Below are 72,089 nucleotides of genomic sequence, written 5' to 3'. Positions count from 1 at the left end.
GTATTAAGCAGATTAAAACTGTCCGGTAGGACAGTTGTATAAGGGTTGATCATCAAAAACTGCAGGAAAAAGCGTAACGTTGAAAAACACCCAACTTTGACAATTTTTTTCTCTTTTTCTATAAAAGATAAAATTCCCAAATTTTCTTTATAATGTAGGGCAAATCCTCCTTTATAACTGTAATTTTTTTGCAACAACTCATATCTAATAGGTTTCGAGAAAAAAGATGCCGAAAATGAGCAAAAACGGCATTTTCAAAAATTGTTGTTGTTCTTGTTCTTCTTCTTGTTGTTGTTGTTGTTGTTGTTACCTTTTTTGTAAACTGCGTAGCGCCTAAACGCGCGAACCGATTTTCATGAATGAGGTGTCATTCGATTCGGAATTTTATGTAGATGTGCCTTTTGGGGGTCTCGACTCTGTACATCGAATGGGAGAGGAGCTAGCCCCCTTTATGTAAGGCCCCCTCCAAAATTATTATTACTAATTACTCTGTAAATCTTGGCCCGATTTTGATAAAATTTGGTAGAATGATAGGGTTAGGGCTCCCCTACATAACATTAGAGCGACGATCTAATCTTACACTTGTTAAGGGGAAGTATAGCAATCGTTTCAAATTATCGACACGTGAACCGATTTTCATGAATAAAGTGTCATTCGAATCGAAATTTTGTACAGATTTGCATTTTAAAAGTCTCGACGCTACGCCTCATAAGGAGGGGAGTTTGCCCCACCCAAGTAAAGCCCTTTCTAAAACTATTATTACCAATATTTCCATAACGCTTAGTCCGATTTTGATAAAATTTAGCACGAAGAAGTGATTAAAGGTCCTCTACGTGGCAGTGAAGTGCCATCATGCTCTTACCCCTACTAAGAGGAAGTCTTGCAACTGTTAAAATTATCAATGGGTGAACCGATTTACATCAATGAATTGTCGTTCGATTCAAAATCTTTGCCTCTTTGCCTTTTTGGGAGAAGTACTGTATTCACAGTTTGTTTTTCTTACTCCTCTTAAAAAGAAGTACTGAAATCGCAGTTTAATTTTGCTAGTTACGTACAAATACCTTCCTATTTTATTCAAAACGCTTTCTCAAAAAAATTGTTATTGAGGATGGCAACTATAATCATTCTTTATAAAGATCTCTCCAGTGGTAGTTACAGTTCCGACTTAACACCTTTTCAGGTTTTTTTTTTTTCTTCTTCTTCTTCTTAAATGGCTTTTAGTTCTTGCTAATTAGCCAGAGGGTATTATCGGTATAAATAGTTATATTGATATTTGATTTGATTTAATACATTCGAATAGTTCCATGTATACTATGGGGTCTTTTGTCATTAGGATGGAATTTAAGTGTGGTGGGAGCGTGCAGTTTGAGGCTATAATTGCCTTCCATAATTCGTCTCTGTTTTTTGAGAGTTGTGGGCATGCCAGAATTAAATGATTGGCGTCAGCATCCGATTCTGAATCGCAGGAACAAGTTCCGTTGATGTTGACGCCTATTCTTGCCAGATGATGGGGGGTGTAATTGTGGTTTAGCCTCAACCGGGTTATTGTGCCATAAAACCTTCTCTCCACGCTAAAGCCATAGAACCATGGCTTTTTGGGGATGAATGGTTCAATTGCCGCGTAAAATTTTCCTTTTTTCTGAACCTGAATTTTGTATTCCCCTTGTCAGGTTGAATAACATTTCACTTTGTAATTGTTTTTTACATCGCTGGGTAATAATATTTTTAGTTTTGGACAGCTAGTTGATGTGACTGCCTCTTTGGCCCCAGCATCAGCAACTTCGTTGCCTTTGAGCCCTGAGTGGGCCTTTATCCATATTAGGTGGGTAGGCTTGGTGAGGGATAAATTGTGAAGAAGTTTCACTGTTTCTAAAATGAAAGAAGGGGCATCCCGACCTGGATGCTTTAGTTTAAACAGGGCGCTCTTACTGTCGGACAAAATTCCTACAGATTCTACATTATTTGTTGCCTGTGCAATCTGTAAACTTTGGTTAATGCCGACGAGTTCTGCAGTGAAAATGGAAGCCAATTCGCCAAGCTGGTACTGGTAGCTCGCATCCTGCTGCACGTCATATACGGAGCAACCCACACCGTCCGCGGATTTAGAACCATCCGTATAAAGTACATAAGCACTGGGAAATTTATTCTGAAGCTTTTCCAAAAAGTATGCGTTATTTACCGAGTTGGGTTTAGACTTATCATAGTTATAAAAATTGGTGTGGATGTTCTTGTTAACGTCTAGGGATTGTTTCAATTCCGCTGTATAGAACGGCAAAACCTCCCTCCTCTGGAGGGACAAGGAGTGACCAGATAATTCGGTTAATACTCCCACCAAGATCGGATCCTTTTTTCTTAGCCAATATTTGTGCGTAAACACCGTACATGCAAAGTTACTGATTTTTCTAATTACCGGTTTACTGTTGACACATAATCTATTAGTAATAAATCTCGAGGCGAGTATTTTTCTCCTTATATTCAGGGGAAATTCTCTAGCCTCCACTAGCAAGGCGTTAATGGGAGTCGAGGTGAGAGCCCCAAGGGCGGACCTCAATGCTTTATATTGGATTTTATCCACCCTGTTTAAGTGGGTAGGCGCAGCATCGCCGTAAAGGAAGTTTCCATAATCAATTCGAGAGAGGACAAGATGTTTATAGACGGTTAGAGAGGTTTTGGTGTCAGCTCCATAGGGCAAATGGTTGATCATTCGCAATATGTTCAAGCATTGCTCGCATTTTTTAGTGACATAATTGATGTGATCCTTCCAGGTAAGCTTCGAATCTAACCAAACGCCCAGCGTCCTCATCGAAGGCAAAACCTGTAGGTTATAAGGGCCAAGTGCCATGGTGGTGTTGGTGGTAAATCTCCTTCGGCGAGTGAATATAGTTACGCTACTTTTGCTTTCTGATACTGTTAAGCCGAGGTCTGTGCACCATTTATTGAATTTATCCATTGCTGCATATAGTATGGACGTGGCTTCATTCAGGCTTTTCGCTTGGCTGTAAATGAGTATATCATCAGCGAACTGTGATATTCCCACTTGTGAATTAATTGTGTCTGCCAAATTTGCGGTGTACAGTGTAAATAATATAGGGCTTAATATAGAGTTTGACGCCCTTGGCCATAAAGGACACCATTACATCGGACATATATTGTCCTATCGTAGAGCAGACTAAGAATTTGCTTGGTTATTCTCAGCGGTGCCTCCATAGCTATCAGTTTTTGTATTAATATTGGTATGCTCACATTATTATATGCATTACGCAAGTAGTTAGTAGCCACCAGGAATTCTCCATTTGTAACCTTTTCAGGTTATAATGATAGAATTGCTTATTCCAAATTTTAAACAAATCTGTAAAGCAGATATGTAACTTTGCAAAAAAATGAACATCTATCCAAAAGGTACAAAAATCTCCTTAACAAAAACTTACAGTTTTAAAAGTTAAGTATAAGGGTTGATTAAACGCCAAAAGGTACACAAATCAGCTAGTACCCAACATTTCATTCATGCTTAGTTCATATAATTTAAGTAATTTTGCTGCATTAACTTTTCCTTCACATTTTTTAGAATTTATTAGATGTCACAGACCCTTATGCTGGCCAGTTCATTCATAATATTATTTTGTTATAATTATGATAAAATGTATATTATATCCGTTTTTAAATAGGTACTTTATTTTAACTCTATTCCGAATTATTCTTCGGATTTAGCTTTAATTTGCTTTTTATTCTGAGATGTCACATATATATGGAAAAGTAGAAAAAGACAAAGTTAGAGTCGGCTACTGTTTAAATTTAAATCACGGATTTAAAAGAATATTTCAGTGTTGAATTCGTTTTACCGAAATATTCGTGAGCGCAAATAACACACAGTTAATAACAAGTAGATTATTCAACAATAATGATTCATTTCTCAATTGTAATTTAATTTAGACCCCCTAATTTTACTTATAGTAAAATACTGGAATAATTAGATGTCCTAAACGTATGCATATCTTATTTATTTTATATTACATGTATACAACATTGTGGGAAGAACACCTAGATTGAGAATGTAATTGAAGAAAACTATATTATTTGCGATAAAGCCAGATAATTATTACCTATTATTATAAACGTTTGGCTACTACATAACATAACAATTACTTTAATCGAAGAATGAACTTAAACAGACGATTTAAAAAAATAAATAAAATAAAATAAATAAATAAAATAAACAAAATCATTGATGTATGTTGATGTAAGCATTTTTTTTAAAAAGTTTTTGAATTTTTTAGCCTCATAATTTTTTTATAATGTTTTCTTTTTAACCTGTAATTAATATTTTGATTATTGTAGATTAATAGATATTAAAGTCAATCTACAGTGCTACTTGAACAAATATTTTGTAGATAAATATGGCCAGCATAAGGGTCTGTGACATCTAATAAATTCTAAAAAATGTGAAGGAAAAGTTAATGCAGCAAAATTACTTAAATTATATGAACTAAGCATGAATGAAATGTTGGGTTCTTGCTGATTTGTGTACCTTTTGGCGTTTAATCAACCCTTATACTTAACTTTTAAAACTGTAAGTTTTTGTTAAGGAGATTTATAGGAAATTTAATGCTCTTTCGTTTAGAATAAGCAGATTTGTTGTGGGATAGAGGATAGAAAAGTTACGGCCGTTTTAATGGCGAAAAACGCGAATATCGACGGAAAAGTTAAAATGCAAATATCTTGGATATTGAGAATTGGGCCAAAGTGAATAGAATATTTTTTGTTGCATTTGAGCTGCTGAATCACCTCCCGAAGTTTCGCCCACTCCTCCGTATACACCCTGTATAGTAATTCCAACTTATTCAGTTAGTATAAATTTTAAATTCACCTGATATTTTTCCTTGGCCCTGTCAGATATTGATTGAATAATTTGATTCATTGACTCGTCTAATCGTCATTGGTTTATTACCGAGGGCAGCAGTGTAAAGATTTAATCTATATTTATTTCGGGTCCTTACTTTTACCGAAACCAAAACACTTTAAGCACTGGGACGCCTCCGTATCCAACTCTCTAACCTACCCTCTGAGATCAACTTCGCCCACACTCCTGGGCTAACCTCCATCACCAATTTCTTCCTTACTCCGTACCTTCTAACGAACGCACTTTACTCTACATCCAAAATTGGTCCTTTCCACAAACCTCCCTAAGCCTTTCTACAACAATACCCTACTTCTGTTCTATGGGTACGTCATATATAATGAACTACAGGGCCTTCTCTTTGACCTCCTTCACCCTAAAACCTTTATCCGCCTTCATAACCTTCACCTGTTTCTTCCCTAAAACCCAGAATCTCTCAGCCCTTCTGGACTGGGTCGATCTCCCTGATCAAAGTCTTCTTAACTTCCACCCCCAGCGCCTTCTTTCCATCATCCTCCTTAACAGGAGGTTAAATAGGTTAACCGTCCTCTTATCTTTCTTTTTCCCTTTCACTTTTTTCTTTAAATTTATTCTTTAAATATAAGAGACCGGCTCCCCTTCATCCACCTCCATCTTCCCTTTCTCCCGCAGCCCTTCTCTCTCCAAAACCTTAGGTACATCCTGCACCCACACATGCACCGTAATTATAACCCCACACAAAACGTGCAACTTCTGGCCCAACTCCTCAACCTTCCATTGCCTGCTCCTTCTTGCTCGCCTCTAATTCTTTCCTTACCATCCTCTCCACATTCCTTACATCTTCTGCGAAAACCCCACCCACGCCTCCAATTTTTGGTCCATTCTTTTTACACACCTTTCAACCTTCCCTTGTACCTTTTCCGTGTCCTCACACACACCTTCTCCACTTTCCTCTCCGTGGCCTTATACTCGGCCGCCATCTCCTTAATAATATGCTGAACTTTTCCACCTTCTTGTTCGTGAAAACCGCAGTCTTCTGTCCTGTATTTCTCCAGGCCGGTTCCGCCCACCCCTCACGGTAGTGTTTCTCCTCCTCCACCGCTACCTCGAGCCAGTGCCTGACCTGGCCATGTTCTATCCCTAACGCCTCTAATAACAATTCGGGGAGAGAATCCCCGCTAAGTCTCCTCTTCTTCGTCCCAGCTGGCGCACTCCAACTTCATTCTCACAAAGCCTCCATCTCCGCCTGAATTAGGGTCCCCTCTTCTTCCCCCTGCAGCATATCTTTCTCCCCTTACCCCTCACGGCCCGAGGCAAACCCTCAGCCATCTACCCCACCACTTAGAACAACTACTTCGATATTCCGCTTGAGTGACATTTGTTATATACTCGTATATAAAATTCATGTGATTATAATTATTTTTAATGAACTTATATATAGCCACTACTTCCTTTTTCAGAACTACAAGTCCATGTACGAGTGTAGCAGAGTCGGTAAGTCCATTTTGCATGTTACTAAGCATGGAAATACATAATAAGTAATCACTATTTTATTTCAGGCAGTCTATTGATACATTTGTTTTGTTAAATTCAGGGGCTCTTAGGCTCATCGAAACCACGCTATTATTTCACGCATTTAGAGCACTGGGTGCCACGATTTTATTCATAGTTATTAGTGTTACTATTGCGGAAGGAGATTAATAATAATAATAATAGTGTTTATTCAAAAACTTATAAACATACCAAAAATAAAAAGTATTTATCCTAACTATAGCAAAATATTTCAAAACTAAGGAAAACATTTCTCTAGTTCAAAACTTAACACGGACGACAAAGCGGGGGTTGAAACAGAGCAATGAGCGGTCGTAAGTACGACAACTGCTGAGTTCGATGCGTGCGATGCGGTTAGCATACATTGAGGGACAGAAAGGAGTTAGAATGAGTTGAAACAATGCCTATTTTCATCCCTGTTTGCACTAAAATTTAAATTGAACAGTGCACCTCTCAGCTTCATTACTGCATTAATAAATTGTAAACTGTTTTTATCATTAACATATCCGTTTTCCCCTAAATCCAACAATAATTCTTCGTAAATACCATGGAATTTCGCGCTATTTGCTTTTCGTAACAGACTATCTCTAAATTCTGACTTTATTCCCAACATCAGTTCATCATTATTAGACAATTTGATTTTATTTACTGAAATGTAATCGATCTGGGCTATGCCCTGTTTCTCACACTGATCGAGATAATCTTTACACCAAAACAATATCTTTTTTATCACTTCCTGCACTAAAATGTAGGGGAGCCGTGAATTAGGCAACACTTTTAGCAATACTTTTTGTACATAATTATAATAGTGCAAAATGAACATAAAACAGAAGAGCTGTTGGTCTCTAGGTACAGCATGTAGTTTGGCGTCTTACTTCGCAGCATAAACAATTTCTTTAAAAAAAAGGTGTAAATTTTCTCCACCTGATCATACCAGGTAGATCCCCAGAACTGAGCAGCATAGCCGACTATAGCGCGCATTACAGAATTAAATATTTGAAATTTTGCGGATAGAGGAACTTCTTTATTAATGAAGTTATATATGGCCACTGCTTCCTTCTTCAGAACTACAAGTCCATGTACGAGTGTAGCAGAGTCGGTAAGTCCATTTTGCATGTTACTAAGCATGGAAATACATAATAAGTAATCACTATTTTATTTCAGGCAGTCTATTGATACATTTGTTTTGTTAAATTCAGGGGCTCTTAGGCTCATCGAACCCACGCTATTATTTCACGCATTTAGAGCACTCGGTGCCACGATTTTATTCACAGTTATTAGTGTTACTATTGCAGAATGAGATTATCGTCTTGCGAGTTTCAAATATTGCGACTATATGGCAAAAAAAATAACAAAATAAAATAAAACATATCAAGTACTTGATTTATACAAGCATTTCTTAAAATAAGGTAAACGAACTGTTGTAAAGCAAATTCATGACGCAATGAAACGAGGTGGACGGAGTGACGTCTTGTATCCTCGGGGCCCCTTCGCATGAGTCCGCGGGTCCTGCCACCAGGCCTCTGAGGCAAGGATCCGCTTCCACGCCTTCCACTTTGGGATGTCCGCCACCAGTAGGTAGCTTGGACAGAGCGGTACGAAGGGCCTCCATTTAGCCCTCCAAGCCACTCCGCCCCCTTGGCGAAGACTCTTTGTCAGGGTCTGTGGCCTTCAACATCAACTCCTCCTCTTCCCTTGATGTCCTAGCCTCTTCCGGGCCCTTGTACCTTGAGGACTTCACCCTAAACTTCATCTCTTCCCAACCGAAGAAGGGAGACATTTTCAGCCTCTTCAGCTCATCCAGTGAGGCCCTGTCCATGGAGAACGTCACACCTGACCGCCCTCCACGAGCTTGCAGCCCCACACTCACCAGTTGTCAGTGTGCAACTTTTCGTTGCCCAGCACCACATCGGTCTTTAATCTGCTACCCTGCTCGTCGGGGATGAATTCATCCGCGGATTCAGGCCTTGGTATATCATTCCCTAGAAGCGGCAACAGCTTGGCCCCCTCCCATGGTCTAAGCTTTGGGACAATATCCCTAAGCCACTCTGCTCTGAATTGATCAGCGAAGGTGGCTAAAATAAACCTCGGCCTATACATACACTAACATGCAAGCTACCCTTTGGGATTTCGTTGTACTCTTTTAGCACGGAATACTAAATGGCGGTGAGCCTTTTCGGAGCCAGCTGAGCCTCGGGGTACCCCTCCTGCACAATGGCAACTTTGCCAAAGGAGAGGGCCTCGCTGTAGGATTGCACTCTAGCCTTAGCCTTAGCCTTCTTGGCCGGCTGCCACTGTTGTGGAGATTCCCTCTCCGACCTGGGTCTTTTTGCTGCCTTGGAGGTATGCTGAGCCCAGCGGTTAAAATGCTCTCTTATTACTTGCCTTTTGGCCTGTACATAATAATTACCAGCCTTAGTAAGGGCAGACACTCTCTTTTTCGAGCTTCCCGAGAGGCGAGCCGAATGCACTTCTGCATCCGCCATCCTCTCGATCGATTGAGCCACTTTCTTCTGGCCCCTCCCCCTCAGTGTCGCGTATTTTTACGCGAAATCAGTTCACCGTGTAGTACTGTTTGGGCGAACAAATATTTTTAGAATTTAGATCGTAGAACATTAGCACGAGGTTAGTAATCTCAGAAATAATTCTTACATCTTGCTCAAATAGACGGGCATTAGATGGATTGATAAGCTGGAGATAATGGTCACAGAATTTTGAGTTCATAGATTTAAATTTATAGCTATGGTGTTAGTTTTTTTGAATATCAGGTTATGAGAGTTATTTATATTAATTATTATTGCCATCCCACCAGAGGCCGACTCTTTTATGATTTCTATACATAATATAATTAGTTATTATTTTGAATTTATCATTTTTGTTTAAAGTGTGTTTGAGAAACTCAAGCAATATCGATATTTCGTCTATTTAAGAAGTCAATAAAAATGTATTCCGTTTGTTATATACATCTAACCCAATTGCATACCAATTGACAGTTTTTAACAAAGGTAGATCTGCAGGGACAGTCACTTTTTAATTTCAGAAGTAAAAATATTACACATTTTACTAAAAAAGGAGCTAAAGCGCGGATAAAATGGTTTAATGGCATTAATAATAAAATCTTTAAAATTAAAGATCTTCTTTATCCAATATTTGTTTCAATATTCGAGTCGTCTTTAAATGCATTTCAAGTAGTTGATAGTAACCTTATTGCCCTCTAAATTCACAATATAAGGACCTTATCGCCTACCTTATATCTATTTTGTAGTGCACTTTTTATGTAATCCGTTTTATATTTCAAGTTGCCTGAGTTAGCCTCTTGTTCATGAACTTTAGACTTACTATATGCAATATTTTCTTCATTAGGGCGTTTTTTTTTGCCTTTAGAGTACTATTGTTTGTATTATTATCCTTATCAGTATTAGTACCATTTCTATCATGCTAGCAAGTAAGCTATTATTATTAAAATATAATTCATTGATTGATTATTGTTAGTAACATTCGGGATAATGGAAGAATTACTTTTATTTTTTAGTCTTTTTATTTCCTTTAAGTATTACATATATCGTATCAACAAACTAGATTAATTTCTGTTCATATCCATTATTCTTTTTATCCCAACATTAACACTATTTTAAATACTTCGAAAAATTCTTTTACGGATGTGCAGAGACTTCTTTTACCGAGTGTAAGTTGTTAGTTCCTCTTACTGTTCTGTGTAGCCAAAATTGCTTCTTTTTTCCGTGACTTGATTACCAATCATCGACTTTCTTTCGTTTTACTAAAATTAATAAAGCGGTACTTCCGTTAGCGGATCCTTAATAGCTCTATTGTTACTGGACATCATGAATCTGCACGATTGGAATGTTCCCCTATCAGCAGTAAGCGAAAGCAATATAAAATAAGTTTGTCACAAAAAATGGGATCAGAAAATGCACCAATGAAACACTTTATCTAATTTAAATAATCACACAAAAAGCAGTTAGATTTCAATGAATCTGATTTAGACTGTTTCAGTAAATTCTTGACAATAGCTTTAGCCGCACCACTTTTACATAGAAAGTAATTTACTGCCTGATTGAATTTGGCTGGCTGAGAAAATGGAACACCTAAATAGTTAAAGACCTTTACAGTTTCAATTACATTATTGTTATATTTAAAGGGTTTTAACTTGGCGGTTCGCCCACCTTTTTGGAATATGAGGAGCTTAGTTTTATTTGTATTTACTGTAAGATGGTTTTCCAGACAATATTTATGAAGTAAATTCAACTGCAGCTGAGTTTGTTGCCATGTCGAAGCCAACATGGCCACATAGTCAGCATACATTAACATGCTGATATCGTTATTGTCAATATTGACTCCAACTGAACCACGCTTTGAGAAAAAACTAACTATATTAGAAACATATAAAAAAAATAATAATGGGCTTAGAACTTCCCCTTGGAGTACACCCTCTGTAATAACTGTATATGAGGAGTTTATATTGCTCTGATTGATTATAAAAGAAGATGATTCGTTAAGATTCTTAATTATATTCAAAAGCTTTTTACTAATGCCTAGATCACAAAGTTTTTGCCACAGCAGTTCATGGTTAATGGAATCGAATGCCCGCTTTAGGACAATAAATGCAACAAACATTTTCCGTTTTTTTAGTCTTAATTGTAGATTGCTAATAGAGCTTAAAGCAAATATACTATCCCTACAACCCATACCTGACCTAAATCCAAATTGCTCTCTAGGAAATAAATGGCGAGATTCCACCCAGTTATATAACCTATTGTAAACAGCTTTGTTGTGGTGTTAAATAGAGAAATACCTCTGTAGTTGAAGGGATCTGAGGGATCATCTCTCTTAAAAATTAACTTTAGTTTGATTTTGCCCCATGAAAATGGTACAAATTCATTAAATAAAATTTTAATAAACATGTTGACTAAATAACCGGTCCATTCAGGTGTAAGATTTTTTAGGCATTCATTTGGAATTAAATCACAACCAGAAGCTTTTTTATTTTTACACTTGGATATAGAAATCATTAACTCATCAATACTAATGTCTTAATCCAAATCAGGATTAAAGGCACCCAAGTATGATTCGTTTCTAATACTACGACTTGTGAAAATAGTTTTGTAAAAAAACTCGCCCATTCTGTTAAACTTATAGGTGAAGTATTGAAAGGTTTTTCGGAATCTGTTAACGGTGTTCCAAAATTCTCAGCCATCTTTTATGTTTCTAAAATTTCTTTTTATTTCTTCGAAATATTTTTTTTTTGCTCGATTTTAACAAAGCTTTATACGATTTTTTGTTATCTAAGTAGTGTTTTAATGATGACTTTAAAAGTTATTTTTTCGTCAAAGTTTCAGACATAAATTTACTTTTTTCCTAGCTAAATTACACTCTCTTGTAAACCACGGTTTATTTTTATATTTGGCGCTATTTGAAATTTTCCTCATTCATGCAATTGGTTATTATGTTAATATTATTCAAGTACAATTCATCAACATTATCGCTATTAAAATAGAACCCGTTTTTTGTCTTAAACATTCAACAAATTTACTCTTTTTTTTTTGGCATTAGCTGTTAAGCTATAGCCATTTATTATTCCATAAATATGGATAATCCATTGCTAAATATCCAACATAACCGAGCCACAGCACCTTTATTGGTTTTCCATAATTTATATCTCTATGTTTATGCTAAATACTCACTAGCAAACTTTCTGTCAATCATGCGTTTCTACGATTAAATACATTCATATCAACTTAAACTCATACTAAATATACGAGGGTCGTTTGAAAAGTCCGTGCAAAGTCAGAGAGACAGCACCACTGGCGCGTATTGAGGTTATGTTTAGTTAGTAGCATCTCTTGGAAGAACACACACCAAGTTTCAGCCAGATCGGTCTATTTCTTTGTGTTTGGCAAAAAGAATTTCGTGTGTTGATTAAACACTACTTTATGAAAGGCAAAACGCCTCAGGAGACTAAAGAGAAGCTTGATAAACATTAAGGTGACTCTGCACCTTCGATTAGAACAGTTTATAAGTGGTTTCAAAATTTTCGGAGTGGCCATATGGGCACAAGTGACGCTGAACGTTCTGGACGCCCTGTTGGGGTTACTACTCCGGAAATCATTGATAATCCATGATATGGTGATGGATGACAGAAGAGTGAAGGTGCATGAGATTGCTAGTGCTGTGGGCATCTCGAATGAACGGGTACATAATATTTTGCATTAACATTTGGACATGACAAAGCTATCCGCAAGATGGGTGCCGCGATTGCTCACGCTTGACCAAAAACGAAATGGTGTGAAGTGTTGCAAGGACGGTTTGCAGCTGTTCCAGAAGAATCCGCAGGACTTTAAGCGTCGTTTCGTCACTGTGGATGAAACATGGATACATCACTACACTCCTGAGACCAAAGAACAATCTAAACAATGGGTTACCAAGGGGGAATCTGCGCCAAAAAAGGCGAAGACCGTTCCTTCGGCCGGAAAGATTATGGCGACTGTCTTTTGGGATTCGCAAGGAATAATCCTCATCGACTATCTGGAAAAGGGTAAAACTATTACAGGTGCATATTATTCATCGTTATTGGACCGTTTGAAAACCGAGCTGCAAGAAAAACGCCCACGATTTGCCCACAAAAAAGTCCTTTTCCATCACGACAACGCACCAGCTCACACCTCAGCAGTTGTGGTCGCAAAATTAATGGAAATAGGGTTCCAACTCGTTTCACATCCCCCCTATTCTCCAGACTTGGCTCCCTCGGACTACTATTTGTTCCCCAATATGAAGAAATGGCTGGCGGGAAAAAGATTTTATTCAAACGAGGAGGTGATTGCAGAAACGAATGGCTATTTTTCAGACTTGACAAATCCTATTATTCGGAAGGGATCAACAAACTAGAGCAGCGTTGGACGAAGTGTATAAGCCTAAAAGGAGACTATGTTGAAAAATAAAAAAGGTTTACCCCAAAACATTAAGTAGTTTTTATTTTTTGCACGGACTTTTCAAACGACCCTCGTACTTGCTCCCAATAAATACCTTCATTCTAACCACAGCTACATTCTAACACAACTAAAATAACGAGTTCGGATGGAGTACTTGATATTCCTCCACCCCATTAGACTTAAACCTAGCAGGAAGCTGTGTCTAGATATAAACGAGATACATCGGACATCACCAATAATTTAATCATTATTATATTTGTAAACATCTAAAAAAGTTATTAGTTCTTGCAGGACTAATAAATTATCTGAGAATATCATACTTTCATAATTGAACGGGCACTCTAAATATAACAAATTTACTTAAATGATACTGATCTCTCAGTACTCTTGCAGTGGGATTTGTCTGAATACACGATGAACTATCTGCGTATGGTAGAGTCGGAGTTCACAAGCAAAATGATCTGACAAATTAGATATATTGATAATATTTAAATCTTTAATTTGTGAGAGACTACAAAAAGAGGCACAAACTAGGTCGATCACACTGCAACCGTTATTACCTAAATGTGTATAATTACCCACACTATCGCCTAGTGTGCGCCCATTAATATAAAAACGTCCAATTGTACTATTATTTCTATTAATTTATTTCCACGAGTATTAGTTATATTATCCTTGGACACCCTTAACCCATTGAAGTCATAGCCCACAAATACTTCATCGTCTAAAACATTCAATTGACCTATTCTCGAATTAAAATCTCCTGTCAGAATTAAGTTATAATTAGGAAATACCGATCTAATTTCATGCAGATCATTTTTAACAGAATCAAGTAAATAATCAAATTCTTTACCTGGTCTTAAGTATACATTTTTCTTTTCAATAAACTGCATGGGCGGAATCGGCTTCCATGTGGGTGTGTTCCTTTAGTAGGAATTTGTGATTGATAACTTTCACTTGATTGTAATTGTTAAGTATCCAAAAAAAGCACATAATAACAGAAATGTTTTTATTCTGTCTGTCGCAATTATCGATCCATAATGTTATTTTATTCACAGTAGAATTTTGATAACTTGATTTAGCCCATTTTAATATTGAAGAGGCTATTTCATTTCCACGACGGCCTGCTTTTGACTAGCTGAACCATCAGCAGAATCGTAAAGAGTAAAAGTAAAAGTCCATTGTTTTCTTTTATAGAAGCTTATAGAATTCATCAGAACACTGTCTTCACCTTTCAAATTGTATCTTTTTTTTTTGCTTCTTCAAGATGAATGTTATGATCAGCTTTTATTTTTTCTCTTTCTTCTTCGGAATTAATGTTTTTCTAAGCGAGGCATAAATGCACTACAGGAATCACATGTGTCCGTTCCTGGAGGTTTAAAAGATAAATTAAATTTAGCGTTGAATATTTCAGCATATAACCACTTCATAGCAATTTTGTTATGGGCAACGTTATTTTCATTATACCATTCTAAAATACAATTTATACAATAAGCTGGGGGTTTTCCATTGTTTTCCCCTTAGTATAGAATATAATTTAATAAATTTGTTGTAAGAAACTCTGTCTGGAGGTTATAGTTCTTAACTGGTACTCCACTGTGTATACAGGGTGACCAGAATTATATGCTCCACCCACTTTTTTTTTAACTGCGGGAAATTTCGAAAAAATAAAAAACACGTATTTAATCACTTTTGGTCTAGTTTATTTTCAGTGATTGACCCATTTTTTGAAACCCCTGTATCTCGAGATACAGCATCCAACTTTTGTTTTTCAAATGGAACGTTATATTTTTTGTTGCATATTTTTGTAGTATTTGAGCTCCTAAAAACGTTACTTTTTTTAGGAGTTTACTTAAAATTACGTAATTTTTTTTAAAGAAACTATTCAAACTGGGCACAACCAACGGATAGGCAAGCCAAAACTCTGGACTTCCACGCTTTGCTTGTAGCAGCACTTATGGTGGCGAAGTCAAGATCTAGGCAGGCTAGAAGTATTCGACGTTCAGGTTGTTTTTTCTACAAACGTTTGGTGTGGAGTTTTAGGAAATCAACTTATTGGCCCATACTTCTCCAGAGAGAACTTAACTGGTGAAAGGTATCCAACTTTTTTTTCAGAGACATTTTGCCAGTTCCGCTTGAAGATGTTCATCTACAACGTCGGATAGATATGTATTTTCAACAAGATGGTTGCCCGGCGAGAGTGGTTCGAGGTTACCTGGGCAGAAATTTCCATTAAAATTGCGTAAGGACTCATTGTCCCATCCAATGGCCACCTCGATCACCGGACTTGACCCAAATGGACTATATTTTGTGGGGATACCTAAAAAAATAAAGTGTAAAGTATCCTTAATCCCGTGGCTTCAGTCGATGATCTGAAACGTCGAATTACTCTAGCCTGCATAGATCTTGACTTCGCTACCCTGTATGTGAAATAATTCTTTTTATCTATATCTATATCCATCAATTTATACATAGCTTGAATGGAAAGTCCGGATTCCAGAAACTTTTTTCCTGAACGGTCTCTACATTAATGGCTTTCACAACAAGGGGCTTCCCTCTTAAATCTCCTTTAATTATTCCCCCTGCTTGCCTTTTTTTAAGAACATTAATTACAAACATTACCTTGCACACTTTAAAAGTATAAATTAATGTTTTTGTTTTTGGTTTATTGCCATCTCTTTTTCGAGATCTTTCGATTGGTTTGACCTCCACACAAGAACTAATAAATTGTCGTTTAACATCAACATCTTTATTTTTATCCCAATATTCTTTGAATATAGCTAATATGTTCTGCATCTGCCAATCTCATCTTTTCCAAGCATCTACAAGTTACAGGCACAATAGAATAGTCTTTCCCATTTTGTTAATGTTTCTTGCGTTTGTTACATAACCACTGCTGTGGTTTCCTTTCCTTCTCTTACAGTTTCTGCCTTGTCCTTCCTTTTACTATTATTCATTACGGAATTCCCATCATCTGAATCTGACCTTTCGTCTAACTGTTCATAATATGCATCATTGTCTGCATCATCAATTTCACTGCTTAAGTACAAATCATTGTTTAATAAGTCTGTTGCTGAGAGGTCTGCTGACTAGGAGTTGGTTGTTTAGTAAAAGTAGAACATAAATCTTGATCATTATTATAGGTGCCAGTATTACGTTAGGATAAAGGAACTAATGAATCATCTTTGTCTGGCCTAGAAGTCCCCTTACACTCTGATCATTTTCTTTTATATTGTCTGAAATTAAGGAAACAATCACATATTGCAATTCACAAGCCCTACTACATAATTAGTTTATAAGACTGTATTTTAAATTCTGAGAACAAAACTAACGACAGCAGCAAAACTCAGAAATGAATGAATTAATGGTTCAAGCCAAGGATGTTGGCAATACGTCTTTCCGAAGGTGCTTTCCAAGCAAATTGAAAAGAAAATCTCGTAAATTTTCTTTTGACATATCGTTTAAGTAGCTGAAGAGTTCGCGGAAATAAAAGACGGATCTTCCTTCGAGATTTGAAGATTGCAGAAATATTGAGCGCAGAAATAATTTACACAATTTAGAAATTTTCATACATCTGTAATAAAATATAAAAAAAACTTCATTTTCTCAGTTAGATATCAAAAATTTGCTCTTATCTTGTTTTGTATTTTTTAGCTTCTTTAAGGCAGGCAGCATTTATCGTTCATCCTGCCCGAGAATTTTCAATAACTTGAGTGATACAATTGTATGAAAACAAGGCACTCTGGTCACGCCGCTTTACTTTTTTAGAATAAAGCACTATGTGGACATGATTCTCAACAAAACTGGTATGTTGTAAGCGAAAAGGATGCATGTCCATATTGCCTTGTAACCCTTAAGCAATGAAGTATCATAGAATAGGATAGAATAGAAAATAAATTTATTTTTCTGGGACAATTGTCCCCTAAGAATAAAAACAGGTACAATTAGAGGCCTTAATAGTTTGGCCTGTGATAAACCAGAAAATATACGTAAGTATTTACAAAAAGTGAAAATTAAAATAAAAGAAATTAAGGAAATAAATTAAAACAATTAAAATTTCGGAGGAAGCTGGATAGAAAGGAGATAACTGAATAGACGGGATTTAAATATGGATAGGGTAGGGTAGGAGGAAATATGGTAAAGGACTGGCAATATCGCTGGGAGGCAGGCTTTAATTAATTTAACAGGAATGTTGTCAGGGCCATAGTCATTTGTACGGGATTTCAGAACTGAGGTTAGGAGGGCTTCAGGAGTAATATGATGGAAAAAGAAATTGTTAGGATCAAAGGAGGGTAAAATGAAAACAGGAACACTAGAAGAGGCATTGGTTAAGAAGGAAGTGAAGTGGACGTTCAGGACATCAGGAGATATTGAAATTGGGTTGCAATGGGATTGCGATTGGATTTACAGAGGGAAAGTTTACGAAGGATAGCCCATTTCGATTTAGAACCAGGAGCATTGGTGAGAGATATGAAGGTGGATATGAAGGGATTTGGCTCGGCGGACAGAGGTCAGAGTAAGGTTACGGAGGAGCTCATACAAAGAGTAGTCATGAGGAGAGCGCGTGCGTCTAAACCTCCTCCTGGCTGCCTCTCTTCTCCTCATCTTTGACCTCCGGTGTAAACCAGGGTGCAGGAGGACGTTGAACATAGCATGTTTTAATGGGAACATGGGAGTCTAAGACATTAAGGAGGTGATGTGTAAGGATTTCAACCTTGGTATCAATGGAATCACTATAAAATAAAGTTTCAAAAGGTAGGGTTTCAAGGTCAGTTTTTAATTGCTCAAAACAGAGGGAATCAAGATCACGAAAGGAAAAGGTCCTAGGAGCTAAACACGGGGAATGTAAATTATACGTTATTTGAATGAGATCGTGAGCGGGTAGGAAAGATACAGGGTGCTGCGACGAGGACAGAAGTTTATCTTGGGAATCTATAATGAATAGGTCAAGCCAGGTATCGGAGAAAAGTGTGTGATGAGTAGGAGAGTAAGGAACTACGTAAAGATCCAGGGAATAGAAGAGATTTGTAAGGTATAACATTTCAGAGGACTCGACAAGCAGATTGGAATTGAAATCACCAGCAATGATTATATGAGAGTAAGTAGGGACAAGCTCAAAGAGGAGAGATTTAAAGGATAGGTCAAAAGGAACTCGAGGGGGACGGTAAACGACAACAAAAAGGAGGGGAGAAGAAGAAACGAGGACAACAAACGAGTATATTCAGGGTGGTGGAATTCGGAAGAAGGGGAATGAGCAAGGAGTCTAGCCTTCAGGCTATCATGGACCTCCACTGGTACGGTCTTCTCTGTCACAACGCAAGAAGGTGAAATTAGGAATGGAAACTTGCGAGGAAGGAATGTAGGGTTTAAGCCAGGTTTCGAAAACTGCTATGATATGATGGAAATTATCAAGGAAATATTGTAGGAATTCATCATAATGTACGAAGAGGGATTGGGCGTTAACGTGGCAGGAAGTCAGGACACTAGCCATATAGGGAGCAGGAAGGATATAAATCAAGAGGGAAAACTGCTGCTGTACAAAAAAGAAGTGTATCTTCCACTTGTTTGAAAAATGAAAAATTGAGAATGATAAAAAGAACATAATAATGACACCATTGCAAATAGAAAGGTTAAAATAAAAAAAATTGCACAAATAATATGAGAATAGGAACATAAAACCTAATAAAAACTACTTTATAAAAAGGAATAAAAGAAAATAAGGCCTGTAAATGAGATCGAGTCCACTTGTATGAAAATTAAAAATGATAAAAAGAACAAAATATTTAATTAAGGCACCATTGCTATATAAAAAGTTTAAAAGAAAAGATTGACATAAATAATGTGAAAATAGGAACAAAAAATCCGCTTTATAGAAAGGAATAAATGAAAATAAGACCTGTAAATGAGATTGAAAGAAAAGTGAACGGAAAAAATGCAAAAATGCGATGGAATACATCTAAGTCCTCTGGACAATCGATGACAACGACCAGAAGGCCATCACCCCGACGGCACTTCACCCGACCACCACTAAACTATACGTATTTTACTTTATCAGCGGATCTCTTCTGTCGAGCCAGCCAATACAGATGCCTGTTAGTAGCGGTCATCGCATCACTGACATAGATACGCAAGTGGCCAAAGTGTCGAGTGGAGAAATCTCTCTTTATTCTCCTCTGACGTACTACCTCGTCCCGCAGAGATTGTCGAACGAACCAGGCTATAATAGCTCCAGGGATGCCGTCTTGCCTCGGTCCAAGCCGCTCAACGTGGTCCAAGTCGTCCGAGCTTATCTTCAGATCAAGACCAGCGCAAACGCCCACCACAACAGTAGCAGGTTCTTCCTCTTGCTTTGAAGGAATGCCACGAATCTCGATAGTATTCCTAAGATGCCGTTGCTCACTTGTATTTACTCTAATTTCAAGAGCGGAGATTTTCTTTTTTAATGTGGAATTCTCAGAGGTGAGATGCTTAATTTGCTTATTATGGGTTTCAAGAAGATTTTCAAGCTTCTTGATCTGTCAAGAAGCTTTCAAGTCGCTCTGAATTTTCGAAGCTGAGTTCAGCTTGTTCGTCGAGTGATGATTTAATATCTTTAAAATCACTGCCTGATTCCGGAAGCCTTACCTAATAGAAATAGAAATAGAAAAGAAATTTATTATTCTGGGACAATTGTCCCCTAAGAATAAATACAGGAACAAATAGAGGCCTTAACAGTGCCTTAATAGTGCTTTTTAAAAATACAAATCGCTTGATTATTATTATTATTATTATTATTATTTTATTGAGAAATCATATATACACATAGGCAAAGTAGATTTAAAAAATAAATAAAGCAATGGCAAAGCCGTCTGCTTGAGTGCACTGCTTACATATAAATTAAAAAATACGAAATATTCTATAAAATAAATAAAGTAAATTAATATAAAATTAAAATAAAATAAAGTAAATTAATATAAAATTAAAATAAAATAAAGTAAATTAATATAAAATTAAAATAAAATAAAGTAAATTAATATAAAATTTAAATAAAATAAAGTAAATTAATATAAAATTTAAATAAAATAAAGTAAATTAATATAAAATTAAAATAAAATAAAGTAAATTAATATAAAATTAAAATAAAATAAAGTAAATTAATATAAAATTAAAATAAAGTAAATTAATATAAAATTTAAATAAAATAAAGTAAATTAATATAAAATTTAAATAAAATAAAGTAAATTAATATAAAATTTAAATAAAATAAAGTAAATTAATATAAAATTTAAATAAAATAAAGTAAATTAATATAAAATTAAAATAAAATAAAGTAAATTAATGTAAAATTAAAATAAAGTAAATTAATATAAAATTAAAATAAAATAAAGTAAATTAATATAAAATTAAAATAAAATAAAGTAAATTAATATAAAATTAAAATAAAATAAAGTAAATTAATATAAAATTTAAATAAAATAAAGTAAATTAATATAAAATTAAAATAAAATGAACTAAATTAATAATTTCTTTGCATTCCACTGAGATATAAAGAACAATTTTATATTAAATCAAATTCAATCAAACGCAAAATAAAGAGTGAGAAAAAACAAAATGAACAGAATTACATATCGGAAATCCAGGAGTACCTTGCCTTCCAAGCATGGCGAGCGTAACGGATAATTGGACGAGGATCTGATTGGCCAGTTAAAGAAGAAATAATATCCTCTCTGGAGAGTGTACTCTTACGGAAATAAACAAGGCGAAATTCTCTTAACAAAGGACACTCCCCAAGAAAGTGATACACCTCCTCTCGCGTACCACAGTTACACAGAGAACACTTTTCCAAATCAGGGTCTCTGTCTATCCAAGGCCTATAATTTAAGTAGAGAAGTTCCCCCCTCAGCTTAAGAAACCAGCGCAATTCCAGGAATGTTAAACTTTCAGAAAACTCTGCCGTGGTGCTATTTCTGTATTCTGCGATTAAGTATCTGTACAGAACAAAACGCTCCGATTGAACCGCACGGTTCACACATTCCTCCAGATGAGACTCCTTAATACTTCTGGACAACAAATCCAGCTGGGCACGCCAACCATGCAAGGAATCCAAAGAGCCTTCAAAACTGAGGTTATTTGATTGGAAGAGAGTAAGCCAATGCTTGTACCAATAGGTTTTCTTTTCAATTATTTTAAGAGCAACTATTCTAGGAAGTCTGTGTGCAGGAAGAGATAATACCTTAAGGCAATACTTTACATGGAGATTGAATGTATAAACTTCCAGCGGTTCCAAACAAAACTCTATGGACAGAAGGTAGCGGACGGTAAAGCAAATAATTTCTTTATAAAATATCTTTGAAACTTTTCCAGTACCTCAAACGCACGAAACCCCCAGACGTGAGCGCCATAACACACAATAGCTCGAGAGACAGCTCTGAAAGCCTGGAACTTAGCCTGCAATGGTACATTTCCACTTATAATAAAGTTGTTCCAAATTCTATTTAAACCCTGTTTTGCCAAAGAGACTTTTCCCTCAAGGTGAGACCCAAAGGCTAGGCGGGGCGTAAGAATAACACCGAGGTATTTATATCTGTTTACAATATCAATTTTCTGACCTTTAAAATACCATTTTTCCGCAGAGGCAAATCTCCCGCCTTTCCGGAAAACCATAACTTTTGACTTCGATAGATTAACCGTCAAATTCCATTGATCACAATATGCTTCTAGAATTCTTATATTTCTTTGAAGGGTATGTGGACTGTCAGTTAACAAAACAAGATCATCCGCGTAAAGCAAGATGTTTATCTTCTTATTTCTGACCAACACACCTCCCTCCAAAAGCGACGGAAGATCATCAACAAACAGGGAAAATAGGACGTAGGGCTTGACACCTCTGGAAAGAGCAACAAAAATTTTGTAAAATGATGCCAAAATCTCAAAATGTAAAAAAATGGTCATAGTGCCATTCCCTTCCTAGTTATCTAACATATACGAGTACAAATTACTTTACTATCATTAATTAAAACACGTAGATCCACTTTCATTTATTTTTGCATTTCGTTTTTCACAGGTTTTTTTTTTTTTTATCATTTTTGTATTTATCGATTTGTTTATAAACGAACTTAATTTTAATATTAATTGAAATTATTATTGCTTATTTCTGTTCAGCGACAAATAACAAATAATACAGGGTGTATACGGAGGAGTGGGCGAAACTTGGGGAGGTGATTCTGCAGCTCAAATGCAACAAAAAATATTCTCTTAACTTTGGCCCGATTCTCAATAGTGTCCAAGATATTTGCATTTTTAACTTTTCAGTCGATATTCGCGTTTTTCGCCATATAAACGGCCGTAACATTTCTATCCTTTATTCTACAACAAATCTGCTTATTCCAAACGAAAGAGCATTAAATTTCCTATAAATCTGCTCAATACAGAGCCTCAAAACGTTTCTTAACAATGAAATTTTTACTTGAATGTCTAAAAATTTCGTCCTCGATGATTTTTGTTAAAATTTTCAACTGCATTTTCTCAATGGTTAATGAATCAAGGAATCACATAATTTCAGAAAAAGTTGCGCATTTATTGAGCTTCAAGATCATATGGATTTTTTTGGTTTTTAATAAAACCCTACCTTGAACAGAGGGGTGTAAATGCAGAAAACTGGGATTTTGCGAACTGACTTTTCATTACTAATTTACTCAAATATCAATTTTTACCATTTTAGTAACCATTTTAGTTTAGAACAATTATTATTTTATAAAACGGAAGTAAAAAATAAAGTAGCAATAAAACACAGAAGTGAAAAAGTACAATAGGCAGGTGCCTAGTTAAAATTGCTACAAAAATCGTTCGAACTATTCGAACAAGGAGGTTGAGAAGAATTGTGGCAAATTTTTAGTTTCTTGACTACAATTGTTTGTGCAACATATTTTAACGACATAATGGAGGTTTTTTTCCATCAAAGTTAATTAATAATAATTCAAAACAATCAATTTTTGGAGAAGGAACAAAAAGAATGTAACCACATTTTGATTTTGAATTATTATTAATTAACTTTGATTAAAAAAAACCTCCATTAAGTCATTCAAATAAGTTGCACCAACAATTGTAGTCAACTACTGCGTTTTATGGCTACTTTATTTTTTACTTCCGTTTTATTAAATAATAATTGTGAAAAACTAAAATGGTTACTTTTCTTTTTGTTCCTTCTCCAAAAATTGACATTTGAGTAAATTAGTAATGAAAAGTCAGTTCGCAAAATCCCAGTTTTCTGCATTTACCCCCCTTAGTTCGGGGTAGTGTTTTATTAAAAACCAAAAAAATCCATATGGTCTTGAAGCTCAATAAATGCGCAACTTTTTCTGAAATTATGTGATTTATTGATTCATTAACCATTGAGAAAATACAGTTAAAAATTTTAACAGAAATCATCGAGAACGAAATTTTTAGACATTCAAGTAAAAATTTCATTGTTAAGAAACGTTTTGAGGCTCGGTATTTAGCAAATTTATAGGAAATTTAATGCTCTTTCGTTTGGAATAAGCAGATTTGTTACAGGATTAAGGATAGAAAAGTTACGGCCGTTTTTATGGTGGAAAACGCGAAAATCGGCGGAAAAGTTAAAAATGCAAATATCTTGGACACTATTGAGAATCGGGCCAAAGTGAAGAGAATATTTTTTGTTGCATTTGAGCTGCTGAATCACCTCCCGAAGGTTTCGACCACTCCTCCTTATATACCCTGTATATTTAAAAAAAAATGAAAGAACACTCGCACGACTTAGCCTGTGATACGCAATTAATATTAGTTCCCAATTTTCGTGTTAATATTTTCTTGAAACTGAAAACTTGTGTACAAAAAGAAAATCGTTAAAAACAATAAAATCTAGCACTTCAGCTCAATCTATTTTCTTTAAAATGCTTAATTTTATTCTCATATTGAATTCCACTTAATACTATCGAGGTTTTGAGACCACTCATCATGCTTAAAAGAAACTCTAGAGGGAAACTTGACATCACCTCTCTCCCAATATCTCCTTAAGCAGTATCTTACCGGAAATGTTATAAGAAAAGTCATAGATCTACTCAGATGCCATGAATTTTCTAAATTTAAAGAAAATAGTTTTTTTTTTTCAAATAATGTTCGCTGATTTACGTCTGGTAAAAAGAATTCTACACTTTAATAATGATCTGGTTCTAGACAGCCTCGCTTACATTTGGTGTCAATGCCATAGATTTTTCCAGAATCCAAATTCAATTATTTTGGGGGAGGGGGGAGAGGAATGTTTCAAATAAAAGTACGAAATATAACATCTAAAATTATTATTACCGGATAGTTTAAAAGAAAAAGCAGAGAAATTGACAAAGTGAGGGGCTTATATATCTTAGGAATACTTTCCATTTTTCAATCATTTAACTAGGTAATAACTGTAATTTTAAATACTGGTTGCTAGGCATTTATATCACAAAAGTTGGAAAAGTTTAGTGTTATAGTAGTTTACTTGTAGAAATCAAAATAGAAAAAATCAAAGAAAAAGAACCCGGTCCCCTGGTCAACTATTTTCTAAATTTCTTTGTTGTAAGTACAATTTTTATTTCATTAGTGTAATAGTTACCAATTTAATTATCAAATTTCTTTTAAACTGAATATAATATTAATAAATTACATAATGTATATACTTGATGGGGATAGAAGTTACCATGCTTAGGCTAACTTTTTGTAATCGGGCCCTAAATTGTCGTGTAAAATTTATTATCTTCCATACCCCGCCTTGAAGCATGCAGCAATCAAGCTGTCGTTTAATCAACCTTATACTTAATCTTTTAAATTGTAAGTTTTTGTTAAGGAGATTAGTAAGAAATGTTTAGGAAAGGGTCCTAACAAAAATGGGGCTAACTCCTCTCTCATTGAAGGTACAGCATCTAAAGGCACATTAACATGAGATTCCGAATCGAATGACATCGAATCGGTTCTCTATGTTGTTTACAAAAAAAGGTGGTAAATCTTTAGAATAGCTCCCCAGAGGCGTGGCCTAATTCGAAGTGATTCTGATTCGCTGTTACTATAGAACCCGCCATATTCAAATATAAATATAAAACTATTTATTTTATATTTACACTTAAATCTAGCGGGTTATATGGTAACAGCGAATCAGAATCACTTCGAATTATTTCTTTATTTCTTAATGGGGGGCTTCGCCCCCCAAACCCCCTGATTTTTTCTTAATGGGGGCTTCGCCCCCCATACCCCCCTCCTAACCTACCTAATCACCCTCAATTTTTTTATTTGTGTCACAAGATTCATTACAATAATTACACAGAACAACACAAAAGAAACTTACCTTATTCTGTGGAGTCCTTTTCCAACCAACATCCATACAAAATTTTATAACATTCATTACTCCAACCTCATTCACACTACACTCATGCTTTAATTTAAAAAAAAAACTGCAAATTTAAAACGCTCATACTCATAAAGTTACAAAAAAACGGCACCTCAGGTCACATACAGAGCACTCGCGGGAACTATTAATACATTAAACAGGAAGCAGTTGCTAGGCAGTAAGTGTACTGCGCATGCGTGCGAAACATAAGCGTTACGAAATTCGCACAATCCGAAACAGTTCATTGGCGGGAAGTAGTTTAAATTTTCTCCGGTAGGTGCGCTGTACTTCCCACCCCCTAAAAATAAACAGGCCACGCCCCCGGGGCGCTATTCTATAGATTAGCCAAAAAGGTTATGTCAACAAGAACAACAACGACCAGAACAATTTTTGAAAATACAATTTTTGCTCATTTTTGGCGACTTTTTCCGAAATCTATCAAATTTACGTAGTTGCAAAAAAAAATTAAATTATAAACGAGGATATGCCCTATATTTTAATTAAACTTTGGGAATTATACCTTTTATAGAAAAAGGAATTGTCAAAGTTGGGTGTTTTTTAATGTTACGCTTTTTCGGCAGTTGTTGATCAACCCTTATCCAACTGTTCTACCGGACAGTTTTGATTTCGTCCAGATGGAACAAACTAATCTTGTACAAGAATCAGACAGAATCATGTAGTTCAAATATCATTGTACATTTTTCATTATTATATGTTATTTCCTTAACAAAAAGTTAAGTATAAGGGTTGATTAAACGCCAAAAGGTACACAAATCAGCAAGTACCCAACATTTCATTAATACTTCATTCATATCATTTAAGTAATTTTACTGCATTAATTTTCATTAATATTTTTTAGAATTTATTAGATGTCACAGACCCTTATGCTGGCCAGTTCTTCATAATATTTTTTTTTTTATAATTATGATAAAATGTATATTATATCTTCGTTATTAAATAGGTACTTTATTTTAATTGAACAGTTGAAATTGTGAATTCTATTATTTATTTAGGTGTTCTTTTTTGCTCATCTGGCAAATTTTACCAAACTTGTCACTACTTTATTTCTAAAGGGAAAGCCGCGGCATCTAAAGTCAAAAATATTTTAATTAATTCTGGAGCAAATTCGAACCAAGTTAGAATCAAACTTACGGATAGCTTAGTTAAAACCACCTTATTATATGCCGGTGGGATATGGGCCTATAATTACACTAATCAGCTAGAAACTGTTCAACTTCAATTATTTAAACAAATTTATTTACTTAATAGAAACACTCCTAACACGTATGTACGTTCTGAATTCAATCTTCTCCCAGTTAAAGTAATTGTATTTCAGTCTATGCTTTCATTACTTATTAAAATTTTAGATATGCCTCACTTTCGTTTGCTCAGAACCTCTTATAACGCTCTCTTTAATTTAGGTAATTCTTTTTCTAGTAAGGATAACAACTGGGTCTCCAATTTGAAAAATATATTTATCTCTGTGGGTTCGTTGGATCTCTTTCACTGTCAAAGTGCTGCTGTACTGAGGAAAGAATTTCACAATCTCATTAACAAATTTAAAAATAAATGTGTCAGTGAGGATATTGATTGCATACTCAGCTCCAGATACAACTGTTTATATAGATCCTTAGCTACACTCGGATTACCAGAGCCATATCTGGATTGGAAAGTAAATATTAAAAAAGTGAGAGTGGTAGTGCAATTAAGGCTGTGCAATTTATCCAAGGCAAGATTCTATATTAATGACACCTATTATGAATTTGACGAAAACAATCTTTGTCTCATCTGTAACTCTTTTTCTCCAGATTCAGTTCTTCATTTCCTCTTTGAATGTACCTCACTATTACCCATCAGAAGTCATTTTCTCAACTCATACTATTCTTTAAATGCATCTAAAAATGATAACCTTCTCAAATTGTTAAATATAAATAGTGTACACCAAATTAATGACATTTACAGTTTTATGCACCAAGCTCTGAAGCTCAGAAGTTCTTTGCTCTTAGAGTGATAACTGTTGAGTAATCTATGCCTAAATAATTAAGATATTTTTCACTTATGTACATATGTCAATGATTATGTTTTAGTTTTTCCACTTTTTTACCTCACAAGCAATAGTTTTCTTTATTTTATTACTATATTATTGAAATGTTATTTGATTTATCTATTTTACTTTATTTTATTTTATTATTGTATTTTGTATTTTTCATTTATTTACTTTTATTTTTTACTATTTGTATATTACTGTTACAACTCCCTGCTAAAGGTATTTACCTATAAGCTTGGAAATAAATAAATAATAATAATACTTTATTTTAACTCTATTCCAAATTATTCTTCTGATTTCTCTTTAATGTGCCCTTTATTCTGAGTAGTCACAAAGTTAGAGTTGATTACTGTTGAAATTTGAATTGCGGAGTTACAAAAAAAATTAGATTCTTGGATTCGTTTTACAGAAGAATTCGTGAGCACAAATAACTCACAGTTAATAACAAATCAATTATTCAAAAATAATGATTCATTTCTCAATTGTAATTTAATGTAGTCCCTTTAATTTTACTTATAGTTAAATACTCTTAATAATTAGCCTTCCAAAAAAAAAATATGCATGTCTTATCTATTTTATATTCCAAATGTATAACATTGTGAGAAGAACACCTAGTTTAAGAATGTAATTGAAGAAAAGTATATTATTTAATATTAACCCAGATTAATTATTACGTATTTTTAACGCTTGACTGCTACTTAAAGTAAAGTAACAATCAATTTAATCGGAGAATGAACTTAAACAGACGATTTTTATTCAAAAATAAAAATGAATAAATAAAATAAACAAAATCATTGAAGTATGTTGGTTTTTTAAAAAAGTTTGCTTTTTTATAACTTTTTCTTTTTAACCTGTGATTAATACTTTGATTATTATAGATTAATATATATTACAATCAATGTATGTTAAATGAAGAATGAATGATTTTTTTATTGCTTATAGAGTACACAGCTCATAGCAATGAGTTGACCAATACAAACTTCTTTACAATAAAGTAGAATGTAATATAAAACAAATATAAGGTAAGGTAGTTTAGGTAACAGATTTTAAATTGATTAATACTTAATAAGTTTATAACAGAATAACAGAAAAAATAAAAATAAATGAAAAACAGAAAAAATAACTGAAGAAATAGTTATTTATTTAACAAGTGTGGAAAGTAGTACTTTTCCTCACGCGAGGCAGGGTTTGCACGCACGAGCGAGCGAAGCGATGCGAGTGCAAGTGCAAATTGCCGAGTGTGAGGAAAATACTTTACACTAGAGTTAAATATTATATTTTTTCTGCAACCATTTATTAACTAACAAAATTAAAAATTTCATTTTTACAGTCTACAAAAAGTAATTTATTTATTATAAACATTTATTGTTATATTACAATTATTTACATTACCTACGTATTTACATTACTTATTACATTTTCTGCTGTTTCTTTTATTGATGGAGGAGTGTTTTCTAAACAGGAATCACTAGAATCCATTTTAAATTTCTATAAGGTAACACTATAACCTTTTTAACTGTTATAATTAAAAATATCTAATTATTTATTAAAGTATTATTTTTATTTCTATATTCCTTTCAATTTTTATTTTATTTTTTAATATTCGTTTTTTAATTATTTAAATAAAATAAATTTAAATAAGCTTATTAGAGTTTTACAGAAAATATTTATGTTAATAACAAAACTTCTTATATCAAGGAAGCACAATAAAGTTTTTCCACTCACTTGTGCGGAAAGTGACACTAATGGGAATTTCCCCCCACTAGTGTGGGAAGTTGGGCATTACACAGCTGATTTTAATTGAGTAATGAGAACTTCCCTACATGGTTGCAGAAAAAAAAAAAATATTCATTTTATTAATGTCATTCTCAGCTGACAGTAGATCCAGAAAATTTTCTCTGTCTGAACTTTGAACGACTATGTATTTCCCGATATATGTATGTGTTCCTAAAAGAGGAAAGAATTGGACAAGATAATAGGGTATGTATTAGACTATCCTGACTATTCCTGCAAAGAGGGCATTCGGATTCCTCATAAAAGGTTATTGTGAAATTTCTATGCCAGACCCGGGCGCGAAGTTTCCCAGACAACCTTAGCAAATGTCCTAACTTTATTGATTTGATTTTTTTTTACTAAGGTAACTTTGGGAGGTTCCGAAGGAGCACATATCCCTGTAAAAAACATTGAAACTACTATTAATGGCAGAATCAATGTCTTTAGAGATCAAACAATGTATGGTGTGATACTTGAACAAATACATTGTAGATGAAAGTGGCCAGCATAAGGGTCTGTGACATCTAATAAATTCTAAAAAATATTAATGAAGAATTAATGAAATGTTGGGTACTTGCTGGTTTGTGTACCTTTTGGCGTTTAATCAACCCTTATACTTAACTTTTAAAACTAAGTTTTTGTTAAGGATATACTCGTATATGTATATATTTGACTCAAAAGAATAAGAGAGCTTATGCCTTAGGAATATTTTCCATTTTTCTATCATTTAACTAGGTAATAACTATAATTTTAAATACCGGTTGCTAGGCATTTATATCACAAAAGTTGGAAAAGTTTAGTGTTATAGTAGTTTACTTGTAGAAATCAAAATAGAAAAAATCAAAGAAAAAGAACCCGGTCCCCTGGTCAACTATTTTCTAAATTTCTTTGTTGTAAGTACAATTTTTATTTCATTAGTGTAATAGTTACCAATTTAATTATCAAATTTCTTTTAAACTGAATATAATATTAATAAATTACATAATGTATATACTTGATGGGGATAGAAGTTACCATGCTTAGGCTAACTTTTTGTAATCGGGCCCTAAATTGTCGTGTAAAATTTATTATCTTCCTCTTTCAGTTTTTTTCATTTTCCCTCACTCTCTTCCTTGACTTATTGAAGATTTTTTTAAATTAATACCAACCTTGGTAAAATTGAAAATATACACCTAGAGGGATGTCAACCGCCACATTTCATTATATAAATGTAGATCATCTTTTATAAGCTCTACTTAACATTTTTATTTTAATATGGCGGGTTACATTACGACCACAATTAAAATTCACTTCAATATAATAAACAATTCTATTTTATTTGGATTGGAGGGCTTCGCTTTCGAGAGGTGTGGGGGCATCTCGAAGATAATATTAATACAATCCGCAAGCGATGTATAAAGCGAAACTTTGAGTTGGAACACATATTTCATAACAGTTATTCGAACAAAGAAAAACAACAATAACTTTCCTTGATTAGAGCAATTCCTGTAACATGGTTTGTAATTTTTTGAAAGGCAGCAAAGCTTAAGACAAACTTGCGGAAGCTAAACGCGAAGTTCCAATTACTGTGATGCTTAGAACAAAAACTATCTTCTTATTAAACATCATATGTCGCTTGCTAGATTCAAAAATGTTCTATATTAGTATAATTAAATGTGGCTGTTACGTGGTAACAACTCTCTCTTCAATACTCTCTTCAACATTAGGCCACGCCTCTAGATTGGTAATCTCCAGATCAACCTAAAGCTGGGCACAAAAGCTTTTAAGTTCCTTAGCAAAATATATACAAATAAATAAAAAATACATAAAATTATCTGAACTACATGAGGTTAGGTTACAGAATAGGGAAGGGATTAGCTTATACTGGATTCCAATGCGAAGAACCCGGGTTCGAATCCAGCTGCTGGCAGCCTGCTGGCACTTAGAATTTTTCCTTGGGGCTTCTTACAGTGTTGTGTATAACGAAAGAACATTGTTCGGAGACCAGTTAGAAAAGTAGAAGCAGTAATTATATTAGTACTTACTAACGAATCCGCTAGATTTAACTAAACTTAATAATGTACTTTAGGCTCCTTGAATTTTTCATAATCACTTAATAACATTTCATTTTCTAAAGACCACTTTTTTTAGATGTCCTAAAAACGTGAATTCGGGTAAAAAAATGTAACATAATCGCAAAATACTTCTTTTTAGTGAGAGAAGGTAAACGATTTATTTAGTAATACGGACATTTTAGTAACTTCCTGAAATATATTGAGATTTATTCATTAATCTGAATTATTATAACATGATGCTTTTTCTGCAGTCAACTGTTTTTAGTGAGATCCTGTCAACAAAGATAGAATATGGACCGAGTAAATATTGAAGAATTTTGGGGAGTTGGTGAAATTACCTTGCCAGCTATCTTATCATTTATTACCATATTAGGATACTTAGATCAAATATTCGAAGAAGATGGACCTTTTCACCTATTTGGAATTATAGGAGTTGCTGCCATTATAAATGCCGTAACTGGTGAAGAAATGCCTTTCGTGAACGTTTTAATTACAGCTTTCATCCTTCAGTATTTTTATGTAATTATTGCATAAATACCATTTTTACTTTTATTATTTTACCCAACAGTTCTCACATTACTCACTGGTCGTTAACTTTGCAGATCAGAAACACAATTGAGTGAAATGGACCAAATAATTAGCAGATTGAAACAGTCTAAGGTTGTTGATGGGAAGAAAACAATGCAGAAATAATATATTAAATTTTATTATCAAATATATTAAAATTAGTGAAGACTATTGGGGCGCTGGTTGTTCAAGATATATAAATATATTTTTCGTACAAACCTTCGCACATTTTTTTTATTGATTAATTAATTTTTTTTTGTTATCTAAAAATTGACTAATTGAAGAAAACACTGTATTTAAATTCTAGTCAGAGTAAGTCGCTCATTTTTATTGTTATGGTGATTGTTCGGGCGTGGTCGGAGACGTTCGGCCAATTTAGCTGGCTATCGCTGGGCGCGCGTACTGACCGCATCCGCTTAAATTCCCTCTTTTATATTTCTTATCGATGATAAAGTCATTATTTCACTCTACCGCGTGTTGGACTTTCAGCTTTTCTTCTTTACCTAGAACCTTTTTTTTGTTCTCTTAAGGGTTCTATCTGCTTGAACTTGTTCTTACTGTTCTATCTGCTTGAAAGTTGTTGTTTCTGTTCTATCTGCTTGAACTTGTTCTTACTGTTCTATCTGCTTGAACTTGTTCTTTCTGTTCTATCTGCTTGAACTTGTTCTTTCTGTGTTATTCTGTGCCATACCCACACTATCAAACTACCCCGTCCACCTTCTCTTAGACCATATGGTCACCTCCTTATCTATTTAGGGGGAGTCCGCCACTGACCAGCGTCCTGTGCGTTTTTTGAGTGTGCATATTTAGTGTGCTTCTTACCGCATCTTTGCCAGCACGGGAGGCTACGGTTCACTTCCGCTGATACAGAGTACCTCGCCGCAGTATCCGCATTCAGTTGCCGGTGCGTTCCAGTCACCTTCAACCTCTCCTGCCTCTCCTAGTCCAATGCAGTTCTCTACACTTAGCATACACACGCACACTTAGACGCGTACACATTCAGTATTTCCGTTTCCTTTCACCGCTGCTATCTTGGCGTATAATGCACTTCCTCACTGGGACCATCAGCATACTGATTTCTTGTTATCCCCACTTGATTTTGTGTTGTTCTATTTTAGGATTGAACAATTTGTTTTTTTGTTAACCATTTTCTACAGTTCTTCCGCTATGAAATTTGCATCATATTGTACCAATTCGGTTTTAAGAAGCTCATCATTGTGGGCATTTGATGGTTCATTTATTTTGAATTCCAACATCATACGCATATTGGAGAATTTTCACAGTTTCGATTAATATACTTTCTGTATTAGCTACATAAATTGAGTAGAGAATAGGGCTCAGCATGCCTATCTGAGTTACCTGTGAACCTTCTATCAAGTCATTTATTTTGAGATAAATAAATCTATTCGATATTAAGTTAATTATATTCGTGATGAATTTATTTGGAAGATTTATAATTTTCATCATTTTTGCAAGAATTGGCAATTGTACCGAGTCGTAACGAGTTGAAATCTAAAAACAAAGCAAGTGTTATTTTTAGTGAAACCCTTGTAAATGTCCGTAACTAATTCGGTGTGGCTGTCGTGAACGGATTTACATTTCCTAAATCCAAATTGGCTGACAGGCAATAAACCGTTGAATTCAATCCACCATTCAAAGTTCTCTACGTTTTGGGAATGCACGAGGATAACGATATTGGTTGGTATGAATCGCAATGGGCGCGGTCATTATGTGCTTTTAGGATAGGACAAACTAAGTAATTTTTTCATTGAGGTGGATATTCACCTTTTCGCAAATTTCGTTTTATAATTGCAGTAACTTGTGCCTGTCTTTTCTAATTGCATTAAAACCTGTAAATTTTATAGTTACCTTTGGTTTAAACCAAGTCTCACTTCTTAATGGCTACATTTATTTCCTCATTTTCCAAACAGACTTCTAGGCTACCTTTATTAGAAACGGCAGACCTTTCGTTGCATTGTAGGTTTTTTAATTTATTCATGTTTTATATATAGTTAGAAGAAGAAACATAGTTGCGTCTGTATATTCACTAGAAACTTATATAGCTTCATTCAAATTTATAACTCTATCCCTAATCATTGATTTTAACTTATCATCAGGCATTTTGTTCACTTCAGTACCGTTCATACTCTTTAAAATAGAGTAAACCGCTTCAAAAAGAATATCTATGTTTGAGTTACTTTGTGAAGGATTGGTGTCCCTAATTATTTGTGTTGGATGGTATGGGTTTTTTTTCTCGGTTGGCTGGATCAATAACTCTTTTATTACTGTATTATCAAAATTAGGGAAGATTACACTATGGTTTCTTTTCCTAGCTCTCTTAGATGAGGTGGTGTAAGCAGAAGGTTTGTTACTCCCGCCACTCTTGCTTTAAGGGAAATTCTTTAAGACTATCCAAAGTTGGAGCCAACCTCCCCGCTAGGGCTAGGGCAGCGAAAGAATTATTAGCCAACAATTGCTTTGCATCTAGATATGAGATATTCTTTTCTCCCATTAACTGCTTTAGCGTTTTCTCTTTTTTATATTGTGGGCAAACACTTACATTAGATGCCCTATGACTACCACTACTACAGTTCACGCATTTGGCCTGGTTATCTTCCGAACATGCAGATACATCATGGTTTATGCCACATTTCTCGCATCTTTTATTCCCTTTACACTGATCCTGGAAATGTCCAAATCGAAGACAGTTTTTACACTGTACTACGTTTTGAATATACTTGTTCACTTCACACCTTACGTAGTGAATATAGACATATTGCGGTAATTGCTGTCCCCTAACTGTAATCAAAACAGATTGGGTGGGCACCAATTTCACTTTGTTAGTGTCCCTATCTCCAACTTTCTGTTTCAATCTTCGCGTTTCTAATATTTCGTAATTAATCCCAGGTGGATCTCTAAGAACCTCTTTTATTTCGGCCTCAGACAATTCAGTATCCACTCCCCTAATTAGCCCTCTTCTTTGCAATAGATATCTGGGATTATAGAAATTAAATCCTTTAAATTTGTGGAAAGAAGATCCCAGCAATTTATTGGCTGAGATTCCATTGTTCAATTCCACCCTTAACTTATTTATGCCTATTTTTTTAAAATTCAATATTTCGGGAGATTTCTGCATGTTGTTCGAAAAGCAATTTCCCAATGGACATTGGGTGTATCCTAGAGATTCCTTTTTGGTCTTTGTTGGTACTTTCAATAATTACCTGAAATGGTTCTAAATCTGTACAGCTGTACCCCATACTGATAGTACTTTTACGAGTACTTACGGGCACTGTATGTATCTGCTTTGGAATAGCATCGTCAGAACTTACCATTTTATCGAGCCTTTTCCACTTCATCTCCACATCATCGGGTAGCCTTCCCGATACTTCCCCACAATCCAAGTTCATGTTTAAAAAAAATAATAAAAACTTAACTCTTAAAATTTATGGGAAGGAAAAACTGGAAGGTAATACGAGTATATAACACTCTCGGAAAACACTATATACAATCAAACAGATAAAGCCAAAGAGTACTGACTGGATCACTAACGACCGAACTTTGGTCCACTGCACTCAACCGCTGATACACACAGTCTAAGAAAATATTTTCTGTAAATTCACTATTTTAGCAAACCATAGAAACTCTGACCAAAAACTTGAAAAAAGAACAGAGCGATATTAATACGTGTGCACACAACCAATGCTAGAAGGCAGCTTCTATAGAAGGTTATATTTTGGAGGTTTTCAAATTCGTTCAAACTTCAAATCTTTACATCTCTCTTCGTATTTTTCAGATTTTAATGATTTTTTTACCGAATTGTAGTGAAACGTTAGCTCTATTAGAACTGGTATAAATTGCAATGTTTTAGTGATAATAGTTATTGAGAGTATAACAGTCTGTTTGGGGGCATTAGGGTGTAGTTTTTGGGGAACTTCCAAAGGGGAAGTTGTTGAGGAGAACCTTTTAAACAAGATTTGAGAGAAAACCCAGTGGAAATCGGTTGAGGTAGGCGGAAACTAGACGTTATATAGGTGTGTGGCGTGGCGGGGGGGTACCTGTTTTAGAGGGGTATCTCGTGCTCGTGAGAGTTTTTTTATTTTTTTTATTTCTTCTTTATTTCCATCATGCTCCGCCCTTTTGAGCACTACATGAAATTGTTAGGGTTAAAGGGGGAAATAAAAAAGTATATTCAGCAAACAACAACACAATAAATAATAACAGTTATATTATAATAATAATTAAACACATTTTAAGAATCAAACTTAATCACAAAGGCATGTACATACTAAACAGAGTACAACACAAGAACATAATGAATTAGACATAAGAAGCGCAGCTTCTCCCTTTGCCCCACTCTTACAACCAAGACTTGCTAATACTAAGTATTTTATTTTCTTAACAGAAATTAGCAAAATAACAATACAAATTTAAATGTGACAGCTAATGTTTATATAAATACAAAATTAAGGGCATAATATAAAATTAAAACATGGCTATTAAAGAAAATTATATCTGTATAGATAATGCAAAATTCGATAAATCAAGCAAAATAAAATCATGGCGGACATTCAATTCAGTGGTGAAATTTGTAACACAAAGCACAACATAGCTTACTACTTGATTAGGTAAATACTAAAGAAAATTGTTTCTAATAGTAATTATTATTATTTATTTATTTATTATTTTTTTTAATATTTTTATTTTACTCTACCATTATTTGTTTATTTATTTGCTGTTGCTATCATCAATCATCTACACACCATTGACCTTTATAAATACAAAAATTCGAGCACATTCTTGACATAAAAGTTGAAATGCTGGAAGAAACGCGACTGAAGCAAAACAGACTTGTTGGGGGGCCAATCTTCGCCCTGCGTCAAGACATTCTGCATGAGCAATCCCATAGAAGGTGATGCAACTGTCTGGGCTGAAGAAGAATCGCATCCACAAGACGAATTTTGCGAAATACCGAATCTTAATAAATAATGTGCCATTTTCGGTAAGAACCTGAGTTAATCCGTAACTTATGGCGAAGTGGTCCATTTGAAGTCGAGCCCTCACAGAGGGAATGAAATCCCTTGTGAGTGCACCCGTGGTTGATTCGTTCCAGAATTGCTCCCAGGCTTCTATACTGCGTTGATACGCCCACTGCTTTAGTGCTGTTTTAGGGAACTTATTGTAGGCAATGGTCAGGTCGCTATCTTTTGAAACTGCTATTGCCATCAGATCAGCAGTCTCGTTACCTATGATACCCACGTGGGCTCTAACCCAAGAAAAAGAAATAGTGCATCTATTCCGCAGTCAACACAGTCTTGTCCTTATCATTTCAATTAGAGGGTTGTGGTTGTGTGTGTTTCATTGGATTATTCTTGTTTGATAGGCTGCTGTTCAATTGGGAGATATTATATGTAGCTGAAAGATTTGGTTTTCTCGCTATGGTGGGGGAAGGAACATTTAATTGGTAGGGGGAGAAGCGGCTTGCCTTGCCCTTTAAGGCAAGATTTGGCTTGGGTAGATCGGAGCCTTAGGTACCGAGATACCTCGATTTTAAGGTCCTCCGAGTATCAAGAGCTAGAACTGTTAAGTGGTGGGCTGACTGTATAAATTTACTAGGTGGATTTTTGAGGAGTCTTGTACGGAGGGTTGTACGAGCATAGTACAGGGCTAAAGGAGTTTATAGAGACGTGAAGTGGCTAGCATACCTACTTTAATGTCAGGCTTTTTAATATTTATTAATTACGTTTATTTATTCAGTGCAAAAAGAATACATTGTGACACTACGAACGGTAGCGTTGGCTTGTAGATAGATAGATAGATAGAAAACATACTTCATTTCACAAATCTGTAATATTGATCTAATATAAATGTAGAAAGCATGAATACTGACATGATAGCTAATCGTCTGTCAGGAGTGTACGTCTCATAACTCAGAAAAATTTGTAATAGATATTATACACCACAATTAATATTTGTATGTGTATAATTTTCAATTATTTGCATTATAAATATGTGCAATTTATTATTATTAATATTATTTTAATTTATTACAGACCAAGTAGTTTTTTTTTTATATAATAATTTTAGAAATGAATAAGTATCAATGAACGACCAAAAAGGAGAAACTGTAATATAATAACATACTTAAAAATTGAAATTTTCTATGAGGAACTCTCTGTAAGACCATGCCTCTCTGATGTAGCCAAGTAATGCCGGCCAATTAGAACCGTTCAGTACGCATAACATTTCGCTAACTGTCAGCACCTCGCTAACGAAATACTTTTTTCTAGTAAAACTTAATATGGCACACTGGCCCAAGAAATGGAATACATCATACAGCGTTGGTTAGTACGCCATCCAGCTGAGGGCAAGGGAACTTGCGGGCGGTGACTCCTCGCTCTCACGTAGACCAAATAATACTAATTACAATAACAATGAAACCGGGGAAATAACTAAGACTATGATGTGTACAAACTTATATTAAACAAAACCAAAAATAAATAGAATAACATATCACAATAGGCGCTAATAACTAAGACTATGATGTGTACAAACTTATATTAAACAAAACCAAAAATAAATAGAATAACATATCACAATAGGCGCTAATAACTAAGACTATGATGTGTACAAACTTATATTAAACAAAACCAAAAATAAATAGAATAACATATCACAATAGGCGCTAATAACTAAGACTATGATGTGTACAAACTTATATTAAACAAAACCAAAAATAAATAGAATAACATATCACAATAGGCGCTAATAACTAAGACTATGATGTGTACAAACTTATATTAAACAAAACCAAAAATAAATAGAATAACATATCACAATAGGCGCTAATAACTAAGACTATGATGTGTACAAACTTATATTAAACAAAACCAAAAATAAATAGAATAACATATCACAATAGGCGCTAATAACCCCTGCAGTTGATGCGCCGAAAAAAAAAAGAAAAAAAAAAGAATAAACTAAGGATCCTTCACTTAACTTAGAACGAACTTACCGTTGGTTTACATATGAAATAAACTAAAAATACTTACAAAACGAAACCCAAAATAATCTAGTGCCCTAGAAGGTCGGTTAATAATTGTTTTAGGTTTGACGATTAATTGTCCTGCCAGTACCTGTGGTTTAGACGTGAAGAGGGGAACCACACAACACAAGAGTACCTGTTGGTGCGGTACGGCAACCTACTTCCGCCGATGGTTCACAGTTGGTCGTGGCTCGAGCCAGAGGTTCGGTCCCTCGATCTAGAGTTAAAACGTTAAGAGGCGGGTCGGCCGATTAGCTCTAGTCGCTCTGTGCTTTTCGGCTGGTATCTAGCGCCCTCTCTCTCGCCAGCACTGATCTACTCCACTCTGCTCTACAACTTCATCCCCACTCTCCCCACTGCACTTATTTGAGGCAAAAGTTTCTTTAATGATTATTATTACTAATATTATTATTATTATTGTTATTGTAGGGCATAAATTAAATTCCTGACGTTACGTCATAACGTAATTCATGCCAATACACCGTAACCATACGAAAGACAGGAACTAAATTTTCATACATAAACCATCAAATTCAGAATAAATATCACTGATCTTTTAACAAACTCGAATTCATACTAAGTAAATATACAAGTTCATAACACATTTTAAAGCATTTTATTTTAATATTTACTTATACATTTTCATTATTTATAATGTTCTTTTATTTTTTATTATTATTTATTCCTCCCTTTCTATTAAATTAAGCTTTTTGCTCTTAAATTGTACTTTTACTCAGCTATTTAAATTGCAAATCATGACAGAAAGAAACCCTTCAACACCCCAGGACTTCATGGATCATCTATTAAATAAATTTTGTTTGTCTAAATTCATAGGCTCTCTTTACATAGGAGGCTAACGGACTCCAACCGCAGACACCATTGACCACATTCAACCTCTCCTTAGCAGCCAATACCGCGCTCTCAGCAGACATAGGCGAGGACATTCAAGCAGAAAATAGTAAAGGTCCTCTCTTTTTGAATGTCGGTACAAAACCGATATTTAATGCTCCCATCCAGAGTTTTCTTGGGCACTAACACAATCGGAGCAGACCAGGGACTTTTGGAGGGTTCAATCACTCCTTTGTGTAACATGTCCTGCACCAACTCCGTGACCACCCCTCTTTGGTTATAGGGTACCCGATATGGTCGTTTGGCTATTGGCCTCTCTGCCTGGGTCCGAATGTGATGATAGATAGGCAACGTGCACCCCCTCGCATCGGGTTCCTCGAACAGTCGCCCATACTTTGTTAATACACCCCACAGTTGTTCTTGATCCACCACTGGTAGGTGTTTCAACTTTTCCCTGATCTGGGCGGCTCTAGTGTCTCCCCCATTTACCGATCTCGCGTCCGGGTCCTCCCCTACGGCCCCCACGGTCACTTCACTGCCATCAAGGCCAATAGGGCTCCAGTTTTCTGCTACTCCAAGGGCCTGCCCTTTCTCAATCCTTATGGGTTGTGCGGTTAAATTGATGGTCCTTACCCAAATCTGTCGCTTTCTGGGCCTGTTCAGACTTCGCGCAAAGCGTATCCCCAGCTACGGTTGGGGTGCTGGTTCAAACATTATTTCACTCATCCGTTCTCCTCTGAGCTTACCTTCAACCATTTGCTAGGAGTGAGGCGGTACCTGTAGGCGTCTGGTGGCCTTTACAACCCTCCAGGAGTCTCCCTTGTTAGGTAGATCTTCATTTGTCGGATTCTCGTTTAGCCGGACTGCATGAGGGAAGCGTATCTCTCTCGCACGTGAATATAATATTAGCCCTAATTTGGCCATTAAATCCAGTCCTATCAACCCATCTCCTAAGGTTTGAACTTCTGCGATGAGGAAACGATGGCAGACACTCATGTCTCCAATTAGGCATAGTGCTTTTTGCTCCCCTTCAATCGGAAGGGCTTTACCCGTAACTCCAGTCGCCCTTACCCGCGGTTCCCACAAGGGTACCTTCTCAAGTGGTTGTCTTAAGATTGACACTTCGGACCCACTGTCAACCAACAACGTCCCTAGCTGACCTGCTAGGTTCATTCGTATCGTGACTCCCTTTTGCCCCTCCCCCAATGTTACAGTTGGAATTAGCAATCTGGCCCCTGGAATGATACCGGACCCGCTGGTGGGGCACCCCGGGGTCCACTTCCTTTTGGGGTTAATTCTGGCTCTGGATTTGTGTGTTGACAAACGCACACTTTCACTGGGGTTGCTCTTCGAGGGCAATTCCTAGCAAAGTGGCCTGATTGCCCACACACGTAGCAATAACCCTTGGGGCTTGGCCTATTCTCATTTGGCTGCCTCTGAGGGTTCCGCAGTCTGGGGTTTTGGGGTCTCCTTCGAGGGCATACCCGAGCACGGTGCCCTTTCTGTTGGTCCTACTATAGGACCAGGGGGTCTCCTCTCGCCCTTAGTTTTCCCCCTCTGGATGGCCCTCACTTCACTTTGAGTAGGGACCTGGTTTTGGGCATTTTCTATAATGGTAGCAGCCTCTATTGCCGCTTTGATTGTTCTTGGGTACTGGTACCGCAATGGCAGCCCGACTTCACCTCTCAACCCTCTCATGAACGCGGCTAGAGTGACTTGGTATCGCTTGTTTCCGCGCCCACTCCACTCCATCACCTCCGCGGACATTGTCTCATGGGGAATGGTCTCCTCCCCCAGTTTGCGACACCGATCTGCAAACTCCTTCACTGTTTCACCCGCTCGTTGAGACACGGAGTTTAATTGCTGTAATTTCTCCGATGAGGATTGAGTGGACTCAAACCTTTCCGTAAGTACCTTACGGTAATGCGCTAGGGTTGCGGTGGGTTCTAGGAGGGCAGGAAATCCTGCTACACAAGCTGCTGCGGCCCCTGTCAGTTTCAATTGACAAATTAGCGTTTTATCCCACTCCGTCCACCCTCCGCACTTTGCTAACCTTTCTATATTCTTTAGGAAACTGTCCACATTCTCCTCATCCTCTCCCCCCATGGCCGAATCAGTGATTGTAACGATAAATCTCGTTTGATTCTACTTTCTTAGACGAGGGATAATAGGAGGTGAAGGGTGACGTAATTGTGTAGTACGTTAACGTCTGTGGTAGTGTGTGGTTTAGTAGTAGTGTTAGTGGGGCCCTTAGCAACAGTATTTTGCTGCAGCTAAGTGTTGAGAAGAAGAGAATTCTTCTCTGCAGCCGGGGGACTGGTAAGATTGGAGGAAAGATTTTTCCTCTTAGGTGTGTAGAGGGGTGGACTACGGTAGAAAGGAGCCCTTTCTCGAGTTTCTCAGTCTTCTAGGAGAGGAGCAATCGAGCTCCGAAAGTCGGCAGGGTACCAGGAGATAGCTGCGGTGGGAGCTCGATAGATTCAGAATTGATTTTAGCTTGGTAATAGTGGGTTTTTTGCGGGTTGCCGATGTGTAGCCCCCAAAAAACTTAGAATATTTCTCTTTGGTGGTTTCAGGTGCTCGTTGGCGTTCTTTTTCTGTTTTTTGCTTTTGGGGGTGTGGTAGCTTGAATTTTTGTTTTTTAAATAGTAAAGGTAGATGGCAGAGGGTTTGCCTCGGGTCGTGAGTGGGAAGGGGGAGGGGTTGATGGAGGGTTGAAGGGGAGGGAACTCCAATTCATGTGGAGTTGGAGGTTTTAGGTGAGGGTAGCTGGTCTACGCCAGCAGGTACAAAAAAATGAAGGCTTGGGGGGGGTTCCCCCCAGAGTTGTTATTGGAAGCTCTGGGTGTTGAGCATGGCCAGATAAGACACTGGTTGGAGGTTGCTGTTGAGGAAGAGAGGCATTATCGCGAGTGGACTGAGCCATCCAGGAGGAATTTAGGTCAAACGACTGCTGTCTTTACAAATAAAAAGGTGGAAAAATTTATGTTCATCATCAAGGAAATGACCGCGGAATATACAACAATGGAGAGGAAAGTTGAGAATGTTGTCGATCGGTACTCGAGGGTGTGCGAGGACACGGAGAAAGTGGGAGGGAAGGTGGAGGGTTGTGTAAAGAGAATTGACCAAAAGCTGGATGCTTGGGTAGGTTTTTCTTAAGTGATGGAGGCGAGGATGGGGAGGGGATGTGGAAAGACGTGAAGAGGGTGGTAAAGAAGAAGATTGAGGTTAGTAAGAAGGAACAGTCAAGGAAGGTGGAGGAGATGAGCCAAAAATTGGATGTTTTGTGCGGTGTAATGAATAAAGTACATGCGGGGGTAAAGGATGTTCCGAAAGTTTTGGAAATGGAAGGGCAGCTGGAGAAAGAAAGAATTGAGGAGGTAAGGGAGGAAATCAAACAAATGGGGAATAAGGTGGACACTATGTGTGCATCAGTGGGGAAAATTAGTGAGATGGAGATGGAGAGAACTGAAGGAGGGAGGAGGATAGAGAAAATGATTGAAGAGTTTAAAAGGAGGGGGTAAGAAGTGGGGAGAGTGGGGAGGCAATGGTAGTAGAGGGTGAGGAGACGGGTTCTTACGCTTGGAAGGTGCAAGGAAGGAGGAAAGAGAGGAAGACAGTGAATTTAGTCAGGATTGTCAAAGAGGAAGACGGAAAGAAAGTGTTGGGTGGGGAAGTTAGGAGGACTTTGATTAAGGAGATAGATCCGGTGAAGAAAGAGTGGGAGATTCAGGGATTCAGACAGGGTCGGGAGGGCGTTTTTGTGGAGGTGGCAAACAGGGATCATATCGAAGTAATGAAAGCAGATGGAGAGTTAAAGGAGAAAGGGCTCAAGGTGGAAGAGGTCAAGGAGAAGGCGCCTTGGGTCATCATTTATGATGTACCCATTGAGCAAGATGAGGAGATGGTACAGGAAAGGCTTCGGGAGGTCTGCGGAAAAAATAAGGAGCAATTTGGGAAGTAATGTAAGATGCGGTCGGTGAGGCGGTTTGGAGTTAGGAAAAATATTATTTTGGAGGTTAGCACGGAAGTGCGGAGAAAATTGATATTGGAAGGTTGGTTGAGGGTGGGTTGGGTATCATGTAGATTAGAGGATTATACCGAGGTGCCGCAGTGCCTGAAGTGTTTTGGGTTTGGACACATGGCCAAATGGTGTAAAGAAGAGGTGCACTGTATTAAGTGCGGAGGAAAAGGCCATATAGGGAAGGATTGTAAGGTGGAAAAAGGACAGTGCGTTAACTGCAGAAGTGAGGGGCACTCGAGTAGAAGTAGGGAGTGCTCAGTCTATAAGGCAGTATTAAAAGCATGGATAAAATCTATTGATTATGGTAGTAGATTATGGGTCGTGCTCGCATGGCATTAGATGAAATAAAAAGGGTGGTATTGGAGGAGAGCTTGGATGTATTGTTATTGCAGGAGCCGTACAGTGTTAAAGGAAGGATCCCGGGTTTTGGGGTGAGGGACAAGGTGATAGTGGGGGAAGGGGTGCCTATGGCTGCTGTTGTTATCTGTTCGGAGAAACTGGACTGTGTTTGACTGGATTGATAGTTTGAGTAATAGCCACTGTGTGTTTGTTGAGGTGGCTGGGAAAGGGGCAGGCAGAGTGGTACTGATCTCGGCGTATTTCCAATTTGGGGGAGGGAAGGGACTAATATTGATATTACTAATATGAATATATTGGTTTCGTGACCGTAAATTGTTAAACTTAGGATGGAAGATTTGCGAGGAATCGGTCGAATAAAACAACTCGTCCCTTTGCCAACGTTTCGACAAATATATTGTCCTCTTCAGGGCCTGGATATTACAAATACAAAACAATTTACAGAGTCAGTAACATAGAAAAAACAGGAAAAATCAGTAATATAAGTAAGGTCTGGAACAGAAGTGGGTTCTAAAGGAAACACAAAGATCAAAATTAAAGGAACCTTTTATTAAACATAAAATTAGTACTGTAACTCAAGAAATTCCACCTTCACTATCGGCGTACAAATGGTCGTACTGGACGTCTCAGGTACATATGTCAGTCGGTCGCTCAGTTCAGACACCACAGCTGGCTAGATACAAGCGGCAGGTAATAGAGCGCTACTCCCTCCTACTAAATGCCTTGTCCGCTCCACAGGCTAGACTGCCTCTCTTCTCGCTGTGATGTTCCATCCCCACTCCACTCCAAGTCTTCTCCGCCCCACCACTCGCTTGTCCGCTCCTCACATAAACATAAACTGTAAAATACAATAAATTCTTTATAATTATTGAAACTTACGTGGCTATGCGGGTAACAACAAAAACTGTTAAACACAAAACACAGGAGAAACCAAATAACCCTTATGCACTAAATACCAAATAACCAAAAAAGATTTGAAGTAAATTTAAAAAACCCAGCAATAATTATGTACAAAATTTTGGATATCTATTTATTTTTTAATGATAAAATTGTAGCAATTGGCTAAATTAGACGTGTCTGTCCTAAAGTTCACTGTGTTGTTTTGTTTCACTATGTGGCACATTTCTAGAAAGTTACGTTTGTATTGGTTCTTTTCCCTATCGAGTATTGTCACATTCTGGAAGTCAAAGTTATGTTTATTTTCAATGTGGTGTCTGAGTAGCGCGGTGGAATTGTCGTCTTTTTTTGTCTTACAATCATATTGATCCTGGTACACCCTTACCTTAAGATACTGACTTGTCTGGCCTATATAGCAACTGTCACAGTCCTGGCAATTTATTTTGTAAATTATGTTGGATAGTTTGTTTGTATTTTGCTCTTTGTTTTGGTGAAAAACTGTTTAATGGTGTTCCCCGATTTCCATGCGGGGATTATGTTATAGCTGTGAAGGAGTTTGTTAATTTTTTCCGACAAGGTGTTAATGTAAGGGAAAGCAATGTAATGTTTCGTAGGAGGTTCTTGACAGTCTGAGGGAAGTGTTGTTTGTAAGTTAGCGTTCGGTCTGTTATTTATTAGTTTAGGAGGGAGACTATAGATAATGCTTTTGGGATAACCATTGGTGGTTAATAGAGTTGTGATTTACTTCTTATTGGGGAACACTATTAAACAGTTTCTCGCAAATTAAATCGATTCCTCGCAAATCTTCCATCCTAAGATTGGTATTACTAATATTGTGGTGAAAGAGTTGTCAACTCCGTGAGGTTTTGGGAGGTATTAGATGTAGATGTAAATACCCATCATCGGTTGATTGTGTTTGGTATTGAATCGTTGCAGCGAGGAAGTGGTAGGATGCAGTGTAGGAGAGTTAAAAAGGTTCGATGGAATAGGTATCCGGATTACTTGCGAGAGGAGCTTGAGAGGGTAAGGAGGGATAGAAGTGGGGAAATGCAGGTAGGGCAAAGGATTCGGGATCTCCAGGGGAGTTTGGTGGCGGCAGCAAACCGAGCGTCTGTTGGGGGTGGTGGCCGGAGGAGAAAGAAGCAGAGGTGGTGGAATCAGGATATTGAAAAGAAAAAAAAGGAGGTTTATCGGCTGAGGAGAGCTGCTCAAGGAGAACGAGAGGATGGAAGAAGAGAAGCGGCGGAAGTCTCCTACAACCGGGAGTTGAAGGTTCATAAGAAGATGGTAATGGAGGCCAAACAAGGTAGTTGGGGAAAATTTTTAGATTGTGGGGAGGGGAAACCGTGGGGATTAGGGTATAGATTAGAGAGTGGAAAGAGCCGGGGTTCGGCGGTCTGGCACGCGTTGAGGACAGATTATGGTTTTACTAGGTCTATGGAGGAAGTATGCAAGGAAATGGTGAAGAATGTTGTCGTGAAGGATGGAATTGAGAATGAGTCAGTTTGGCAGAGAGGAGTGCGTGGGAGATTAGCGGTTAAGGAGGGTGAATTGCGATTAGGGGAGGTGGATTTAGTGGATGAAGAAGAGGTGTTGTGCGCAGTAGGGAAATTTAAGAAAAGGAAAGCACCTGGGCTGGATGGTGTGACAATGGAAATGGTAGTGAGTGGATGGGAGGTGATTGGTGAAGAAGTGGTGGATGTTATGAATGAGTGTATGAATGAAGGTGTTTCCAAAGGAATGGAAGGAGGGTTATCTGGTTATGTTAAGGAAGGGAGAAGATAAAGATGTGCGGCTTGAGTCTTCGTACAGGCCAGTGTGTTTGTTGCCCGTTTTGGGGAAGGTATGGGAGAGAGTGATTTTGGAGCGTATGTTGGGAGTAATAGAGAAGAGTTGGAATGAATGGCAGTTTGGATGTCGCAAGGGTAGGAGTGTGGATCATGTTTTGAGTGAGCTTGGGAAGAGAGTGAAGGAATCCCGGTCTAAGTATGTTATGGGGGTTTACTTTGATATCAAGGGGGCCTTTGATCATTTATGGTGGCCTTATTTGATATCGCGGCTTTTGGAGCTGGGTGTGTCCAGGGAAGTTTACCAGATCGTGGCGAGTTTTCTTTCGGAGAGGTCGGTGGCGTTTAGAGTTAGGAGTTGCGAGGTGTGGGAAAACGTGGAGAGGGGATGCCCACAGGAGTCGGTCTTAGGGCCGTATCTGTGGTGCGTTGTCTTTAATGAACTGTTAAGCGAACTTAGGAATGCAGGTATGATGGGCTTGGCGTTTATGGATGATCTTTGTGTCCTTATCGAAGGAGATTCGTGGGTGAAACTGGAGGGAAGGGGTTCCTCGTGTTCGAGTTTTGTATATGAGTGGTGTGCGGAGAGGAAGTTGGATATAAGTGGGGAGAAGACTGCGGGTATGTTGCTGAAAGGGAGGTTGCATGTGGAGAGACCGCCTCGTTTGGAGATGTGTGGAAGAAGGGTAAAAGTGGTGAGAGAATACAAGTATTTGGGAATATGGTTCCCATATGGACTGAGATTGAGTGTCCATGTGGAGCAAATATGTAAGGGAGTGGAGAGTAAGTGGGAGAAATTGAGAAGGTTGTCAGGGAGGGACTGGGGTTACGGGTTTAGAGAGATGAGACTGATGTATAAGAGTGTAGTGGAGTCGGTATGGTGTTTTGGTGCGAGTTTTGTGTGGTCCAGGTTTCTCAAGGTGGATAAGAAACGGTTAGTGCGGTGCCAGAGACGTGTGCTCTTGTCTTTCCTTAAGGGGTATAGGACAGTTCCGACTTGTGTGTTGCCGGTAATTGCGGGGGTATTGCCGGTAATTTATAGGATGGAGGAGGCTTGTAAAGGTTATTTAGTTAGGTGGGGTATAAGTGTATATATTGCGGGTAGGGAAGTGGATTGTGATGAGATTGAGTTGGAGGGTATGGAGAAGGTTAAAGCGAAGATTCGGGAAAACATCCTGGATAGATGGCAAGAGGAATGGAGTAACGGGATAAAGGGAAGATCTGTGATGGACTTTATTCCTGATGTGAGGAAGAGACTCCAGGAGAAATGGTGGGATGTGGATCATTACGTATTACAGGTACTGACGGAACATGGGGCCGGCCGGTCAAATCTGTGTCGATTCGGGTTTGCGGACAGAAGTGGTTGTGTATGTGATAGGGAAGACCGGGTTAGACACAAGGTTTTTGATTGTGTATGTGGGGATAGAGAGAGAGGTTCCTCTTGAGGAAGGAAATGGAAGGATGTGACGTTATGTGGCCTGTGGAGTTACGTGGGTGGTGCAATGAAGGTGCGTATAAAGGTGGGGGATTTATATAGTGTGTAATATAGTGTGTAACATAGTGTGTAACATAGTGTGTAATATAGTGCGTATTATAGTGTGTAATATAGTGTGTGGTGTGTGTCGCACATGAGCAGCTTACCCATCCCGTTTCTCAAACCTTCCTGCCTATTCCTAGTTCCTATTTACTACCCAGGAGTCGGTGGGCTGGGATACTGTACCCTGGTCCTTGACGCAACTGGTCAAAATCAGTAGATGGCATATGTAAGACCATCGGGCGTGCGATCAGTCACGCCGCTATTGATAGAATAGCGAAGTACTGAACTACGGGCGCAAGCGCCAGTTTCCAAGCCCAATTGCTTGCGATTGAGGTAGGACTCGTAGTGGCCGTTGGTTAACCAAAAGCTCCGCTGTCCTCAGGACATGTGCTGAGCGGAAGGGTACACCGCAATATAAATGAGTACTCTTCCATCGCATGACGACGGAAGTGCCTTTCGCTAGGGGATGCGGCCGACCAGAGCTAAAGTAGAGTAGCCTTCTCTACGGTCTGGTAGTGTTGGCCTGCTGAGGTTGGCCTTCATGCGTTGGTTAGGCGTATAACCTAACAAGCCCCTTTGGGGCCAAGCGAGGGGGTGCCTTGTGTTACGGTGCCATTTAGGCCCAGCGTCACGTCAATGGAGAAGGGGGTGGGTCGAGATGAAGAAGAAAACAATAAAATAAAATGCAATAAGTAAAGGAGAGAAAATAAAAAAAAAGAATAAAAGAAGAATGTATTTAGGGCGCCACGCTGTTTTAAGTTAGTCCCGCAGGAAACAGCGAAACCTACGGGAACATAATAATAGTTTTTATTTAGTCTGCAACTAAAAATAAAATAAGGTGGAGGGAGGGAGTTCTGGGATAAAAAGAAAAAGACGAAGGCAATTTGGAGACAACAATGTATATTGAAAAAGAAGTTTAAAAAAAAAGATTATTGGGTGGCAAATGTATATCTTCTGATACAATATTATTTACCCTTACGGTACTTAGCACAAGTATACGATATATTATATCAAGTGATAGCTGTATTTACAGAAGAAACAAAAATTAAAAAAAACCCTTGTTTAGGGAAAAAAAAAGACGAAGGCGGAAGCTTCCTTATAACTGTACTATTTCTTATACTAAACCAATAAAATTATCCTCATAGGGTTACAAAAAAAAATAAAAAAATTACACTGTTGAAAACCTTAATACTATAAAATATAATTAGGAAAAAAAAACCCGTGAAAACTATATACATAACTATATACAAAAGAAATACTCCACTTACCCCAGGCCTGGGTCTTACTTTGGTTTTTTGCGTGGGTGAAATTGTATTTTCGCTTTTCCGGCGCTTGTTCCGTAGTCCACTGCAGCAATCTCTACTTCCTTTTCTGTAGTAAATTACGTGGAGGGCAATCCCCACACTGGGAAATGTTACAGAAAAATAATGTTCACCAACACTGGTAACTTCAACCCCTCACACGAACTTTCCAATTTCTGTATGAAAATTGTAGGTGTATCCGGCCAAGCCGAAGAAAAGGAAGTCACCTTATAACAGAGCTATCCGTCACTTACTGCTCACAGTCGAGCTCTGGCTCCTCGCATACGCGCCGCTCTGTTTATCCCCTTTTGTTCGCTTCTTCATAAACAGGCCGAAGTACAATTTCACTTGCTTATCTTACCAAAGACGTATTTCTTTGTATTCATATTCTATTTTTATGTATACATTTGTCCCCAATTGAATTATTTAAATTAAAATTAATTAAGAATTCTTGTTACCAGATTTTCCATCTGTAACAATTCCCCCTCTGCCTCCGGAGAGAAACGTCGGGATTCAGAAAGGAAATAAACGGAACAGGATTAGGAAGAGGAATGGGTAGGAATTTGCGGACGGGGATGTTTTAGGGATTGGGCAGCGGGTCGGCTTTTAGTTCTTTTATGTGCCAGGTGCCCATACTCTTTCCTTCGAAGTCCTCCAACTCCGCAATGATATTTGAGAGCATCTTCTTGATTCGGCATTTGATGTATTTCGGTGCCAACTTCCCGGAGTAGTACTGGCTGGCGTCGGAACGGATGTGACTTTTCCTCCACACGATATCTCCAGTACGATACTTCACTGGTCTTCTCCTCAAATTATAAATTTTAGCCGAGCGTTCATAGGCCCTTGACAGACGATCCTGGATCTCTTCATAGAACAAAGGCATCTTGGATAACTGATCCAAACGAGATTCCCTATCAATCTCTGGTACAACCTCTGCGTTCTCTCGATCAGGATAATCAAGGCCAGATCTTCTTAACTCTCTGCCAAAGTTCAAGTAGGCCGGTGTCACACCTGTCACTTCATGCACTGCGGTTTGCAACGCAAATCCGAGTTTCGGCAATTCTTTGTCCCAGTTCCGGTGGTTATCTCTGGCATAAGAAGACAACATCGTCTTTAAAACCTTGTTGACTCTTTCCGTAGGGTTAGCCTGGGGATGGTAGGACGCCGTAAACCAAATTTTGCTCCCGTATTCTTGCATTTTCGTCTTGAATTCTTGACTGGCAAACTGCGTTCCGTTATCACAGATAATTGTCTGCGGAGCTCCGAACTTCAAGATAACGTTTTCTTCCATAAGCTTGGTGACCCCTTTTGCGGTGGCTTGTCTCATGGGCATCAAGACACTATATTTTGAAAAATAATCGGCTACGACAAACAAGTATCTATTTTGTTTAGTAGATAAAGGCAATGGACCCATTAAATCTGCCGATATTACTTGCCATGGTTCCGTAATTGCTTTCTGCTTGCCCATCAAGCCCGCAGGTGCTTTCTGTAGCGGCTTATTCTCCAAGCATATTGAGCATCTGGCTACGTATCTAGCAATGTCGGCTGCCATTCCTGGCCAGTAGTAGGCTTCTTTGATGCGGTGTAGCGTCTTATATCCTCCAAGATGGCCTGACACCGGACTGTCATGGTATTCCTGCAATACATCTATTCTCTGGCGTTTCGGAACAACAATTTTCCATGAATGGGGCTCGCTCAAGATCTTATTCTGCGCCTCCTTTACTTTCTTTAAAAGCTTCTTATGGTCCTCCACTCTCCAATTGGGATAGTTCGCCGGCTCTTTCTTTATTTTGCGGATCATCGCAGCATACCAATCTTCTACCTCTTCAAATGTCACGTTCACTGCTTCCACCATGTCCTCATTGACTCGGGATAGTGCGTCAGCCGCCGCATGTTGCTTACCAGGTCTGTGTTTGATGGTGAACGCATACTGCTGAAGCTTTAAGGCCCACCGGGCTAGCCTCCCATGGGGATCTTTTAAGTTCAGCAGCCAGACGAGAGAATGGTGATCAGTTATAACGTTGAATTCCATTCCTTCCAGGTATGGTCGAAATTTCTCGATGGCCCACAGAACTGCTAAGCATTCCTGCTCGGTTACCGAGAAATTCTTTTCATTCCTGGTCAAGCTCCGACTGGCGTATGCTATGGGCTTTTCTCCATCTTCGAACACCTGGGAAAGGATGGCTCCTAGCCCTGTCGATGAAGCATCGGTTTGAAGCAAGAAGGGCCTACTGAAATCTGGACACGTCAGTACTGGTGCGGAGACAAGGAAATTTTTCAGCTCTCTAAAAGCCTTGTCCTGCTCCGTACCCCAACACCACTTCTTGCTCTTCTTTGTCAATTCCGATAATGGCGCGCTAACAGATGCGAAGTGTGGTACGAACCGCCTATACCACGATGCAAGACCTAGGAATCTTCTAATTTGTCTAACTGTCCGTGGTTGTGGGAAATTCAGTATGGCTGCTACTTTCTCTGGATCAACGTGTAACCCTTCCTGATCCACCACATAGCCTAGATACTTAAGCTCTGCTCGGCAAACTTGCGCTTTTTCCCAATTAACTGTTAATCCTGCGTCCTGAAGTTTCGTCAGCACCAATTCCAGCGTGTCTAAATGGTCTCCGAAACTTTGGGTAGCAACGATAATATCGTCGAGGTAGACAAAAACTTTGGGTTCCAGCTCTGGCCCTAGGATGGTATCTATTAAACGTTGCCAGGTTGCAGGTGCGTTGTGCAGGCCAAAAGGCATCCTAACGAATTGATAGAGACCTCTCCCCGGTACGGTGAAAGCTGTTTTCTCCCTATCCTCTTCTTTGACCTTTACTTGCCAATACGCCGATTTTAGATCTAGAGAGGATAAATATCTCGCATCCCGTAGCCTGTCCAATATATGCGATACGTAGGGTAGCGGATAGGCATCCTTCTTCGTGACTGCATTCAACTTCCTAAAATCGACGCAGAACCGATATTGGCCATTTGGTTTCTTAACCAAAACTACAGGGGAGGACCAAGGACTAGTGGAACGTTCTACAATGCCCTCTTCTATCATTTTGTCCAATTCCTGGTTAACGATGGTCTGCATTGCCGGAGAGACAGGGTAGTATCTCTGTTTTATTGGCTTATTATCTCCGGTGTCGATGGAGTGTTGGACAAGATCAGTACCTTCCGAGTTTATGGGAAGTGATCGCCAATTTTGTAGGAAGGCGCTCAATTCTTGTTCTTGCTCTGTGGTGAGTGCGGATCTTTCCACTAAAGCTGCGGACACCTGAACTTCTTCATTGTCCCCTTCACTGAACGTACACCTTTTGTTCTTTACATCAGGGACGATGCTCATAGACTCCCAGAAGTCTATTCCTAAAATGATGGGATTAATTAGGGATGGCACAACCAAGAACTCTATTATCTTAACCTTTCCCGCTAACTCCACTGGAATCTGAACGGAGCCAAGAACATCTACTCGGGTACCATTGGCAGTGGTAACCTTTACTGAGTCCTCTGTTTGTAAGGGAAGGTTCAGTTTCTCTATTCTCCGCCATCCAGCTCCACCTATCAGCGACTTGGAAGCACCTGAGTCTAAAAGGGCGGTAAAAGTCATTCCAAACAAAGATATCTTCAAATGTGGTCTTCCATCCTGTTTGCGTGCCATTTGAAGTAGGGGTATAGACCGTTCTCCTTGCATGAAGTTTGTCACAACGGAAATCCATTCCAGCCATTCCGGATCAGATGTGGACATTTTCGAGGGGCGGCTCGAGGTCTGTCCACTTAAGCTCGACCGCCATCGAAGTTTTCCTTCTTCTGACAATTTGGACAACTCGCATTAGGTTTGAGGCTGCTGGTCGAAGGCTGACTACTGTTAGGTGACCTATTTCTTTTTGGACAGAATCTGTAGGTGTGGCCTACTTGGTGGCAGTGCCAGCACTTAATGATAGGTCGGGTACCCTTCGATGCTTCTGATGATGTGGAAGGTAATGGAGAAGTGCTTACCGGGCAAGCTTTAGTTGTCTTCCCTCGAGGTCCTCTGTAAGCCAGGTCAGGCTCCAAAGTGCCTTTTGTCGGTGGCTCTTCATAGCGCGAGGCCATAGTAGCACCTATTTCCAGGTTCTGCAAAACTGTTTCCAGCTCCTCAATATTGTGGAAGGAAGTCAGAGGGAGAAGGGCTCGGTATTCTTTTTTGACGTTACGCTTAATGATGGCTAGCTTTTGCTCTTCCGAGATGGGCTCACTAAGACGAGAAAACAGGGCCTGCATTCTCGCTATGTAAATCGCAATACTCTCTTGAGGACCTTGCGTGCGTCTGCGTATTTCCTCCATCAGTTGGTGGTCGTAGTCAGGATCCAAAAATGTTTTGCGAAGCCCTGCCACGAGTTCTTCCCAGCTTTTTATTACATTCCGCTTGGACCGATACCACACCAGTGCAGTGCCTCCTAAAATTTCGCTCACTGATTGGAAAAGGTCGTTTTTAGAAATCCTTCTGGACATTGCTCTATCTTCTACCTGTGCCAGAAAAGAGCAGAGGGGTTGATCTTGGTCATCACCCGTGAATTTGAGACCCCATTTGTAGAGCATTAAGTCTCTGTTCCTGAATGTCTCGTGAAAATTTTGGCACTGTGTGGATTGGCCAGTCAAAGCTGCTGGCATATCTAGAAAAGTCCTTAGAGTAGTTTCTCCAGTAGGGTTAGACTCCACCACATTAACTTTAGTTCCTTTACTTCCTGATGGTGGTGGTGGAAGTTCTCGGATCTCTGTCTTCTCTTCAATTTGCTTTATGAAACCCCAGAGATCTTTTACATCATTTTTAAAACTCTCTAATACCTTCTCTTTGTCCTTCTCAACCTTCATGATTCGGTTAAGCCGCTCTTCTACATGGAGAAGTCGAGTTTTCAGGCGTTTGATTTCATTCGCATCACTTTCTTCGACTATCTCAGCTTGCTGTTTGAGTTCGTTTAGCTTTTTGCCACAAAAACTCAATTCCTCTTTGGGTGATAAAGCGGAAAAAATGCGTTCAACCGGCAAAACGTTGGATCCCAGGGCATTCGCTAATCGTTTTCTTAACTCAGCGACTGTACCCTCTCCTTGAAGACCCCTAATAAACAATTCGTAACTCAGTTCATCCTTAAGTAGTCGATAAACATCCATGGTGAAGAAAATAGAAAACGATGAAGAAAATTTAAAATGCTCTCAAGATGCAGGAAAAAGTACGTAGGGAAAGGAATATTGAAACGGAAATGGGTAGAGAAAGGAACAGTGAAAATAATGAAGAAAATATCAACCTAAATAATAGGACAAAAAAATGTAAAAGAATATCTCAGAATAAAGAAATAAAATCATTGAAAGGCAAGAAATAATGAAGACAATAATATAAACAAATAAATTAAATACCCTGTAAATATTTACTAAAGACGAAAAGAAATCTGAAAATTAAGTCTATTTTAATGCTTTATTTATTTATTATTACTAAACTATTTTTTTATTATTATTATTATTTTTTTTTTTGTTTCCCGTTCTATTAAACTAAAATTTATTACGAACTTCAAGGCAGTTTGAATTAACTATAATTAGCCCGATCAACAAATTCGGAAACCAACTATTAATTACAAATGAAGCACAGAATGTATTCCGCAGTATCAATTTCAGAAAATGTGTAACTAGACGTAAATAAAATAATACACAAATTGATAACTTATTCAAAAATAATTCTGAGATGAAATTACAGCTCCACTACAGATTACCGACAGATAACAGTGTAATGTACACGACGCTTACCGGAAATGCCCGATTATCAAGGGCCCCACGTTGGGCGCCAGAAAAATGTTACGGTGCCATTTAGGCCCAGCGTCACGTCAATGGAGAAGGGGGTGGGTCGAGATGAAGAAGAAAACAATAAAATAAAATGCAATAAGTAAAGGAGAGAAAATAAAAAAAAAGAATAAAAGAAGAATGTATTTAGGGCGCCACGCTGTTTTAAGTTAGTCCCGCAGGAAACAGCGAAACCTACGGGAACATAATAATAGTTTTTATTTAGTCTGCAACTAAAAATAAAATAAGGTGGAGGGAGGGAGTTCTGGGATAAAAAGAAAAAGACGAAGGCAATTTGGAGACAACAATGTATATTGAAAAAGAAGTTTAAAAAAAAAGATTATTGGGTGGCAAATGTATATCTTCTGATACAATATTATTTACCCTTACGGTACTTAGCACAAGTATACGATATATTATATCAAGTGATAGCTGTATTTACAGAAGAAACAAAAATTAAAAAAAACCCTTGTTTAGGGAAAAAAAAAGACGAAGGCGGAAGCTTCCTTATAACTGTACTATTTCTTATACTAAACCAATAAAATTATCCTCATAGGGTTACAAAAAAAAATAAAAAAATTACACTGTTGAAAACCTTAATACTATAAAATATAATTAGGAAAAAAAAACCCGTGAAAACTATATACATAACTATATACAAAAGAAATACTCCACTTACCCCAGGCCTGGGTCTTACTTTGGTTTTTTGCGTGGGTGAAATTGTATTTTCGCTTTTCCGGCGCTTGTTCCGTAGTCCACTGCAGCAATCTCTACTTCCTTTTCTGTAGTAAATTACGTGGAGGGCAATCCCCACACTGGGAAATGTTACAGAAAAATAATGTTCACCAACACTGGTAACTTCAACCCCTCACACGAACTTTCCAATTTCTGTATGAAAATTGTAGGTGTATCCGGCCAAGCCGAAGAAAAGGAAGTCACCTTATAACAGAGCTATCCGTCACTTACTGCTCACAGTCGAGCTCTGGCTCCTCGCATACGCGCCGCTCTGTTTATCCCCTTTTGTTCGCTTCTTCATAAACAGGCCGAAGTACAATTTCACTTGCTTATCTTACCAAAGACGTATTTCTTTGTATTCATATTCTATTTTTATGTATACATTTGTCCCCAATTGAATTATTTAAATTAAAATTAATTAAGAATTCTTGTTACCAGATTTTCCATCTGTAACACTTGGTGAGGCCTAGCACGACAGCCTCGTCATGGTGGTGACATCCTTCCTTGTAAAACATACATCCTTGTAAAACGACCCTGTGCTTGCACGGGGGGACTGGTATATCCGAAAGGATAGGAACGGTCCTTAAAGAACCCTGAGTACCGGTGATGGGAAAAGGAGTAGGGGGAAGAATGTCCCTATCTGGGATTGCCCGTTTGGGACCGGCTAAGAATAGTCCCAAGGTATCCCCTGCCTGTCGTAAGAGGCGACTAATAGGGACGGCGTGTGTCCCGTGCGCTGCGACCAGTGTCGTTGGAGAAGGGAGTCCTGGTTTTTGAGGGGAGGAAGTTGTTGAGATTGCCGCCGTAAGGGGCCTTCTTCCGAACCGAGATAGAGCTTTGGTCCTGGATTCAGCTAGACTGGAGGTGTTAGGTTAGCCACTTAGCATCAAGTGGGAGGCAATGACCATTAGAGTGGGTTGTAGGCGAGGCTTCGGCCTATATTTCTTGGTTATTTCCCCCTGGGCACCCCTGCTTTTTTAGGTAGGCTACTGTTCAGGACGTTTGATGGTCCTTGGAGGCCGGGAGAGATTGAGGAATGAATTTTATTTGGTTTAACTATGGATAAAGATAAACTAAAAACAAAAGAGGAAAGTGGAAGTGAGGGTGCTCTTGGAAAAGTGTGTGCTACTGTGGAAAGGGAAGTAGTGTTTGAGGGAGTTTCTTTGGGAGAAGGAATGAGTCCGGTGAGTGGAAGAATAGTTGGGAAAAGGGTTAAGAGAGTTAGATCCCTCTCTGAGGGATCTCCGGAGCAGTTAGGTAAGGAAGATTGGTGTGTTTTGGATTTGGAAAGTAAGGTGCGTGGGTGCACAAAGCGAGTGAATGCGGCCATAAATGAGCTCAAGGTTTATGTAGCGAAAAAAATTTCTAAGGCATGACCCTTACTTTAGTGCGAGTACAAGTCGATGAGGATTTTAAGTTTAGAGAAGAAGGTTAAGGATGTGGTTCTAAATGAGGAAGGTGAATTTCATAAGAGATTTGAGGAAATGGAGAGTAGATTGATGAAAGGTGTAACAGAGGAGAATAGAATGGCGATGGAGAAAATGAGGAGTGAGATGGAGAGGAGTAGAAAGCTGTTAGAAGAGGAGGATGCTCAAAGGTCGAGTGACGTTGAGAGATTGGAAGCAGTGGTAAAATTGCAGAAGAGAGAATTAGAAAAGAAGTTTGAGGATGAGATGTTAAAAATTAGGAAGGCATACATGCAGGTGGATATGTCATTGAGAGTTCTAAATGAAGAACAGAATAAGAAAATGGAGGTTAGTTTAAAGGAAGTGGCTGGGGTTAAAGAAAGTATGGAGGATGTTAGAAGATGTATGACTGAAGCTAAATTGGAAGGGAGTGGTGTGGCTGAGATAGGATTGTTTGTTAGAGGTATGGATGAGGTTAAAAAGAAGATGGATGAATTGGTAGTTGAGAGTGGGAGAGTTAGGAGTGGTGTTCAAGATGAACGGATGGAAGTAGATGGTGATGATAGAAGTGGATGGAGTGAGGTGGTTAAAAGAGGTAAGAAGGAAAGAGGTCCAATGGTGGTAATTGAGAGGACGGAAAAAGTAGGGGTAAAGGAAGCAAGAGAAGAGTTGGTGAAATGTCTGGATCCGACTGACGGAGATATTAGGATTAGGTCGATTAGGAAACAGGGTCGAAGTTTTGTTGTAGAAGTTCATGATGACGCTGATTTAGGGAAGTTAAGAGAATTAAAGATGATTGGAGAGGTCAGTTTTAAAGTGGATGGTGAGCCGAACCTTCTAAGCCCTAGAATTGTCGTACATGATGTGGATGGTGAGATGAAAGAGGAGGCACCTAAAGTCGATATGTAGGAAGAATGGTAGGGTGTTTGAGGGTTTAAATGAGGAGAAATTCAAGTTAAAGTACAGACTAGGGTTAAGGGGGCGGAGTGTATCATGGGTTGTTCAAGTTGATCCTCTGTATGTTAGGAAATTAATGGGAGAGGAGAGGGTGTATGTAGGTCTTAGAAGCTGTAGAGTTAGAGAGTACGTGGATGTTTTGCGTTGTTTTAAATGTCAGGGGTTGGGGCATGTTGGAAAGTGGTGCGGTAGAGCAGTGACATGTAGGAGGTGTGGAGAAGAAGGACATCATGTTTCCAGATGTGGGAAGGTGATGGAAGGATTAGAGTGTGCAAATCGCAAGAGAATGGGTTTCAAGGAGGTGAATCATTCTGTAATGTTTAATAAGATGCTCGTGTGTTGAGATGTACAAAAGTAGGGTGGTTTCTAGAACCAAGTATGATTAGAGTGGCACAACTTAATGCGGATAGGGCAAGAGCGGTGATAGCTGAGGTAAGAGAATTAATGTTGACAAAGAAACTTGATGTGTTGTTGTTGCAAGAGCCTTATGTGTTTAAGGGGAAAGTAATAGGATTTGGGTCAACTTATCGTGTGGTGTTTCATGGGGAGGAGCGTCCTTGGGCTGCAGTTGTGATTGCAAATGGAGATATTGGGGTGATGAAAGTGAAGAGTTTGTGTAGTTCTCATTGTGTGAGTGTGTGTGTGTGTGTGTGTGTGGAATTGCTGTTACCTGATAAGAGTAGGTTGTATGTGTGTTCATTGTACTGTCAATATTCAAAGGATATAGAGCAGTATTTGGAAATGTGATTAGAGTGATTAAAAGGAAATTGAAAGGTGAAAAAGTGTTGGTAGGACTGGATGCAAATGCTCGGTCGAGATGTTGGGGAGTAGATGATAGGGATGAGAGAGGTATGAAACAGTGATCGTGTTAGATGAATGGTGGGTTTTGAATGATGTAGCAGAAGGTCCGACGTTTCAGACCAGTAGAGGGTCTAGTTTTATTGATGTAACTCTGTCTAGTGTAAGGATGAACGTTAAATGGAGTTTGTATGATTGGACTTCCAGTGCGCATAGGCTGATTCTAATGGATGTAGGTGCAGATAGGTGTGTTGGGTCTGATAGGAGGGATGTAGATGTAAAAGAAGATAAAGTAATTATGTATAATTTGAAAAAGGCTGATTGGGGTGAGTATGTTGAGAGGTTAAAATGGTTAGTGGAGGGTATGCCTGAGGTGTTGTTAACAGGGAAGGATAAAGTGATGTTATTAGAAAGGAAGTTAAGGTTTGTGTTGTTGGAGGCAGCAAAAGGTGCTATTCCTAGGAAGGCAGTTTGGGTTTATGTACGGTAGATCGACTGAACAGGCGATATGGTATTTTTCTAGATATGTCTGGGGCTTTTGATAGAGTGTGGTGGCCGGGGGTCTTCTGGTCATTAAAAAGATCTGGAGTAAAAGGGGCTATATATTGTTTAATGAAGGATTACCTTAGAAGGAGATGGGTGGAAATGAGATGTGAGAAATGGAAAGTTGGTAAGAAAGTCAATCGGGGTTGTCCTCAAGGATCCGTTTTGGGCCCGCAGATTTGGAAATTAGTGATGAATGAGTTGATAGAAGAGGTTGGGAAAGTGGGTGATAATGAGATGATAGTATATGCTGATGATGGTGTGATTGTTGTGTGGGGAAATTCGCGTAGGAGGATGGAAGAGAGGGGTGCTGTTGTAATTGGTCAGGTAGCTGCTTGGTGTGAAAGCAGAAAGATGAAGTTGTCTCAGAATCAGACTGTTGTGATGATGTTGAAAGGTGTGTTTTCAGAAGATAGGCAGCCAAGGATTGATTTGTGTGGGAAAATTTTGAAGTCAGTAAGTAAGATTAAGTATTTAGGTATTACTTGGGGTAGGAGATAGTTTGTCTCTCCACATCTAGAAGAGGTCACGGATATTGCGTTTAGGAAGATAATGAAGTTTTTAAGAGTAGTTAAAAACTGTACGGTAAACTATGAGGTAATTAAAATTGGCTTCTACGGGAGTTTTAAAGATTTTATTTAGTGGAATGGTAACACTAGTTTCCTATTGAGGAGCCATTGACTATGGTAACTTGGAAGTTGTCGTTTGTTATTAGTGTTTTATAAATTCTATTTGCTACATTGAGATTGATCAAAGATTTGGTACTGCCTGTGTCTATAAGTATTTTTAATTTGTTTTCTTGGTCAATCGCATACGGTAGTTGACTAGTAGAATGGTTGTTTATGTTTGTTAACTCGCATATATTTGAGGCTGGGGATTTTCTAAAAAATTATTTTCATAAAGTTCGGTGTTAGACTCTTATGTTCTGTAAAGGATTTGGTTTAGGTTTGTAGAATTTAGTTTGACTAGTAACTTGTGGTCTAAATGTGTTATCTGTTTAGATCGACATCGGTAAGACCTGTGTTTGATTTCTATTTGGAGAGTTTTAAAGGTTTTCGTAGGGGTAGTTTGTTTCTGTGTTAAAATTTTTACTTGTTGGTTTGGAGTAAACCTAGAGATGTGTGGTGTGTTACGATAATTATGATTGTAATTATGATTTTGATTGGGATTTATCCTCCCTGGTGTAACGATTTGTACTTTATTGTTTTCTATGTTATACTCATTAATTAATATCTGATTGGCTTTATTTAAGGTGGGGTACGCGCTCGAATGGAGGTATTAATAGGTTCCTTAATGCCTAAGAGAAATTATTACTGCTTATTTTTACTGTTTTATTAATTTCTTTATTTTACTTTTAAGGAAGGCTTTTCTTTTTAGAGGTCTTGGAAAGTAGGTAACATAATGGCAGAGGTTCCCAGAGGGGGGAGGAACAAGATAGTGGGGGTTGTGGGAGGAGCAAAGAGGGGTGCAAGGATCATATATAGCGTCACAAATAGAGGATACTGGTGGGGGCAAATGGGCGACTCCGATTGTTGAAAAGAAGATATTGGGGGGGATTCGATATTGGGGGCAGTATTGAAGGACGGTTTGTAATTTATTTCTATTTTATTTACTTAATAATTGTATTCACGTATTATTATTATTAATTAGTAGTTACTTAATATTTTAATTAGTTAATACTTGGTATTTACGTACTATTATTATTAATTAGTATTTATTTATTATTTATCTAATATTTACTTACAATTTATTGCTACTTCATAATTATTATTATTATTATTATTTCATTTTTTATTTTTTCACCTATATATCTAATTGGTTTAGTAGGTTAAGGAAAATTTTACTATTTAATTTAGGGGATTGGAGGAAACTACAATGGCAGAGGTCCCCAGAGGGGGGGATGAACAAGAGAGTGGAGTTTTGAGGGGGGTTGAAGCGGGTTCGCAAATGGAGGAGGTCGATGGAGAATTAGAAGTGTTGTTGGAGTCATTGGAGGAAAGCAAGGTGAAGAATTTACTGCAGGAGGCCGTAAAGGTGGAAATGCGGTTCAAGGAATGGGTAGAACCAGGGAAGAGGAATCTGTCCCAAAGGTCGGCGGCCTTTGTGGAAAAAAAGGTAGGCCAACTGATGGCAGTCATAACGGAAATGGTTGAGGAGTATAAGGGGTTGGAGAGGAAGGTGAAAATGAAAGATCTTAGCAAAGTGAGTGGTACTGTGGAAGGTAGGTTAGAAAAGAAATTGGAATTATGGATAAAGAGGTCGGAGGAAAGGGAGGCGAGAAGAGAGGAGAAATGGAAGAGTAAGTGGGAGGGGGTGGAGAAGAGTCTAGAAAGGATGATAAAGGGAGAAGCGGAGGTCACTAAGAGGGAGGAGGGGAAGGAGGTGGAGAGGATGGTTAAGAAGCTGGACTGGTTGGGCGAAGTAGTGAGTGATGTGTGCACGGGAGTTCAGGGGCTCCCTAAAGTGTTGGAAGAGGGAAGGGTGCAAGAGAGAGGGAGAATAGAGAAAGTAAGGGCGGAGGTTAAGGATATGAGAAGCGAGATAACCTCAATGTGCGAATCAGTAGGGCAAAGTAGGGTTGATGAGGAAGGGGTGGCTGACTCCTATGCGTGGAAAGTTAAATCGGGAAAGAAAAAGGATAGGAAAACGGCGAATCTATTAAGAATCTTTAAGGAAGGTGATGGAAAGAAAGTTTCGGGGGTAGAGGTTAAAAAAGAACTTATTAAAGGAATAGACCCAGTTCAAAAAGGATGGGGTATTCGAGGATTTAGGACAGGACGAGAGGGTGTCTTTGTGGAAGTGAGGAAAAGGAGCAGGTTAAGGAACTGGAAACAGACAGGGATCTGAAGGAAAAGGGTTTTAAAGTTGAGGAAGTAAGGAAAAAATCTCCATGGGTAGTCGTATATGATGTCCCAATCGAACAAGAGGAAGAGGTAGTGCTAGGAAGATTAGGAGAGCTTTGTAAGGAAGACAAGCAGGAATTTGCAAAGAAATGTCGGGTTAAGCTTGTCAGAAGGTTCAGATCGAGAAAAAATGTGGTATTGGAGGTGACCCCAGAAGTAAGGGTCAAGCTATTGAAGGAGGGGAGATGCAGAGTGAGCTGGGTCTCTTGCAAGGTGGAGGATTTCCTGGAAGCCCCGCAGTGCTATAAGTGGTTTGGGTTTGGACATATGGCCAGACGATGCAAAGAAGAAGCGAATTGTTTGCGATGTGGAGGAAAAGGGCATATGGTGAAGGACTGCAAGGAAAGTGAGAGGTGTATCAATTGTAGGAGTGGGGAGCATGGGAGTAAGAGTAGGGAGTGTCCGGTTTATAAGGCGGCTCTGAAGGCATGGTCTCGATCAAAAGTCTATGGCCATTAGGGGGAGTGTTTTGCGGATGGGGCAAATAAACTTAAGGAAGGTCCAGATTGGCAATGGATGAAATAAGGAAAATAGCGGGAGAGGAAGGAATTGACGTGTTAATGATACAAGAACCGTATAGTGTTAGAGGAAAGATACAGGGATTCGGGGTGAAAGAAAAGGTGGTAGCAGCGCGGAACTAACCGATGGCGGCTATCGTTGTTTTTGCAGAGGAAGTGGATTGTGTGGTTTTGGACGAGCAAAATAATAACTGTGTGATCGTCGAGGTAGTTAAGTTTGGGGTTGGCTGAATTATATTGGTAGCAGCCTACTTCCAGTATGGAGAACCCATAGAAGGGCAGTTAGATTGGCTTGAACAAGGTTTGCGGGGGTTGGGTACGAAAACTGAGCAAGTTTTGATAGGGTGTGACACTACCAACGGTAGTACGCGGTTCGGCTGAGGTGCCCTGAATAGGGCAAGGGAACTTCCGGGCGATGACTCCTCACTCTCAGGAAGAAGAGATAGTATTAATAACAATAACAATGATAAGAAAGAAATACGTTTATTAATGACCTTGGACATTAGTCCCTTAAGGACAACAAAAAGTACATAAATTTAATTAATCAAATATTTCCCCTCTGAGTTGCTGCTAAATTAATATATACAATATACATATACAGTGACTCCCATTAATATTGGGACACCTGTTACAAAATGATTTAAAAGGAAAATGAAAACAACATACAAAAGTTTGGGATTTTTTTTTTTTTAAATAACATTAGCAACATCTGTAGAAATTATATATAAGTATAACTCAATGAAATTCCAAACTGTTAGGTAGCACTTTTTGAAAAAGTGTGAAATAAGGCTCTCAAAAATATTGGGACACCAGAAGTGCTAGAGTTTAAATGTTCAATATTTAAAATCTCCTACTATTTAATATTTGGTTGGTAATAATTCAATAATTGCTTTTTGACTTACAATAGCCCTCAAACGATCAGGCATAGGTGAAACAAGTTTTTGGTTAATTCAGGTGGCGTTTTTTTCCCATTCTTCCAGGAAACATCGTTTTAATTCATTTTTGTTAGATATTATTCGTTTACTTAAAGCACTGGCTAAATATTGCCATAAATGTTCAATAGGATTAAGATCTGGTGACTGCGGAGAGGTTTGGAATACTTTTGGGCAATTGTATAACAGTCACTGACATATCACCCAAGCCGTAGGTTTGGGGTCGTTATCTTGGTAGAATTTCAAAGACCCTAAAATACCAAATGTTTGGGCACTTTTTTCAAATTATATTTTAATATATTACTATAAACCATTTTGTGCATCATTCCATCAATAAACACTAATTCTCCAAATCCTGATGCGGACATCCAGCCCCAAACCAGAACTGACCCACCTCCACCCGGAGGTGCAGCTTTAAAACCCTTTAAAGTTGGCTGTAAATTCTTCTTTTCGAGTTCAGCATTCGCTTTCCTCCAGACCATAACCCTTCCATCTGACTGGAAAACATTAAATTTTGATTCATCGCTAGAGTATATCAGTCCAAAAGTCACTATTTACATTGGAATATTTTTCGGCAAATTTCACTCTCTTAGCACGATTTATCTTACTGACAAAAGGATTCTTCCAGGCTACTCTACCATGATAGTCGAGTTTTCTTAGCACTCTCCGAACTGTTTCTGCTCCTTTTTTGCTCTCTGAACATGTCAAAAATTTCACATAGAAGTTTTGGAGCACTAAGTCGGTGATCTTTTTTAATTCTTTTAATATATAACGCTGCTCTCTCTCAGAGAGCAGTTGAGGACGGCCTTTTTGTGGGGTTGAAACAATTCTTTTTTCTTTTTGGTAACGCTGAATGATGTTCCACGCAGTAGATGTTTTAGGTCCGATCAGTTTTTCTGTCTCTCTAACACTTTTTATTGTCTTTGTGCAAAGAAATTATAATATTTCTTTGTTCAATCGTTGTATTTGTATTTTTGCGCGACATACCTGGCTTGATTTATATAAACTAATTTAATTATTAATTTCATATTGAAATATGCTTAAGGTATATATTTACAAATTGTATAAATATTCGGGCAAAACCTTGGACAAACTATAAATTATAATAGTGTCCCAATATTTATGAGAGGTAGAATTTGCTCTTATTATTATATATATTTTTTTTAATCTACCAAAACATTTTTATGTACTTATTTAAATAGTTTTTATTTAATTAATAGTAATTATAAAATGAAATGAATTTATAAAAATTTGAATAAATGGGTGCCACTTTTAATTTTCGTCAATTTTTAACTTCTGTATGTACTGTCCCAATATTAATGGGAGTCACTGTACAGAGTAAAACAAAAAAAGAAAAAAAAAACAACTAAAATTTCATTTCCTTTTTAAATCTATACACAAATAAATAAATAAAAATTTTAACTAAAAAGAAAAGAATAGGACTACTGCTTACAGTTTAAATAATAATATAATAATTATATAATGATAATAATAACATTAATAACAATAATATCAATAATAATAGCAATAGTGATAATAAGTAGAGGAAAGAATGACAAAATAAAAATAATAATTAGAACAAAGAAGTAATAATAATAATAATAATAATAATAATAATAATAATAATTATATAATGATAATAATAACATTAATAACAATAATATCAATAATAATAGCAATAGTGATAATAAGTAGAGGAAAGAATGACAAAATAAAAATAATAATTAGAACAAAGAAGTAATAATAATAATAATAATAATAATAATAATAATAATAATAATAATAATAATTATATAATGATAATAATAACATTAATAACAATAATATCAATAATAATAGCAATAGTGATAATAAGTAGAGGAAAGAATGACAAAATAAAAATAATGATTAGAACAAAGAAGTAATAATAATAATAATAATAATAATAATAATAATAATAATAATTATTATTATATAATGATAATAATAACATTAATAACAATAATATCAATAATAATAGCAATAGTGATAATAAGTAGAGGAAAGAATGACAAAATAAAAATAATAATTAGAACAAAGTAAGTCCTAGGTGTGGGCGTGTACAACTTTGTATCCACTTGTCGAGTGGTTCTCAAGTGCAACTGTTCTTTGCTACTAAATAGTGAATACAGATAATCTGGCGTTCTATTTCTAAACAGAAAATAAATAAAGGCAATATTGCCTTCTGTATTCAACATTTAGCCAGTTCAGCAGGTGGTAATAAGGGAGTAATATGTTCATAAATCCTGGCATCAAAAATGAAAATAACACCCGAGTTTAGAGCTCTTTGTATCCTTGTATTCAATTCCGAAGGAGTACCATCCGTGTTCCGTAACCAAAGCATAAGTAAAAACTATAAAGGAGTACTTCAAATACAATCTCTAGGAGTACCATACGTTTTCCTTAACCAAAACATCTCTATTCTACCACACCAACACCATGCGTGAGAGAGCGCTTCCTCCTCTCCCTCAGGCGCGGCAGAATTTTTTAACTAAAAATAAAATTAATAATGAAATAACTAGGGAAGGGATTAGCTATAAGGTTAGCATACTGGACTCCCACGCGGAGGTCCCGGGTTCGAATCCAGCAGCTGACCCTTAGATTTTCTCTTCCTAGGAGCTTCTTACAGCTCACTGTCCGGTGATGGACAGTGTTGTCTGTAACGAGAGAACACTGTCCGGAGGCCGGCAGTGCACTGGAAAAAGCTCCGGGCGCTAATAACCTCAGCTGTTGATGCGCAAAAAAAAAAAAAAAAAAAAAAAGAAATAAACTCCAAACATCCCCCCCCCCACCTTGAAATTATACATTTTAACAAAATAATTATACATAAATCAAGAAATATAACTAAATGTCTATTTTGTCCATTCACTTTCACTCAACTTCCTGAACTGTCAGCTTCGTGTCAGCGGTAACGTCAGAGTCATTAGGAATTAAAAGGAACGGGAATTCAAACATGCCTCTACCGTGAGGCAGTGAATACTTTATTTTCTTTCGTTCCGGTATTTCTCGGATTCCACTCTCCTCCGGAGCCCAAACTGCCCTTTGCTCAATTAACCATGGAGGCCCTGCCACCAGAGACTCAACTGCCCAATTGGTTTAGGTGATATGCTTCGCGATCCGATATCTGCTGGGTTTTCTGCAGACTTGACATAGTTCCACTTTTCCGGACTAGTCGTCTGCCATAAATTGGCGTTATACTGTCTTTCATTAACTGGACTTCGTTGTCTGCTGTTGTAGTGTGCGCATCGTGGTTTTTTCGTTCTCTTGTTTAAAAGTTTTTTCTGAAGGTTGTAGGTAAGGTAGAGGGGTGAAAATTGGTGTTTAGTTTATTGTTTGTTAGGTAAAATTTTTGTATATATAGTTAGTTGTTAAGTGTAGTTTTTGGTAGTTTAGTTTGTTAGTAGGTAGATTAGTTTTAATAGGGTTTGATTTTTTTTTTTTTTAATAGTAAGGGTAGATGTCAGAGGGTTTGCCTCGAGCTGTGAAGGGGAGAGGGGAGGAAGGGATGATGGAGGGTGAAGGGGAGGGAACACCTAACATGCGGAGTTGGAGGCAATAGGGGAAGGGAGTTGGTCGACGCCGGCTGGGTCGAAGAAGAGGAGACTGGGGGGGATTCCCCCGGAATTGTTATTGGAGGCATTGGGGGTCGAGCACGGCCAGATAAGACACTGGCTGGAGATGGCTGTAGAAGAGCAAACGCACTACCAGGAGTGGGCTGACCCAGCCAGGAGGAACATTGGGCAAAAGACGGCGGTGTTTACCAATAAGAAGGTTTATAAACTGATGTTTATCATTAAGGAGATGGCGGCAGAGTACACCGGGATGGAGAGGAAGGTGGAAAAAGTTGTGGACCGGTACACTCGGGTATGTGAGGATTCGGAAAAGGTGGGTGAGAAAGTGGAGGGTTGTGTGAAGAAAATGGACAAGAAGTTGGAGGCTTGGGTTGGTGTTTCACAGGAGATGGAGACGAGGATGAAGGGGATGTGGAAAGACGTGGGGAGGATGGTCAAGAAAGAGATTGAGACGAGCAAGAGGGAACAGGCGAGGAAGGTTGAGGAACTAGGACAGAAATTAGATGTTTTATGTGGAGTAGTAAATAAGGTGCATGCAGGGGTGCAGGAGGTTCCAAAAGTCTTGAAAAGGGAGGGTTTACGGGAGAAGGGGAAGATGGAGGAAGCAAAAGAAGAGGTGAGACATGTGGGGTGTAAAGTGGATACAGTGTGTGCGTCTGTGAAGAAGATTAGCGCAATGGAGAAGGATAGGATTGAAGGTGGGAAAAGGATTGAGGAAATGATTGACGAAATAAAGAAGGAAAGGATGAGAGGGGTGGAGCGGGGAGAGGTTATGGAAGGAGGTAGAAGAAGAAGCGCCAGCCTCCTACGCCTGGAAGGTGAAGGAGAAGAAAGCTAAGAAGTCGGTGAATTTGCCACATGGCAGCAAGGTGTAGGGAGGAGGTCCACTGTCTGAAGTGTGGGGGGAAAGGACATATAGGGAAGGGTTGTAAGGAGGAGAGTGGGAGGTGTGTGAATTGTGGGAGTGGAGGGCATGGGAGCAGAAGTAAAGAGTGCCCGGTGTGTAAGGCTGTGATCAAAGCTTGGGTGAGATCCATTGTCTATGTAGGGGTTCCTTACGGATAGGACAGATGAACCTGGGTCGCTCCAGATTGGCATCAGATGAGTTGAGAAGGGTAGCTATGGAGGGAAGTTTGGATGTGCTACTAGTTCAATCATACAGTATTGGTGGAAAGTTACCGGGTTATGGGGTGGAAAGTAAGGTGGTAGTGGGGAAAGGGGTGCCGATGGCGGCAGTTATAATTTTTTCGGATGAACTGGATTGTGTGGTGATTGATGAGGCGATTAATAGCCACTGTGCGGTAGTAGAAGTGGTTGGGAGGGTAGTTTTAATTTCAGCCTATTTTCAATTTGGGGAACCGGTTGAGGGTTATTTGGTGTGGCTGGAGAAATGGTTAAGAGGTTTGGGTGAGGGGTAGGGGAGGGTGCTAATTTGGGCGGATGTTAACGGGAAGTCGGAATTATGTTTTAGTGGCTGGGAGGATGAGCGGGGTAGAATGGTAGCGGAATTTATTGGTGCGAACGGGTTATATGTTTTAAATAGGGAGGGGGGTTAAAAATTTACAGAAGGAGGAGTGAGGGCACAAATATAGTGACTATGGCTGGGGAGGAGATTTTGGGGATGGTTAGGAGGTGGGAGGTTAGTGAGGGTTAGAAAGGGGGTGATAGGGATCCGAGGTTGGTCTCTTCTTATAGGCCGGTGTGTTTGTTATCGTGTGTAGGGAAAGTGTGGGAAAGAGTGATTTTGGAGCGTATGAGGGGAGTTATTGAGAAAGGATGGGATGAATGGCAGTATGGATGTCGGAAAGGTAGGGGAGTGGATGACGTGTTAATGAATGTTGGAAGGAGGGTGGAAGGGTCTGGCTCTAAGTATGTAGTGGGCTTGTTTTTCGATATTAAAGGGGCTTTTGATCATCTGTGGTGGCCATATCTGAAGCTGAGGTTGCTGGAGTGTGGCATCACTAGGGATTTGTATAGAGTTATGGCGAGTTTTTTCGAAGGAAGAACGGTGGTTTTGAAGGCTAAAACGTGTATGGTTAGAGAGGGGATGGAGAGAGGGTGCCCTCAGGGTTCGGTCAGAGGAGTGGCTGGGTTTGCGTATATGGATGATTAGTGTGTGTTGGTTGAAGGAGAGTCGAGGGTGGAAATAGAGAGAAAGGGGACTGAGAGTTGTACGTTTGGAGTGAATGGTGTGCACAAAGGAAGTTGTGTGTGAGTGAAGGGAAAACGGCGGCTATGCTGTTTAAGGGGCGTCTGAGTGAAGAGAGGCCACCTCGGATTGGGATGAGTGGGATAGTGGTGAGAGAGTATAGGTATTTGGGTGTGTGGCTGACTCCAGGGTTGCGAGTTGGTATGCATGTGGAAAGGATGTGTGGAAATGTGGAGAGAAATTGGGAAAATTTTAGAAGATTGTAGGGTTATGACTGGGGTTATGGGTTCACAGAAATGATTGTGGTGTATAAGAGTGTGGTTGAGTCAGTGTGGATGTTTGGTGCGAGTTTTGTCTGGCCCAGGTTACGTAGCGGGGAGAAGAAAAGGCTGGAGAGGAGCCAGCGTAGAGTTTTACTCTCGTTGGTAAAGGGGTACTGGACGGTAGCTACAGTGGCCTTGCCTGTGATGGCGGGTGTGCTTCCGGTGCTGTATAGGATAGAGGAGGCATATCTGGGATGTTGTGTAAGGAAGGGGTTGGAAATTGAGTTGGGGGGAGGGTTGTGGACAGGGATGAGATGGAGGTGGAAGGGCGGAAAGGGATGAAGTTAAGGATAAGAAGGGAGATTTTGGATAGGTGGCAAGGGAAGTGGGAGGTGGATACAAAGGGGAGACCGGTGGCGGAATTCATCTCAGATGTCAGGGAGAGAATGAAAGGAAAGTTTTGGTCATTTGACCACTATATATCACAGGTGGTGACGGAACATGGGGCAGGGAGGTCTTATTTGAGTCGGATCGGGAAGGAGGGAAATTGTAGGTGTATTTGTGGGGGAGTAGACACAATACGCCATAAGGTATTGGAGTGTGTGTGTGGATAGGATTGGGATTATGAGGGAGATGGGAAGGGGTGGTTTGGAGTGGCCGAGGAATGCAAAAGGATGGGCGTATCCCCATATGTGGCCTTTCCTACGGAGATTGGCTAAGGAGCAGCTGACCCTGTATGGGGTGTATTAGGGTTTGTATATAGGAATGTAAATAGGTAGTTATGTAAATAGTAGGTAGTGCAAGTGAAGGTTTTAGGTTTAGGTAGTGTGTTTTTAGTGTAGTTTAGTTCGGTAGGTAGGTTTAGACGTGGGCCGAGCCTGTCAGGAGGAATATCGGGCAGAGGAGGGCCGTCTTCGCCAATAAAAAGGTGGAAAAGTTTATGTACATTATAAAGGAGATGGCGGCCGAATATAAGGCCATGGAGAGAAAGGTGGAAAAGGTGGTGGATAGATATACTCGGGTATGCGAGGATACAGAAAAGGTAGGTGGTAAAGTTAAGGGTGTGTGAAGAGAATGGACCAAAAAATGGATGCGTGGGTGGGGTTTTCTCAGGACATGGAGACGAGGATGTAGGGAATGTGGAGGGATGTGGAGAGGTTGGTAAGGAAAGAAGTAGAGACGAGTAAGAAGGAACAGACAAGGAAGGTTAACGAGTTGGGCCCGAAGTTGGACATTCTGTGCCAGGTTATAAATAAAGTGCATGCGGGGGGGGGGGGAGGTTCTGGGGAGAGAAGGGCAACGGGAGAAGAGAAAGATGGAGGAGGTAAGGGTGGAAGTGAAACACATAGGCTGTAAGGTGGATACTATGTGTGAGTCGGTGGGGAAAATTAGTGAGATGGCGTATCCTTCCCTCCCCATGCGTATCCTTTCCCTATCCTCCAAGGTGCCTGTGGGCATGGACTTGGTCCCTGGGCGACTGTTCCCCGACCCCTCAGGCAACGGGTCGAAATCAGGAGATGGCAAGTAAGTAAGACCAT

The 72,089-nt window shown here is 38.3% G+C and overlaps 1 long non-coding RNA gene across 1 annotated transcript; it reads left to right on the top strand.

The window, feature by feature from the left end:
* Window positions 1-30,176: 30,176 nt before the first annotated feature.
* LOC141462086 (uncharacterized) lies at window positions 30,177-36,776 on the top strand. The gene is made up of 3 exons (XR_012463101.1): window positions 30,177-30,442; window positions 31,855-32,122; window positions 32,206-36,776. It is a non-coding gene; the product is annotated as an uncharacterized lncRNA (long non-coding RNA).
* Window positions 36,777-72,089: the final 35,313 nt, after the last annotated feature.

Source organism: Rhodnius prolixus, unplaced genomic scaffold (assembly GCF_049639745.1).
Source record: "Rhodnius prolixus isolate KJV_2025 unplaced genomic scaffold, Rpr scaffold_12, whole genome shotgun sequence".
NCBI lineage: Eukaryota > Metazoa > Arthropoda > Insecta > Hemiptera > Reduviidae > Rhodnius > Rhodnius prolixus.
Note: the sequence above shows the minus strand (reverse complement) of the source record. Positions and strands in the feature narration are given on the sequence as shown.